A 72,089-nucleotide genomic window follows, 5' to 3' on the forward strand; every position below is an offset into this window, starting at 1 on the left:
GTAAGAATATCAGTTAGGATACTAATTTATTTTTATAGGTTTGAGGTGTAGAATATCTAGAATATCCTACAAGTAACAGGAGCAGAAAGAAAAGAAGTAAGTGCTACTTAGGGACAGGTGAATTCAAATGACTGGTTTTATAGAGGAACATTTTCCTCTATATAAAGAAAGAGTTTAAAAAGAGTCAAGATGGGAGCATCAGGAAAAAGATTAAATCACTCCTGTTATTTTGAGATCTTGCCTTCTCTAGAGATATATTTGAACTTTTTAACCTTTTAAGTCATAAGTTATAAAGATAGCATGTTAATGCCTGATGCCATATCAAAGACATCTTTTCAGGCATATCCAGAGTACATTTTCATAAAACATCAATTTAGGTTCTGTCAGTTACAACTGCTCCTGAGAGATTTCATCAGTCACATTGTGTTAAATCACATGACTGTACATGAAATGATTGATAGCATACAGATAGAACATATCCAAATATGTAAGTTTCATTAGGAAATTTTAAAATGACCCATGAGCATTTCACACAGGCCTCAAATACCAAGTATTTTAGCATGACTTTATTCTACGTATAGGTTTTAACTCAGAGAGTTAAATAAAAAAAATGTAGCACATTAAAGGTCAAATTTAAAAAGGTGATTTTTTTTCTCTCAAAAAAACGCAAGGCCTTATGGAATTTTCTTAGAACAAAAGCACCAAAGTAAAGAATATTCAACCTTTTAAATTATTTTAAAATAACATTTCATTTCAAATGATTATACATGTATCATCAAGTACAGAGTGTTCAGTTACCAAAATCTATTCAGAGGAGCCAAATTCAATGGCAGTGAAGGAGAAGTCATATTGAATGGTGCTTTGGTGAGAATATTCTTATGAAACTAATTCCTTTACATAAAATCCATGAAGACTGCATCTCTAATTCCTTAACTATCTTCTCAATCTCCTGTTTTAATTATCTTTTGAGATGTCACAGGATATATTACCTGCAATAAACATACTCAAACTTACTTAAGAAAAGAGAGACTTAGTTTAAGAGTATCAAACCTGTTAAAATCACATTTAGATTTGGCAGGAATTAGAAATCCGTACAATAAGTCTCTCAGTCTCCTCTTTTCTGAGGCTGTTCCATCCTCTTTTCTGCAGACCACCCACCTTCTTCTACAAGGTACAAATCTTTGGTTTTCAATAAGTTTCTCTTATGCATTGTTTGGGATTGTCATGAGGTAGACTTTTATCTCAGAACTATATGATTTTATGAACCCAGTGCTCATCAGAGTTTGACAGCTTCAAGTTTTATCCTTAAATTCCATTTCCTAGGGAAAACAAAGATCTAATTTACGTAACTTTGTTCAAAGGTATATAGAGCTCCAAAACAAAATTTCTAAGAAATAGTTAAGGTTGTACAAAATGATGGTCATTTTTAACACCCAGTACCCACATATGTCTGATCTTGTCAGAGCTGTGGAAAGTGTAATTTTGGCCTAATTTTTCTGCACCCATAATTTGTATCCACTTTATATATACATCAGCTTAATTTATTATAAACTTTTTTTGTAACTCTTCTCTTGAGTATTTGTTAGAATAGAATTGATTTTTAATTTGATGAGTTTTAATTTCTATCAACAAGTGTTGAGTGTTCTTTTAATTAGCAAATTAATTACACACTGGACTTGTAACTATGGTTTACTATTTCCACAGAGTTATACTTTGTCTAATAGCACCTCTCAAACATTCCTATGCACCTCTCAAACATTTATGCAAACATTAAACCATTCCTATGGTTTAATGGGTTATCTTACTACAATACAGATTTCAAACGAATTTGTGTCTAAGATTTTCAGCCACTAATGTCGACAAAATCAGCTAGATAAAAAATAAACCAGAAATAAAATGTCATATGCTATATAAAATGTGAGTGGCCTATCAGTTGTCAGGTATTTGTAGTATTTGTGTTTTAAAATCTATCAATTAACCTTCCATTTATACTTAATTTCATCATTCATTTGACAATTAATTGCACACTAATATATGACCCTGCAATACTATTGGTTGATTCTTCAGAAGTTTTATTCTTGTCTGGGACGATATAATGAGTTGTGAATGATCCTACTAAAAGAGATTATGGAAATATTATAATAAGATATCAGGCCCTGATGAGGAGTTATAAATAGCCAAACAGAGCAAATGGGAGATTTTATGATGGAAACCTCATTATTCAAATACCTACAAAAGAATCAATATCTGGATGTGTGATACACAGAAAGCACTGATGAGAGAGCTAATAGCACTTTCCATGTATGTTGAGCCCTTTTCCTTTAATTTTCCCTCTTCCCTTAGCCTAACAATATAAGGAACAGAAACAGCAGCTTTTGAGTGAGGAAAGGAAGAAATGAGAGGAAACCCTCTACACTCCCCCCTTCCTCAGTGACTAACAACATTGTCAAGTCAATTGGTCAAAGGAGAGACACATGGACGTGAATTATTTTAATTTAAATAATTATAGATTAAAATGCCTGCCTTTGATTCACCTCCTCTCTCTGCTCCATTTTTAATTTTTATTTTTGATTAATACAGTAATATCTCAGATGATGTTTGAATGTGTTATAACTCCATGGAGAGTTTTACTTCTCTATGACCTACTTCCTTCAAGTAGCCCCTTGTACACTCTGATCATTTTTCAAAATTCTGATATAGGAACTTTGGGCCCCTGAGTAAGAAAGAACCTTGACCTTAAGGAGACCAGTTCTGATGACCTTGATCATAAACACAAGATGAGGATGGTCATTCCCAGAGTATAAAAAGAGGTCCCCGGTAGATTGGAAACACTCTTCAGGATTTCATACTGGGCTGTACTTGATTCCTCAGATGTGATAAACTATGACCAATTACTGACACTTCATCTCTTTGCCCCTCTGTCACATCAGACCTTGGTATGTTGCCAGAGCAGCCAGTAATCACATCAGACCTTTTCTTTCAAGCTCTCCTTGACATTTATGATAATCAATAAGGGAAATCTTCCAGAAGGCATGCATACTTCATGAATCATGGGGAAGAATCTGAATATAAAAATTAGGCTTTAGCTTGAAACAAATAATTACAGAGATCATAAGCCTATGATCGACATGCCATATCTAAGTTTGGCACACATTTTTTCAAAAATTTGGTAAACATTTTAAAACAGAAAATTTTGTATAAAAAATCAGATTTGAAGACTATCATGAAACTGTCCTCTTAACAGGCCTACACTCCTACTTGTCAAGAATCAAAAGGGTTTAAATGTGCCTGTACTTTGTACAACAGAGCATTTGCTCTCTTGTTTGTCAGAGCCCCTACACTGACATTATAGTTTTTTTTTAATAAAGTGATATACATAAGTATTAGTCAGGGTTCTCCAGAGAAATGGGGCCAATTTATATGTGAAGGAATTTATTATTAAAAATTGGTTCATTTGATTATGAAAGCTGAGAAATCCCCAAATCTGAAGTGGGCAAGCGAGAGACCCAGGACAGCCAGTCTGAAAGCTGGCAGGCTCACAACTCATGAAGAGCCAACCTCAGCTTGAGTTCAAAGGCAGGAAAAGACCAATGTCCCACCTAAAGCAGTCAGGCAGGAAAAGTTCCCTCTTACTCGGCCTTTTTGTTCTATTCAAGTTTTCAACTGACTGGATGAGAGCCACTCATAATAGGGAGGGCAATCTGCCTTAGTCTATTGATTCAAAAGTTAATCTCATCAAGAGATACCCTCAACAGACACACCCAGAATAATGTTTGACCAAGTATCTGGGTACCGTAAAATTAACCATCATAATAGGCCTAATCCAGAGGTGACAATTTCATAAGCCTTCAGAGATATGGCTGGTAATAAACTCATTCAAGTGTACGACAGTGACTCAGGCTAAGTCGCAATTCTTGAGGTGCTTACGCTCAACTAGGGAAGGAAGCAGTAAATAGTAAGTATAACTAATGGGTAAGTAATAAACGTTCTAAATCTATTTGGTTTTATTGTAGCCTTACATGCCACATGAAAAGTGTGGCAAGCCAGCCTCACAGCTGCTGTAGTGTTAGTCATCATGCTGCGGCCCGGGGACTGCCAGATTGAGGGACAGCCAGTCTTTGGCAACTCTGATGGGAATCTTGTAAATGTCACACTTGAGGGTTTCCGGACATAAAATGGTCATATCTGAGTCAGTACCTACCACTTATGGTCCCTTCCAGAACTTATGTCTGAGAGGATTTCCAAATCCTCCAATTAGAATATGGGCAGCAAGGACTCTGGTCAAAACTCAACCATCCACAAATAGCAACAACACTCTTTCTGCTGAGATCCTCCAGGGAAAATGGGGAAAGAAAAGTAGACACAGATCATTTTGTACCAAAAATATCACATCAGAATAAAGAATTTATATATCCAAATAAATGCATTCATCTAAGAAAATCCCTTAACAATGAGGAGACTTTATGACAATATGAACTGTTACCTTGAACATAAGACTAGATGAAGCAAATTAAAATAATTTTCCTATAAACTTATTCAAACCTAAAATTTTAATATGAAAATATGTTTCACAGAAACATTAGTTTTTTTTTTTATTTTCAGAGTTTTCTGCAGTATATGTATGAAATGTAACAGAGTAGAAAACTTTTAGTTTTAAGTATTTTATCGTCAAAATTATGTTTATGAATTGGAAATAAATGAAAGAATAGAAATATATTAAATTATTTTAACTATTAAATTTGTTTTTGCCTATGAAAGGTTAAGGAAATATTCGGTTTATTGCTGTCATTAGTATAACACTGAAGCATATGCCTAACATCAGATTATATGGAATTATATTGAGAGATAATGGTATCAAAACCTGATATATTTTTAAACTATGTTTAGTTTTTAACATTTGTCTTGGTTGTTCTGAATCAGTTTTTTGAAGATCTGAGAGCCACTGCCCAAAGTGCTTGGTTTAATTAAAATCTACTTTGTTTTTTATTGCAGTTGTTTCTAATAAATTATATCTAACTTAAATACTCACCATAAGAAGATTTTATTTTGTTTGAGCCAAGCATCATAAATCATTTCTAACCAAAATGGCATTAGAAAAAATGATTAAAACAAGAAAGACAGTAATTTTACATAAGTATAAAGCATCAGCCATATGTAGAAACACTTACATTGTAATGTTACAACTTGAATAAGACCTGAGATTCAGTGTTCCTCAAATTAATGAGTTTCATAGTAAGATGAAACTTCTGCATGTTTAAAGAATGATGTGTTCCAAATGTTTCTTATTGCACTTAAGTGGCTGTGTTGAAAACCATGACTGGAAACAAATCAGATTCCTAGCTTCCTGATTTATCAGCCCAGGAGCACAGCTGTTGGCACTGGATATTCTTTTACCCCTCTGTTAACTAATGTCAGTCTGAGCATCATGGTAGAGACCTTAATATATACCTATATCCATTATTCTCTCCCGAGCACATGAGAAGATTATACTTGCTTCTTTTCATTTATATAGGATCAAATAACTAGTTCTGGCCAATGAACTGTGTGTAAAAATAGTGTGTCCTTTGGTCAAAGTGTTTTATAGCTCAAACAAGAGTCTCCAGCAGCCACAGAGGGCACATATCTCAGATGTTACAGTTTTAAGATACAAAGCTTTCCTATCCTCTACACTGTGCAGTTATCTAGTCTATACTAATACAAGTGTGTTTGCATAAATTAGCACCATTAGCAGGAACAGAAATAACACCTCTCCAATTGATTATTAAAGATGATTTGATTCTATCTACTTTTTCCATGAAAATCCAAATATTCTATGTGGATATATATTTATCTTTTATTCTCTATTTTCCATTTTATAAAACTAGATCCATAAAAATTACTGAGACAGGTGTCTTTATTCAATGTCATCATGAATTTATTTGTTGGTTTATTTGGAGTCTTCTGGGTTCGTTTGTTTTGTTTTGTGTTTGTTTATATAGCATATGGGGAAGAAGGGTTCGTTGCTAATTTTTGTTTAAAGAATTTTAGCTATCTGTTAGGTTGCAAATATACATTGTGTGCCAGAGCTATATCTTGTAAAATATTTTTTCAACGTTTAGCATTTTCAAAAAAGTCCCTGTGCCATACTGTGTTGTACGGAAAGCTTCACCATGAACAGTATGACTATCTAGCACATCTCAATTCTGAATCCCATCTCTTTACAATATTAGCTACTGTTTGTTGAAAGTTTTCCTTTTTTTAGGGTTTTATTTCTTCCTGGACACGTACTTACAGATTCCTATCTTGTTCCCTTTCTCTACATGCAACTGACTCTCCAAACTTAGCCACCTGTTTATTTTTATTTTATTTTTTTAACATCTTTATTGGAGTATAATTGCTTTACAATGGTCTGTTAGTTTCTGCTGTATAACAAAGTGAATCAGCTATACATATACATATGTTCCCATATCTCTCCCCTCTTGCGTCTCCCTCCCACCCTCCCTATCCCACCCCTCTAGGTGGTCACAAAGCACCGAGCTGATCTCCCTGTGCTATGCGGCTGCTTCCCACTAGCTATCTATTTTACATTTGGTAGTATATATAAGTCCATGCCACTCTCTCACTTTGTCCCAGCTTCCCCTTCCCCCTCCCCATGTCTTCAAATCCATTCCCTATATCTGTGTCTTTATTCCTGTGCTGCCCCTAGGTTCTTCAGAACCTTTTTTTTTTTTTTTTAGATTCCATATATATGTGTTAGCATACGGTATTTATTTTGCTCTTTCTGACTTACTTCACTCTGTATGACAGTCTCTAGGTCCATCACCTCACTACAAATAACTCAATTTCGTTTCCTTTTATGGCTGAGTAATATTCCATACATACCCTGAGAAAACCATAATTCAAAAAGAGTCATGTACCACAATGTTCATTGCAGCTCTATTTACAATAGCCAGGACATGGAAGCAACGTAAGTGTCTATCGACAGATGAATGGATAAAGAAGATGTGGCACATATATAGCCACCTGTTTCTGCATCTATTTTTTTTTTGTTTTCTTCTAGAGCTTTAGGCTATTATCTAATGGTAATATATTTTTTAAGATAAATAATTACTGATATTATTAAAACAATGTTTCTTATTAGAGAATAAATTTTGCCATATTATAATTTTTATAAGGAATTGTAGAAAAACCAAAAGAGCAGAAAATCTACTTGTTAATCAATAAAGCAAAGCAAATTATCTGTTTTTGTGATCCATGTGTATTTTCAATAGCTGTTTCAGCTACATAAGAAAAAGTTTCCATTCCTTGTCTTCCAGGACTGTATGCTTACTCAAGTCAAAAGTGACAACTGGGCTTCCCTGATGGCCCAGTGGTCGAGAGTCCGCCTGCTGATGTGGGGGACATGGGTTCGTGTCCCGGTCCAGGAAGATCCCACATGCCGTGGTGTGGCTGGGCCCGTGAGCCATGGCCGCTGAGCCTGCACGTCCGGAGCCTGTGCTCCGCAACGGGAGAGGCCACAACAGTGAGAGGCCCGCGAACCGCAAAAAAAAAAAAAAAAAAGTGACAATTGCTTGAAATATTTCTGATATCTAAGTAAACATAAAAGGAAGGACATTATGCATTCATAATGATTAAGTAATACTTCCCTGATAACATTTATTTATATTTCTCCAGGGAGTCCTTAAATTTAATACTTCATCGTAAAACAAAGCAGTATATGTGTGAAGCAAGTTTTGTGTTTGAACCAAACAATATATTTTGAAAGCTGTGTTAAAGTTGTCTATAAAGCGATGTAGTTATACGGCATAGTTTCTCTCCTGAGAAAATGAACCAAAGTAGCAATAGAAGAGGGTAAGAGAGTAGATGGTAGTTAAGGAGTTCTTGCTGGAAACAGAGAAATATAAGTTAAACTGAGTATCATATATCAAATTAAATTATTTCATTCCTCTCTCATATTTTACTTAAGGGAAGTACTTTAACTCAGAATAAGAGCGTCAGTTAAGACAACTCATGAAAAATTGTCAAAATTTTATTAAGTAAAAATGAAGTTGTAGCTAAAATCATGCCTTGATCTGAATTTATTTTCTAGCTGAAAATGATCTAGTCATGCAGTGTCAAAGCACTGTAGTGCTTTAGGAGAAAACTAAGACATTATCCAGATAAACCCTGCGCTGAAGCACTGAGGATACTGAGGTTCAGAAAAGTAAAGTGAGCTACCCATGCCACACAACTAATGACTGACTTTCAGCCTTTTAAAAGTTTACTACTGCTTTTGTTGTTTCTTTCTTTTTTTTTTTTTTTCTGTTATGTATTAGTCATCCTCAGACGTTTTTTTCTCTTTGTGCTATTATACTGTTGAGAAAATTGGTGTTTTAGTTCTAAGACAATACATAACATTAGTGCATGCAATTCCAATGCAATTTTAAATACTATTATCTTTACAACTAGGAAAAGACCTAATAGTTTTTTGGGATTTGTTTGCTTGCTTCCTACTAAGCACAGAAAATTTTTGACTCCTAGAAAATTGGTGCCTGGCCTCTGCAGACAAAGAGCCTACTTATAGCTTTCAGGAAAGCCTCTCTGCCCCAATATTGCTTTTGCACTGCCCTTCTTGAAAACATACTCTGGAGGGAGTTGGGCAATGGAGTACATGGACAGCTAGCCTTTCCTCTACATATTCAGGAAATGATTTTCCTAAAGCTTCCTCGATAGCCTACTTTACAGTGAAACTTGGATAGTCTGCATGAGCTGGGCAATAATGAAGAGCATTGTTTTCAATACTATTCCAAGTATTGTTCTGTATTTACCTATTTCATGTTTTTTTCACTTTGGGCTTTCCTATTTTACTCAAAATAGTTTGATAATCACTAACTTCAGGTGCTTGTTTGGTCTTTACATTATATGCAAGGTTTATGGAAAAACTGGTCACTTGACCAAAATCTTTGTGGTAACTAGAAATACAGTCAGCCCTCCATCTCTGTAGGTTTTACATTTGCAAATTCAACCAAATTTTGATCTGGGTTGGTTGAATCTGGGATGTGAAACCCAGGGACAGGGAAGGCTCACTGTATTCAGTATACTGGGCCATTATAAATAAAATTCATGCAAAAGACTATACCTGGGAACATCTTGCAACATGTCATATTTTTCAAAAGATTTATCATTATCTGAACTACATTTTACCTTATTTTAAATTGCTAACCTCAAAACAATATTAACTGCGACTTCCTCTTTGATGTGACTATCACCTATCACCTGACTAGTTTTCTCTGTGTAAACAACTATAAAAGTGGGTCAGTTTTAAGTTATGAAATACTTGTTTTCAGATTTGGAACAAGAAGCAGCACAGAATGGTGATCCCTAATAAGAGGGAAACAAGTGAGGCAAGTACTGGGAGTCCATCCTTCATGAGTGTATTTCTCCACATATTGTCAACATAAGATATTGACCTCTTTTGTCCTAATCCTTCTTTTCAAGTACATTTTACAACAAATAGCCTTGGAACAGTAAGACAGTATCTCCTTTCTGGGCAAAGATCAGGCAGGTGTTCTTACAAACCTCATATAAAAGTTTGGGCTTTATTAGGTGCTCAAGATTCTTCAGCTGTAACACAAACTCACACCACATGTAACATTCACCTCCACCTACCTCTGCATCACAATGATAAAACTTGGGGGATAAGAGGAACTCACATGAACATAAAGTTCATTATACCTGCTCATACCATGAGTAATAATGTATTTGTCTCTGACCTAGGAATCTAGTATCTTCCACTGGCAACCATGAAACTATGGCAGGTTAACTGATTAGCTTGCATGTAGGGAGAATCCCAGACTCATCAAAGTTTTTGACAGTATGTCAGACCATTGCTCCGGCTCTCTGTCAAAGTCCTGTCCAGATTGTGGTAGAAGGAAGGCAAGTCCAGAGCATGATGGTTTTATCATGAGAGAAATATATTAGAGTTTGAGGCTACTGAATCAGCTGGGATTCATGGAATAGAGTGCTAGTAAGAGAGAGAAGATTCTTAAAAAAGAATTCTAGAAATTCACAAATATTAACCGTAAAAATAAGCCAAGTCCATGTTCAGCTCCCAAAATTTATCCTTAACCTGCTGTCAATTTCCCTTCTATGGGCACAAAATTTATACTGCTTACATTTCCTAGGACATGCACTTACAACTTTGTCCTCTTAAAGCTAATTAGATATTTCATTCATCTGTGGGGCTTTGTTCTAATATTAAAGTTTTGGTTATAGATATTAAGTATGATTGCATAATTTTATACTTTAGTCGTTAGAATAGAGGGTATCTAAGGAACACTGGGATGTTTCTTGTATCCCTGAATTCATTCTACATAGAAAATTACTCAACTCATTCATCAAAGTAAACAAAGAAATGCACAACCTGCCAAGACTGAACCAGGAGAAATAGAAAATATGAACAGACCAATCACAAGCACTGAAATTGAGACTGTGATTAAAAATCTTCCAACAAACAAAAGCCCAGGACCAGATGGCTTCACAGGAAAATTCTATCAAACATTTAGAGATGAGCTAACACCTATCCGTCTCAAACTCTTCCAAAATATAGCAGAGGGAGGAACACTCCCAAACTCATACTATGAGGCCACCATCACCCTGATACCAAAACCAGACAAAGATGTCACAAAGAAAGAACTCTACAGGCCAATATCACTGATGAATATAGATGCAAAAATCCTCAACAAAATACTAGCAAACAGAATCCAACAGCACATTAAAAGGATCATACACCATGATCAAGTGGGTTTTGTCCCAGGAATACAAGGATTCTTCAATATACGCAAATCAATCAATGTGATACACCACTTTAACAAATTAAGGAATAAAAACTATATGATCACCTCAATAGATGCAGAAAAAGCTTTTGACAAAATTCAACACCCATTTATGATAAAAACTATCCAGAAAATGGGCACAGAGGGAAGCTACCTCAACATTATAAAGGCCATAAATGACAAACCCAGAGCAAATATCATTCTCAATGGTGAAAAACCAAAAGCATTACCACTAAGATCAGGAATAAGACAAGGATGTCCACTCTCACCACTATTATTCAACATAGTTTTGGAAGTCCTAGCCACAGCAATCAGAAAAGAAAAAGAAATAAAAGGAATAAAAATTGGAAAAGAAGAGGTAAAACTGTCACTGTTCGCAGATGACATACTATACATAGAAAATCCTAAAGATGCCACCAGAAAAGTACTATAGCTAATCAATGAATTTGGTAAAGTAGCAGGATACAAAATTAATGCACAGAAACCTCTTTCATTCCTATAAACTAACAACGAAAGATCGGAAAGAGAAATTAAGGAAACAATCCCATTTACCACCACAATAAAAAGAATAAAATAACTAGGAATAAACCTACCTAAGGAGGCGAAAGACCTGTACTCAGAAAACTATAAAACACTGATGAAAGAAATCAAAGATGACATAAAAAGATGGAGAAATATACCATGTTCTTAGATTAGAAGAATCAACATTGTGAAAATGACTATACTACCCAAAGCAATCTACAGATTTCATGCAACCCCTGTCAAATTACCAATGGCATTCTTCACAGAATTAGAACAAAAAATTTTACAATTTATATGGAAACACAAAAGACCCCAAATAGCCAAAGCAATCTTGAGAAAGAAAAGCGGAGCTGGAGGAATCAGGATCCGCAACTTCAAACCATACTACAAAGCTACAGTAATCAAGACAGTATTGTACTGGCACAAAAACAGAAATATAGATCAATGGTACAGGATAGAAAGCCCAGAGATAAACCCATGTACATACAGTCAACTAATTTATGACAAAGGAGGCAAGAACATACAATGGAGAAAAGACAGTGTCTTCAATAAATGGTGCTGGGAAAACTGGAAAGCTACATGTAAAAGAATGAAATCAGAACACTCCCTAACACCATACATAAAAATAAACTCTAAATGGATTAAAGGCCTAAATGTAAGACAGGACACTATAAAACTCTTAGAGGAAAACATAGGAAAAACACTCTTTGACATAAACCACAGCAAGATCTTTTTTGACTCATCTCCTAGAGTAATGAAAATAAAAACAAAAATAAACAAATGGGATTTAATTAAACTTAAAAGCTTTTGCACAGCAAAGGAAACCATAAACAAGACAGAAAGACAGCCCTCAGAATGGGAGAAAATATTTGCAAAGGAAGCAACAGACAAAGGATTAATCTCCAAAATATACAAACAGCTCATGGAGCTCAATATCAAAAAAAAAAACAACCCAATCCAAAAATGGGCAGAAGACCTAAATAGACATCTCTCCAAGGAGGACATACAGATATCCAAGGGTCACATGAAAGGATGCTCAAACAATTAATTATTAGAGAAATGCAAATCAAAAGTACAATGAGGTATCACCTCACACCAGTCAGAATGGCCATCATCAAAAAATCTACAAACAATAAATGCTGGAGAGGGTGTGGAGAAAAGGGAACCCTCTTTCACTGTTGGTGGGAATGCAAATTGATACGACCAGTGTGGAGAACAGTATGGAAGTTCCTTAAAAAACTAAAAATAGAACTATCATATGACACAGCAATCCCACTACTGGGAATACACCCTGTGAAAACCATAATTCAAAAGGACACATGTACCCCGATGACATTGCAGCACTATTTACCATAGCCAGGACATGGAAATAACCTAAATGTCCAACAATAGATGAATGGATAAAGAGGATGTGGGGGCTTCCCTGGTGGCGCAGTGGTTGAGAGTCCACCTGCCTATGCAGGGGACACAGGTTCGTGCCCCGGTCTGGGAAGATCCCACATGCTGCGGAGCGGCTGGGCCCGTGAGCCATGGCCACTGAGCCTGTGCATCCGGAGCCTGTGCTCTGCAATGGGAGAGGCCACAACAGTGAGGGGCCCGCGTACCGCAGAAAAAAAAAAAAAGATGTGGTACATATATACAATGGAATATTACTCAGCCATAAAAAGGAATGAAACTGGGTCATTTGTAGAGATGTGGATGGACGTAGAGTCTGTCATACAGAGTGAAGTAAGCCGGAAAGAGAAAAACAAATATTGTTTATTAATGCATATATTTTGAATCTAGAAAAATGGTACAGATGAACCTATTTGCAGGGCAGGAATAGAGACACAGATGTAGAGAATGTACATGTGGACACAGTGGGGGATGGAGATGGTGGGACGAATTGAGAGATTAGGATTGACATATATACACTACTATGCATAAAACAGATAGCTAGTGGGAACATGCTATAAAGCACAGGAAGCTCAGCTCAGTGCTCTGTGATGACCTAGATGGGTGGGATGGAGGGTGGGGTGGGAGGGAGGTCCAAGACAGAGGCGATGTGTGTGTGTGTGTGTGTGTGTGTGTGTGTGTGTGTATCTCTGACTCACTTCATTCTACAGCAGAAACTAACACATTGTAAAGCAATTATACTCCAATAACAAAAGTAAAACATAATAAATTATAACTCAAGTTTATTTAAAAAGTTTAAAAGAAATTCAACTCCCCTAGAAATTTTCAATTGCTTAACTTTTTAAACCATAATTTTATTCTCATGGAGTATACATTAAAACTGGAATGGGATAATGGTTTTCATCACAAACACTTATTACTGGAGTTTAGCATAAATGGTAGAAATGATATATAAGAAATCATAAACTTTACACACTTGCCAAAAGCAGCTTATATTGAATTTGGTTACATAAGCTTTATTCATGATTTTGCCTCCTGTTTGTTTATAAGCTGTAGTTTTTTGTTTTTTGTTTTTTTTTAAAAGAATAAAAAGCCACAGGAAAATATTGGGTACTATAAATGTAAAGGAAAAAAAAAGTTTACCTAGTGGTATAAGCATTAGTTTCCAGAAGAGTCACTGAGCACCGAGGTGGACAAAAAGAGGGTGACAGACTTGATCTAGTCTAGTCTCTACAAGGATTGTTTCATCTTAGCAAATTATACAATAAGCCTGCTTATGTGAATGGGGGAAATGATATTGCAAAAAATAAACATAAACAACAAGCACTGGGGATAAAGATGTGAAATGAATTTTGTTTCCATTTAGTATAAATTATTATACAAAAATTAAATTATTAGCTATTTATGTGGATATATGTTTTAAATATAAAATATTTTTATAAAGGAATCAAATGGCTGTTTCCAAGCCTCATTAACTAAATGAATTTATTTTAATCTTTATCTGAAAACCAAAATTACATTTCAAAATTTAAGTCTGACTTGATGAAACTGTGGATTTGCATATACTTTGTTATTTAATGCCTCTTTTAGTTCATTATTGCATTTAAATTATGAGTGATGACATGGGCAACAAATAAAATTATAAAGAATCAGACCAAAATAATTATGAATAATGAATTGATATAGAATCCAAATAAATGTAGGTATTTTTTAACCTTCAGTTTATTTTCCTTTTGTTTTTCACTAAACGTGAGATAGCCAGTTTTCTATGATATTCTGAAACCAGCTTGCAGAGCAAATAGAGCACTGCAAAATGTGAAAACAGACATACACATTAGAATGGTAATTACAAGCTTGTTAAAACACAGTGCAATAAGGTTCCAATTTGGTCTACAACTTTTGCTCTATAAAATGGCACTTAAATCATCTTAGAAGCATTGATTTACGTGCTACTGTATTTAACATTATACCAATGAATTTTGAGAACAATAATATTTGAGTTAACCAAGCAAACTGCTCTGCCACAAAGTCCCCTAGGACTTTTCTTAAAATACAAAAGCATAATATCTATTGATCTATTTATCTATCCATGCTTTCTTTTGTTATTTATATTTGGGAAGTACTATACAGTGGAACTGCCAGTGAACATTTTCTAAAAAATTTATATTAAGAAGCAACATGAAACTAACAGTACCATCTTACTTTTGAAAGTCAAAATATTAGGTATTAATATGAAATACTTAAATAATAAAACAATTCAACCATAGGTTAACACTGAAAGGACTATAATCATAAACACTAGCTTTTTCGTTCTTCTATTGACTTGCTATATACCATATTTTAATCATATTATCCTGGAATCTATCATACTCTAGTTTGTAGAAAGAGTCATATTATAAAACTTAAAACATTAAACTATTTTATGGAAATCTATGTATTAAATAATTAGTTAAAATTAACATGTATATTAATAAAATATTTAATAAAATATATAAATGTTGGATGTTTTTCTCAATGTGGAATTGATATGGTGATGTGGAGAAATAAAAGAATACGTGCATTTTAAACATTACAAAGAATATTCTAATGGAATAAGACCAACCAATTTGAAAAGTTCCTAAAGTGTATATATTCATATTATAATTTAAAATTTTCTAAGGCTATCGTAATGATCATCCTGGACAAAGTGTAGGTTTTACCAATAGAAACACACTAATAACAGTAAAAACACTGAGATTTTTTTTTCCCCGTTGTATCTAATTCAATCCATTATTTGCAAAGCAGCTTAACATTATTAGCTTTAGTTCCCAGGGAATACTAATTTTTGTCTTCCCTTGTTACATAGGCTTCTTTTTGTATGGAATAATGTGAGGCTATAGGGTATTTTTAGGACCCAAGAGAACAACTATGTTGTTTTTTCAGAATTTTATGAGTATTTACAAATATTATGCATTGTAGAGATCACATATTAATGCACAATTTGGTCTTTGCTACCCATGCACCTAAATTCTTATGTGATGTAAATGCACTGATAGTGCCATTTTCAAAATTATTTCTACATCTCAGGGTCAACTGTTATTAGTCTACTAGAAGACTTCTAGTTTCTGGGAAGAAATTCGCAGCTGGAAAAAAATACGATGAAGAAATGAATCAAACACAGTCTAGTGTGATACAATTAAATTCTTTAGCACTTACATTTAACTGGACATATTACTTTGGCACCATGTAGGAAGGGAGCAACAGTTTATCTCTCAGATTTAAACCCACTACCCATATTATCCCATTTTCTTTCATTTTTCTAACTCATAAGCTATGGTCTGAATGTTTGTGTCCCTCCAAAATTCATATGTTGAAATCCTAACCCCCAAAGGTGATGGTATTAGTAGGTGGGTCCTTTGGGATGTGTGTAAATCATGAGGATGGAACCCTCATGAATGGGATTAGTGTCTATAAAAGAGCCTCCAGAGAGATCCTCTAGTCCCTCCCCTCTGTGAGGAACAGTGAGAAGATGCTGGTTATGAACCAGGAAGAGGGTCTTCACTAGAATGCAACCATGCTGGGTCAATGACTGGATTTCCCAGCGTCCCCAACTGTAAGAAAAAAATTTCTGTTGCTTATAAGTTACCCATATAAGTCTGTGGTATTTGTTGTAGGAACACAGACTGAGACATCATATTAAATGCTAAACAGGTTTATGTTCTAGTTTCGACATTTAAAACATTGAATTGACTATATCTATCCCATTTGTACATTATATTTCACGTTAAGTTCTGAAAATTATTTGAAATCAGCAAAATAACAAAGAAAATAAAAAATATTAGAAAATATATTTTGCTGAGGAATTGAATTTTGAGTTTTAGTGATTATTAATAGATCCTTGAATTGACCACTCAGAAACAAAGTTAGATTGATTTTTAGGCTTCCTTTCATTACCTCAATGTAGTTGTATACTTTGGGCATATTAATAGTGAAAATAGTTGTCATTGCTCAAAATTTACTCAAAATCCTCTATAGAAGAAACAAAAAATCTTTACTGCTGGTGATTCTTAATTTGAAATGTGTGAATTTAGGAGGACTAATACATTTGTAAAATACAATGTCCTGATACAAGTGTTGTCTAAGGAATGGGTTATATATATATATTTAACAGCCTTATTGAGGTATAATTGATATACAAAAATCTACACATAATTAATTATACAATTTAATGAGTTTGGACCCATGCATACACCTGTAAAACCAACACTACAATCAAGGTAATAAACATATCTGTCACCACCAAAATGTTTTGTTGATGTTATTTCTGTTTTTGTAGAACAGCATTTAACATGAGACCTACCTTGTTAAAAATTTTAAGTGCACCACAGCATTATTAATTATAGGCACTATACTGTAAGATCTCTAGAACTTATTCATGTTGTATAACTAAAATTTTATAACCGTTGAACAATGACTCCACACTTCCCCCTTTCCTCAGCCTCTGGAAACCACCATTCTGCTCTCTGCTTATATGAGATTGACTATTTTAGATTTCACATATAAATGAGATTGGAGAATATGTATTATTAAAGAATGAACCATATACCATAAGAATATTTCTCTCTAGAGTTAATCCAAAATAATAAGAAATGCACAATAAACCTACTGTTTGCATCATGAACAATTTCTATGAATTTTAATATAAGTATTGAATGATAAAAGATTATATATGCTCACTATCTATGAAGTAGTCTCTCCAGGATAAAAGTATATGATGAATGAGATTGACATTGTTCTCAGGTCATGAATTATTTGTTTAATGGCATTAGACATATGTAGTTAAATATCTAAATCCATGTGTGGCACATAGTTGAGACTTCATTTATTGAATGTTTTAATGTGTCATTGCCAGAGTACATGATAGTATTGTGAGTTTTAAAACACTGACAAAAGCTAACAATATAGGAACGGTAAATACCATTATCTGGAATAACAGCAGTTCAGCAATAAGCAACACAAACAGTTCAAGACAACAGACATTTAGGGTCTTGGGTAGTCAGTTCATGTGTTTGAAGGAAAGTATAGCGAGAAGGGACATTTACCAATATGAGATTCCTTAGGCACAGTTGTCAGAACATTGAGGCATTTGATGTGGATGATGTTCGTAAGTAAGATAGAATCTGTGTATCAAGAAGAATTATAAAGCTTTACATGCATAATACTATTCAATCTCATCAGCCTCTGAAGTGGGCACTTTTATTTCCCCTATTGTACAGATTAGGCAATTAGGCTTGGATACATTCAGCAACTTTTTCCAGTCATACAGCTAGAGGTGCACCTAGAATTTAAAAGCAGGCGATTTTAATCTAGAAATTAAAATCTTGACCATTTTGTAACTACCTCCTCATAAACGCAGGATTTGGGCATGCCAACTTTGGGAAACAATTTAGCCAGAAGAATCGGTCGAGACAAGGATGATGGGAGTTTTAGCCATAAGTTTTTAAAGCTGTCAAATGGCACTCAAATAGGAGCACAGACAGATAGGAACAGTACAGTGATGGAGAATCTAGATACATTATCAGATAAGGAGTCTATTAGTTAAATAATACATCTTTCGGGAAATTTATTCATAGGCAAAATAACCCAAATATTGAGATAGTTAGGTTCTTCAAATAAAAGCATTATTTGAAAACACCTGGATAAGATGAAAAATGCAGGGGCAGAAAATAAAAAGCAATTCCTGCAATGTGATGATTTTTAAAATTTCTTTTATCACTTGGCAGTATTAAGCATTATGAGAAATTCTGAGAGCACTAAAACAATCTCTTTCTATAAGTAACCCATAAGCTAGCCTGGAAAAGACATGTATTAATCGTTTAAAAAATTATATATTGGACAGAATTTATTTTAAGGTCAAGAACATGGTTCACCAAGCCTTTGAGAAGGTAAGATGTCAGCAAAACTTCTCTGATAGCACCAGCTCATTTTCAGAACTTCCCCAATATTGCTCCTGTTCCCAGATGTCTATTTATTTTTTGCTTCCTGTGATCAGATCTATACCACAATGTGTTCTGGAGTACAGAAATGCTTGTATGTGTTTTAGTATTTCAAATTATAAGAACAGTAACTCTCATGTGATGTTGACACTAAACATTAAGTTATTGTTTAAATATCAATTGCCGAAGACATGACGGTCATGATGACAATGGGAAAAAAGTAACAAAACAATAACTATTTCATTATTCAGAATGACTGCAAGACATATGCCTACCTATAAAAGATAACGACACTTCTTTTTTTGAGGAAAAAAAATGTTAAGTTTCTACTTTATCTATTCCTTCATTCAAAAAAATACTATTGGGCATGTACTAAAGTGCAAGTAATTTGCTCAGGCTAAGGATAAAATTTTAAAAACTCATTCCCTACCTCCAACTTTGAAGAACTCAAATCTTAAAAAGCGACAGGCATTTTAAAAAGCTAATAAAAGCAACATGATTTAAAAAAGTAAATCATTTATTTACTGTAGAACATAGAAGAAAAATTATTTAAGAGTACTAGAGAATTCAGAGATGACTTAGCAGAAAAGGCAGCTACTGAGTTTCTTGATGAATTAATCAAAATTTTGCCACATGGTCAAGGATAGGATAATATTACAAGATATAAGATTTGTTAAGAACAAATGAGAAATCCTAGCATAATTATGAACTATAAGTTGTGTAGGACTCGAACTGTAAAATGTAAGAAGGGGAGTTATAGAAAGTGAATCAGACATGTAAACAGGGGCCAAGTGATACAAGGGTTTCTAAATAGCATGCTTGAGGAAATTCAACAGGAGGGGAAATTACCACTTCCCCTCCAGCCATCCCCCCATCGGGTTTTAGGCTGACTCCAGAATAAAAGCCTGTTTCATCACAGAACGGCCACCAAACAGAGGCAGCCCTGTGTTGATGGCACCCGACAACAGAGCTTGTATTGTGAGAAGGCATGCTTCTAAACAGTAAGATGTATGAATACCAGAGTGTAGTTATTAAGCCCAACAGCCTACAACCTCAATGAGGTTTCTGAGAAGTTGAACCACGAAGTAAAAAAGTAAAGTATTCATACTAAATGACATGATCTCTAGGATCTCTTGCAGGAGACTGTTTGAAAAAGAAGACTGATTGAATTAATTTACTTCACCAAAAACGCTATAAAATCCTATTTTACATTATAAAAAAAAGGCAGTATTTTTAAGTAAATTAATTTTTGTAATTATCTGAATACATTTTTTAAGAAAACTACCAGCAAACTTTTACAACTAATCCTTTTCAATGAAACTTTTCCCATATCTATAATTTAATCCAATGAACAAAAATATTCCTATTTTCATGTTTAATTATTCATGCATATGAATACGGAAAATACATTTTGATATTTTAATAATAAAATCAAATGTATGCCGTGTGCAAAGCAGATTGGGTTGAACCCTTTTATTACATCCAAATGTTTTGTTACCAACTTGGGGGTATTCCTTTTTGAAGTACAGAGTGATAAAATTTTATAGTTAATTGTTGAACATTCCATTAAATCATAAAATAATAACTCAAGTCATCAAAGAATATATTGTGATAATCTAAATTATGTTTTAACAGTCTCATTAATATAGTCTTAGATAACAAACATGATTGGGCCCTAGTAAGATATGAGATTTAATTGGCTCATTTCCATAATTGGAGTTATCCTATTTAACTTTTCTCTTTTAAAAACATAATTGTTTCATTTTCACAGAATAAGTCTTTTGAATTAGATATGAGAAATAGAATTATGGTGAAACTTAAGCATTGGTCTCCATTTATTCCTGAGATTAAACCCAGTGGATCTCCTCCTTAATTTTAATTACAGATCCAAGCATGTAACACACAATTTGCCTGCGGCATTCCTAGACCATCAACTCCGTCTACCTTTGGGAGTTTAGTATTTAAGGGGAAAAAAAAAAAAAGGATTTCTCCTCACATGTCTCACGTTATATTAAATTAATAAAATCAGGTTATAACTTTCTAAAAATGTGATATTTTGAATTTAATTTCTAAAATGCAATATTGGTTCTGCTAGCTCTGGTAATTTAAGGATTTATTAGTGTGCCTTTCTGATTGCTGGAGTTGAGACAAAAATGCTTGGCCAGATGCAACGTCACTGGATATTTTAGTGATGCTCTCTGAAATGAAATGTTGTGTAAATTCACCAAGAAGAGTAGTAAAGGATCCAGGAAATGGCTTACAGAGAGTGCTTCATCTATAAACATTCAAAGAGACCTGTAGGAGGTGACTAAAGATGTATGAGAAATCAAGTTAAAAAGTGTAACTCAGGAACCCCAGCAACAGATTTTGGCTAAGGAGTATGTGATGTACTATATACCAAAGTGGTAAGCTTGGGATCAAAAATCTTATGTGCCCTTCTTACTTTCTAAGTGAAGATATCACATGTTTTCTTAAATACTACCTTTGGGAGCCAAGTGAAAATATTAGCTTTCCCCTTCTTAACACTATTCTAATATGGCTCACCATTTGAAGCAATAAATGTTACAAAGCTTGACAAATAGTAATACTAATACAAGTAAATATTGAGCTCTTACTATGTTCCAGAAACAGCTTTATTCACTTTACTTATCAAGTTTAATCTTAAAAATATAAGCCTAAGTGATGGTTAATGACTCAGTTATGGAGACCTAATCTTGACGAGGCTAGGTCCTCCTAGTTAGTTTTCTCACTCCCTCTATGTCATTATATTCACAACACTTTGTTTTTATCACTGGTTTTATTTTCTTTACCCCTATAAATTTAAGTATAGTGTGGGTAGGTGCAGTGTCTGTTCCAGTCATTATGTATTCCCAGCTCATAACACATTGCTATACTCACAACAGATATTTGAAAGTATTTATTGGGTTATGTAATAAAGGATAGTTTGAGTTAGCAGTCAGAAAATTAGTACACTCTTCTTCGAGAACTCCAAGTTACAGAAAATAGATGGCATAAATGAATCCTGTGGTGACTTTAAAATGTGTGCAATATGGATAATTTTAAAGAATGAACACAGGAAATTATTGTAAAATGCCTCAATTTCAGTAAAATATCTGAACAATAAATATTCAGTGACTTTCTAATTCCCTTCTTTGGCCAGATGTTTGAAAAGAAATACATGGGTATATCCAAATGAATTGACACCCTGAACATTTTCTCCAGTAGACTTCCACAGCGATTATTTCTGCCCGCAAGTGAAACAAGTATGTCTTAAAAACCTAAAGCTAAAATGTGCTCTGATCCTGTCTCCAGTGGTGGCTTAGATCCCTGAAGTCTGTTATGCCAATCAACCTGTATGAACATGGGTTTCAGCTCTGGAGTGTGCCATATTGAATACTGTATCAGCTGACTGGGCTTTGTGTAAACCTTTATTATCTCTACCTTGTCCTGCTTCTCTTTCTGCTCTTCATCCTTGATCGGTTACATTCCCTGCAGCGGCAGGGGAACAAAGCACTTGCTTTAATGGTTCTTTTCCATCTCTGGTTTCTGTTTTCTGCTTTCATTATTTCCAGCTGTTTCCTAATATTTTTCCTGTGTGTATGAAGAGACCAAACCCTGAGAGGTATACGAAATAATTCAAGGGATATTCCTCTGAATTTAAAAAGCCAGATGTTCAAGAAAATCCTTCTACAGGGAACTACGTTAAATAGTCTTTCATGTGTATAGGTTTATATTTATAGCCTTAAATAACAGTAAATGTAACTTGGTCCACTGCTCAACGAAGTAATTCTTCCACTATTATAGGAATGTGCAAATTATAACTTCAACTTTATTATTATATAATTGTCATTATACACTGTATCATATATAATTTTTATAATATATTGTAATCAATTTATTTCAGTTGTTTGAAGAGATACTATATACCTATTAATGGTGATCTGAAGAAATTAGCTCATGGGTAAGACCTATTGAGGGTAAAACAAAGTGAAATCAAAATTTTAAATTCCCCACATTTAACTGGGATATACTAACAAATTACATTTTATTAAAAACAAATGATTTAATTTAAAGCTATGTTAACTTGTAGGCAATAAGCTAACAACCCATTTCATGATTAAAACTCTACTTCTGAATAATTAAAAGGGATATTGTTTTTTTATAATTACAGTTAATCAGATTATTTGCATTTCAAAAATGGTATGAAATTAATATCATTGTTTATGAGGTCCTGAGTTAATTTTTCTTTGTTTTTAAGACGGTTTTCTCTCCCAATTTCTTAATGGACTGATGGATTTCTAAATGAGTCAGTCTCAGCACTTTATCTTTAGTAGTCCTACAATCATCAAAATGTTTGCACATATCAATACAATTTTGAAATATGTGTAATATTAATATGTGTAATATATCATGCATTTTATGTACTCACTACTGTAAGCAGTTCCCTCATGTTAACTTTTTTTGACTTCATAATAACCCTACAGAGTATGCACAACCCTTATTACCATTTTACAGATGAGAAAAATGAGATACAGAGAGGTTACATAATTTGAGGTCACTCAACTAGTAAGAACACAGCAAAGATTCAAATCAAGGATTGCAGTTCACAGCAAAGTGCACTTAATCAGTATTCTACAATACAGCTCTACATAAGTGACATGAATCAGACACATGAGAGTTTCTAAAGTGTATTTTGGTTGTCTCAAAATAGATTAAGCCTCAAGGGAGTCTTCTTTTTTAAATGTTTGCATTTTTTCACAAGCTAAACACTAATCCATAACAAATGTTTCTTTCAACTGAAAAACACTCATTTGTACACCTTTAAATAAAATTATTTCTAAACCTGTAGGAAATTGTGCAATACTTGTTTTTAGAGTCAATACATTGTTGCTTGTAGGAAATTGTTCAATTCTTGCCCTTAGAGTCAATATTTTTTCCTAAATATAAACTAAAATGGAGTAAATATTAAAAATATTCTTCACAGTCTTAGGTAAAATCATTTCTTAATATTTGCCACACTGTACACTATCTGAATGATGACAGGTATATCAATAATAGGAGTAAGGATAAAAATAATTCTCAAATAGGGATATATCATTTCTGTTTTATACTGCTGAATAACATATCAAAAACTAGTGGCATTAAATGACAGAAATTCTTTATTTCCCAGGTGTTGGTGTGTTGACCAGGTTCATTTGTTGACTAATGGGGTGTCAGGATGGCCAAAAAGTTAAACTTGGCTTTACTCATAAGGTTGGCAGTTGGGAGATCAGCTAGGATCATTCATCAGCGGCCTTAGTACTCCTGCACAAGTGCCTCTCCACATGACTTCTTGGACTTCCTCACATCATAATGGTTTAGTTCCAAGAAGGAGTATTCCAAATATACAAACACCAACATGTGAGCTTTTATCCAGCCTTCACATTCATCAAGCTTGCCCATGTTTCTTGGCCAACACTGGTTACATGGTCAAACCCAGAGCAATGTGGCTGAAGACTACAAATGGACATAAATATAGGGGGTATGGTTCACTGAGTGCCATCAAAGTAACAACTATCATTCAATAAAAAAATGTAATATAAGCCCCATCTAATCTGCCACCCCTGCTTTAACCAATGACAAGTTCAACTGAAAACCTAGCCCCTACCATCTTTGTAGACTTAGAGCTAGCATTATACAGACAGTCTCAGCATGAGAATCCTGTGGGGTATTATTTTTCTCATTGAATCCCCTGTACACTGTATTTTAGGGGTGAATATGGACTGTCCTAATTTCCCCTGGAATCTAACTAAATCTCCCATCCTTTGTTTGAAGTGACTAGGATTTTGCCATTACTCTTTCTTCTGACATTTTATTGGATTATTTTAAAACGTATTTCCTCTCTTGGATTCAAGCCTCATCCTAAAAACTAAGTCTACTTACCTAGCTGCTGACCTCTGAAGAAAAATATCACAATAAAGGATATCTCTTTAAGTAGAAAGCTAGCAAAAATTCATAAGTTATATCATAAGTTTATGTGCTTACCCAACTCTGGAGGATCTCATTGTCTAATAAGGGACCTGACGAGTCACCATAATTTTTTTAAACACATACTAATATTTATGTGTTTCCTAGATGCTATGCCTTGCCAAACCGGCTGCACTTTCAGTGTTCATCTAAGCACAATCTTAGTAAGTCTCCAGAAACCTACATTTCTCTGGTTATTTATTTTATTGCTGTACCACATCTCTTACTTATACCCCCTCCTTGCTTTGATCGGTTTTGACAAATTTATGTGTTCATTTAAATACATTCCAAACAAGATTGAGGACATTCCCATAAACCAAAATTTCTTATATCCCTTACCAGTTAATCTTCACCTATCACTTTCCCAAACAACTATCTAACTGATTTCTATCACTACAAACTAGATTCAGGGGTGTGCTGGTTTAAAACTGTCTCAAAAAACAAAACAAAAGACAAAACCGAAAAGTAAAAAACCAAAAAACAAACAAACAAAAAAACCCCCTATTTTCTAATGTTTGTCAACTTTGATAGTGTAAATACTCCTACTATGGCAGCATGGCTGATTTTAAACTATCAAGGTGACATCACTGAATGTAGATTTGGGAAGAAACATGAATTAGCACACTATTATGCACTACTGTAGTATGTCCATCTTTCAAATTCAATGTAAATGAGTAAGCTCAACATAGATAAGAACTGATGAATTTTAAGTGTTCATTATATATTACTTAATTGTAAATTTATATAATTTAATTTTTAATATTTGCTTTCAACTGGCTCCTGAAATCCTGAAAATTTTACAGCAGGTTACTGTGAGCTGATATGAGCCAGCTCTACACAACATTAACCAGATTTGCCTGTTCTGTGAAACAAATGCCATATAAATGGAACTCTTTTGTACGTCCTCTTTTGTATCGGATTTCTTTTGCATAAATAATGTGTTTGAGATCATGCATGTTATTGCATGCATCAGTAGCTTACTGTCTTTTATTGCTGAATGATATTCCATCATATGAATAGAAAACAGTTTGTTTAACCATTTACCTCTTAAAGGACATTTGTATTGTTTCCAGGCTTGGCTCTTATTAATAAAGCTATGAACATTTGCAAAGACTTTTGTGTAAATTTATACTTTTATTTTTCTTGAGTAAATCCTAGCCATGGAATTGTTGGGTCACTGGATGTTGAACTTTATGAGACACTGCCAAAATATCTTCCAAGTAGTTCTACCATTTTACCTTCCCACCAGCAATGTATGAGTTTTTAAGTCAAATCATATTCTTGCCAACACTTGGTGTTGCCAACCTTTGTATTCTATCCATTTTAGTGGGTAAGAAGTGGTATTTCATTGTGGTATTAATTGGATTTTGCTAATAAATAATTTCTTTGAATATCTTTCCATGTAGTCATTAGTCATTTTTATATTTTCTATAACAAAGTGACTTTTCAATATCTTTTCCCCATTACATTTCTTTTGTCAGGTTTATGTGCTGTGTTTTCCCCATTTCGCCAGCCAGTAATTGGTCAGTAATTCTATGGGACAAAGGAATGTCATGCGGCTGCTAGGACAGATAGAGAACAAATTAGACTCACTGCCCTCTGGAGGTTCTTTCAAAAACAAGATCTACACTCAATTATTTGAACTGAATTGGGAACCCAAAGGCTTACTAGCCAGACGGGAGCACACTTTAAAGATACTGTAGACCTGTCACCCTCTCTGATGTGGGGCCTGCTTGGAAGACCCTTTCAACTGTAAATAACATTTTCTTTCCATTGGCATCACCTGCGCTCTGGGACTGTACTTCTTGTGGGGAAGTCAGATCTTAACTTGCCTCCATCCAGAAAACACAATGACTTTCTTTCTTAGAGGTAGTCATAAAAGTTCTTCAACTGTTTAGGAAGACAATACCAGTAGATCACGTAGCCCTCAAACTACAGAAATCTCACCAAAATGAGGCTACACTTGGTTAATGAAGGGACCTTTCCAAAGGGAAAACTAAGATAACTAACTCGTTTATAACCACTCTGCAGGCAATTGTCCATACTCCAATTAGAAAAGTCTCCAATTAGGAAAAGTGGTACAAAATTTGTTCCTAAAGTGATCACATTGGACCTGAAAAGATTCAACTCACTGTCCAGTGTTGTTATAGATGATAGAATTGGCCTAGATTGCCTCCTTGCAGGCCAAGGCAGAGTTTTTGCAATCACTAATGTATCCTGTTGTATCTTGGGCTTTAACGCATGGGCCAGTGAAAAAGGTAATATAGAAAATTAAGGAGAACACCACTTGGAATTCTAAGGTAGACACTGATGACTTATGGAAATTGCTCTGCTGGTTGTGTCCTAGACTCTGTGTGTCCAGGTTGAAGTCAATACTGCATATTAGTCTCATCCTGCTGCTCTTAATCACCAGGAAATTCACCAGAAGCCAAGGCTATAGAAACAAGGGTGGATAAAGTTGAGGAAAACAATTCTCCAAGGGTCTCTTGCACTTCTATATGTCTTGCGAGTAGAGGCATTGTCCCTTGTCCTAGGCTATCTTTACAGGGTTATCTGTATTGCAAACAGCCTTGGAAGATAGAGATAATATCTACTTATGAAGCAAAGATATGTATTTTTCCTATTCAGTATAATAAAAAAAAAAATTCCGTCTGAACCAAAGTACCCAACTTAATGCCCTGAGTGCCCTAAACTTAGGGATCCTCTCCTACAATGCACTGCATGTACAGTTGTCAACTGGCTCTCTTCATGTTGCTCTATAGGAATTGGGGCTCAGGGAACCAATGCAAAAATGCTAATATTCTGGCTACTGTTCTTGTTGTGAGTAATAAACTGTCCTTCATCTCTAACCCATGAAACTGTGGCTGGTTAACTTGTGAGCTTGTAAGAACTGTAAAGTCTCAGACCTTTACAGTAGCTGACAGTGTCTATGTCCAGTAAAATCCAGGTAAGAGAATGGTCATAGCTGTATTGGTGAAGACCAAATTCTGGAAACAAAATAACTATTAAAAGGAGAATAGATTAAAAAAATTGTTGTAGTATTAATATATCTATACAATGTATACTATAGAGCTATAACCACAGGGCTAAAAAAATTAAAGAACCGATAAACCCAATAACATGGATGAATCCCAAATACAGTACGTTGTGTGACAGAAGTCAGACACAAAAGAGCACATACAATGTGATTCCATTTATGTAGCATACAAGCATCTATCAATATCAATATCAAAACTGTGAAGGTCATCAGAAACAAGGAAAATCTGAGAAAATATCACAGCCAAAAGAGCCTAAGGAAACATGACAACTAAATGTAATATGACATACTAGATGAGATTCTGGAACAGATAAAGGGCATTAGGTAAAAACTAAGGACATCTCAATAAACTATGGACTTTAGTTAATAATAATGTATGAATATTGAATCAATTGTGACAAATATACCACACTAAGTAATTACTGGGGAAACTGTGTATGGAAACTCTGTACTATCCTCACAACTTTTCTGCAAATATAAAGCTATTCTAAATAAAAGATTTATTTAGATTAAAAAACGGCTAAGCATCCTCAGAGAAAGGGAGGGAGAGAGAGAGACAGTGTGACAGCATGAGCTGACTTCTGAGGCACATGACTACGATCAGTTTTAAATTTTTTTTTCAATTTTCCATACTTATTGCAATTAGATTGTTTTATCTCTCATATTTTCTATTAGTCATTAATCAGATTTTCAAGGCCCCTTAGGAACACAATCAGTCTCTAACTAATTTGTATGTAGTGATAAGTCATCCATGGGTCATTTTCCCTCAGCAACTCTTCATTACTGGTGTTTAGACACTATTTCATACTGGGTTTATAGACAATGTTTACTATAAAAAAAAGAAACCAACTGGCTTCATTATAGACACCAGGATTGTGTTGTATCAAGTACCAGAGTTCTCCATACATTTTATAGAATTATCGTTTTAAGTGATTCATACCTCTTCCTAAGAATTCAAATAAAAATTACTTGATATTAATGTCTCATAGTCAAAATATTATTTCAGCAAACAGGAAAATTAGGTCATGGCCATAATACCTTATAAATTAGGAACATTTTTTATAAATCTTTCAAATTATTGTTGCTTATTTTGAAAACAAACTCTCACATAAGTCTGGCTCCAAATTATCAAATTTGCAGAATGGGAGATATCAGCCAGTTGTCATTTAATTAACAATTTTGTCAAATATGGACATTACTAAAGAGTTTATTATCTATTCCACTGGCTTATAAGAAATGGATATTTCAATTAATTAAATGGAGAAGTGGAGAAACAACAGTGACCTTGATAGGACATAATGCCAAGTCTAACACAATTTGAGATCACAGGCAAAATGGGACGACTCATTCTATACTGCCAAAATGTTAACAGTTAATTCTTTAAGTAAAATATTTATAGAAATATCATAGACAAGAAACCTATGTGTCAAATTTGATTATAAGTTCAAGTAACATCATGATCATTCCATGTCTCTATTTGTTTAAAATTAAAATGTGAAGATTCAGTATTAATACAAACATTGCTGAGAATTTTTAATAATCTAAAAATAAATTTAGTATTAGCAATTCTGATTGGTTCATTAGTTATTCAATTTTCTATCACTACCTATGTCAAATGAAAATCAGGACATAAATGGATTAAAATGTTAATAACTTTTTAAGATGCATTTTTAACCCAATGTCTCATTAATCCTTTTGGTAATTTTGTAAGTCAGGAATGAAAGTATATACCCTAATATATCTTTTCTTTAGAAGAACTCACCAGAACAGAGCTAAATTATCTTCTTTATTTAATAAAAACATGTATAAACATTCTTAAATGTCTAAAAAGGTATGAATACATAACTGGAAATAAAGTTTTAATCTGATTTCCACTGAAGGAAAGATACAGCTGCATTTGGCCTGCCTAGTCTTACGCAAGTTAATCATTTAATAAAAAACATAATCATATCAAAAATTTTTGTTTTTATATTTCCAAACAAATATTTGTAATATATTTTGCTGAAAAGAGATCACTAAATCAATATGTAGCTTGTATGTCCTTTCTGAATATTAGATGTTGCAACAGAATTTTCTAAAGGAAGACTATGAAAAGAGAAAGAGATATTTGATTGCTATGAGTTTTCCAGATTACTAGGAATTAAATTTTTTCTTTATCTGTTATTGTATATCATTTTACCTTAAATTTCATTATAGGAATAAAAGTAGGTATCCAACAAAATATAATGAAGTCTGTAGGTAGAAATTACACTGCAGTAATCATTCCAGAAATGCTAGTAGACACACCACTGAAATTTTTTATTAATCTTATGAGACCCATAAAGGGCAGCCTTTGTTTAATAGGAACTTTTGATATTTATTACCTTGCTTCTAAAAGTTTTTTCCTTCTTCAACTTATGAGGTCATAAGTGCATCATTTTTCTTGAGTATTGTGTTATCACTGATATTCTAACTTGTTCTTATTTTCTCTGCTCTGAATGCACAGGGTTCTAATACAACGTCCTTGAATAATGAACAGAATGTTTGTGTCTATATAGCTAGTGTTTCTAATAATGGCAGAAACACTTCTGTTCAATGGGAAATAAGCTATAGTTTTAAAGTTTAAAATGAAAAACTGAAGTATATGTATGTATGACCCCTCAGTACTTATGTGTTCTTGTATGTGAGAGCAAATTCATGTATATAATTGTGTGGTGGGGAAACACGTAAATATATCATCTACACTACACTCTACTGGCTACTGAAATAATCTGATTTTTTTTCTGGTTACAGGATACCAGTTTGTTTTACTTTCCGAGAATATTTCTCCTTTTGGAAGAAAAGAGGCCTTTCAAATAGTTATTGCATAAACTATATATATTATATTTCTTAAACATGACTTTATGGCTTTATTACCTTAAATTTTTTTTAAAAGTTGAAAGTTAGAACTGGATGACTTGGCCTTTTCTCTTGTCTCATTCCAGTTAAAAACTTACATATCTATTAATGGCCAGTAAACCTCTGAACAATCCCTTTTGAAGTTTGACCTTCTTCTAGAAAATCTGCTTAGCCTGACAACCATAGCTGTTCTTTCTGTCATAATGCTGCTTTTTTAGGGCACAGTGGAAATCACTTCACTTCTGGTCTCATGTCATGTTATGAGACTGGTGCTTGCCACATGTGAACTGAATGTTTGGTGTGTTTTAGGAACATTCACCATGTTTCCAAGAGAAATACTGGCATGAAAAGCTATTTACTACTTTGATGAAAGTGGGTTGAAGGAGTAGGGACTGAAACCAAGTACCCTAAAACCAAGTTCCTCTGATGAGTTTATGATTAACCTCTCTCCCCCAAACATTATTCCTTTTCTTGTCCAATACCTGGTTCTCCTCAAGATTGAGGAATGTCAAAGCAAAGGGGGTATTGAAACTGGGTATGACCCTGTGGGGCCCTTGTGGGTACAAGTCCTTCCTGTGTCCCCCATTTGCTTGTAGGAAATGGGTTCATTCAGCCTCCCTGACCTTCCCTGAGTTCCAAAGGGCAGATTCAAACAATTGCTAAACAGGGAAGGGAGGGAATTTAGAAACAAGGAAGGAACAGTGGAGAAACAATAGTGCAGCCTTGGGGCAGGATCCTGGCTCCTCTTCAAGGGATATACATAACAATATCTTTCAGTTCTTCTGCAGCAACTAAGGCCCGCCCCCACCTAAGTGGAGGATGGTAACTTCAGGCTACACACAAGATTCCTGGATTTCTGCCCTGTTACCTCAGCACCAACCAATCAGAAGAAAGCCAAGTACCCTGCAGCCCTCACTCCAAATTTTACCTATAAAAAATTTCTCCCTGAAAACCCTTGGGAGTTTGGGGTTTTTTTGAACACAAGCCACCCATTCTCCTTGCTTGGCCCTGCAATAAACCTTTTTCTGCTCCAAACTCTGACTTTACAGTTTGTTTGGCCTCATTGTACATCAGGCATACAAACTTACCTTCAGTAACAGTAAGAGCTTGGGAAGGAAACCAAAGCCAAAATAGTATAGACTAAATAAAGTTCATTTTTCTGCACATCCAAAGAAAAAAAGATAATATGTTGAGGTCTCCTGACACAGATTTGCATTCCAGCAGATTGCTTCAATTTGAAATTAATTTAGATCAATTTATTTGGCAGAGTGTGACATGTGACACTGTAAGATTTCATTTATAAGAGCTGAGATTCAAATATTGCTTTTATTTTAAGCAACCAAAAATGTTTTATAATCTCTGAGATTTTCAGTATTATTTGATATTTTCAAATATTGTTATGTAGAAGAAAGAAATGTAGGTAGAGATAAGTCAATTGATTGCTCGAATCATTTAAAAATCCAGTTACTAATTCACCAAAATTTTACTGAGCAGCTGAATGTGCTAGGCAATTTTCTAAGTGTGGGACTAGAATTGTGAATTAACTTGTCAAAAATCCTGACCTTAAATGGATTTTAGATTCTAAACAAAACAAAATAAATAAATGAACAAAATAATTACTGTAATTTCATTATTCCCAGAGTTCTCTGTTTGTTGACTTTCCTCTGCAAAATTTAATTATACTTTTAAGGTTTCAAAATAATTAACCAACATACTCAAGTAAATAAGTTCCACAGCAAAGTTTAATGGTGAAAAGCAAGGAAGGCACAGTAGAATTAATGAAATCATAGAGATCCAGACATTTAATCCAGTGCCATCAAATAATATTCTTGCATTTAGACAGTTTATAGATTTATTTCAATAAGGGTTTTATTCAATCTATAGAAATACCTCTGATAAAAAATGTGTAGACTTCTCCGTTAACTCCAGTAATATGATTTTTGCTTCACCTATAAAATTTTATGTCATGAGCATTTCGTATCTTTGCTTATATATTTCAATTACTGATTTCAAAATCAATATTTTAAGGTGTCATAAAGACAAGTATTCTATGAGAGCCAAGTTGCCTTTAAATTGGACAAATTTAGTATAGCTTCAGAATGTTTCTTTAATACATGGCTTGTAGAAGCTTCCTTGGTGATTCAAATGAGAACTCTTCCAATTTGGCTCAGTTTAGTGGCTATTAGACTGAAATTGAGGAAACCTGATGTAAGATAAGACTTGAGGTAAGACATTTACATTATCCTGGCCATGGCTTTTCCTCTGTTAATAAGGCCAGTGATATATAAAGTCCTTTCCCAAATCAAATTCCTCAAACTACTCTGTAAAACAACTATAAATGTGCTCATTCTGTATTGGAGCATCTTGAAATCCCTAAAATGAACAACCTCAGGCTAAATTTTAAAAGTGGCTTTCTTTAAAAGACGTATACAAGCAGAAATTGAGAAGTCTGTAAGGAAGATTTGCTTGAGTATAGTGATTACAAAAGAAACTAAAAAGAGCAGATAGCAGAAATATCAATGAATTATTCTTCAACTGTGGGATTAATGAACACTATCCATAATGCTGAAATCTCATAAAGAGGTCATCACATTTTGCAGATGTATTTACCAATAAAAGTCTTACCTTAACTCTGAGCTAAATCTGTGATTCCTACTTTGAATCTTATAAGAATACTTTCAAACATCCACCTTCTTACACTCACTGGAAAGCAAGCCTGGTTATTGCAGTAGCATTTGTAACTAAGATGTATTCAAGAAAGGTGTTTTTGTGTTTATAATTTAAGGTAACTATTATAAAGTTGTCTTCTTCAGTATTTTATTTGTTGACAAGATCTGGTAATGATGCAGAATTCGAACCAGATCTATGAGGAATAGATGAAAACCCTGAATTACTAAGTCCCGTGATAAAAAGATTTGGAGAACAAGATGGTGTTTAGTACAAGATAATTCTATAAAAGCATGGTATTTTTAATGAAATAATATTATTTGTTTATTGTCAGAAAAAAATGTGAAATTTTTTGCATTCAGCCCTGAAATGCCATTAGTTGGTCTATGCCTCATTGTGAACCCAATATTTCCATAGAAATCAGTGAACTCATTTATAGCATATCTCACCATCATCCCTGGCCTATGAATATCAGCCCCTGCTTTTTAAAGATGTAGTTTCTTCCTTTACCAATACATTTCTCATTGTTTAGCTGAAGCATATGACTGTGGACCCTCTTATAACAAAGTTTGAAAGTGTGTACACAGACTACATTTAACAATTCCACTAAAACAGTCTTATCTAAGTCTCTAAATTCCATCCTGTACATTTGCCAAAGTATTCTGGCTGCTTGACTTAATTTTACTACTATAGATCCAGATTTCTATCCATCAACCAAATGAAACAAGTGCAAATTCTTCCAGCTACTCCTGCTGGCACACTGAATCCAGTGTATTTCATAGACATACCATGCTGATAAACTCACTTTTCTTTTAAAACTGTACATTTCCATATTTGGTTAAACATCCCCAGCATTTATATCCCAATGTATTCTCATGATTTTAATTTCTATATACTTTATGAAAATACATTTTGTATTTTCAAGTGTATACTATTTGTTAAAGGTTTAACATTGTTATTATTCCTCCCACTTCTCCTAGGTAGCACAATTACAACTTTCCTTTAATTAGATGGAGATAAAGGATGGCTAGTTTTAGGTATAAAGAGAACTGTCCTTTTCTTTGAAAGTATCAGCCTCTTCAAACTTTGAAGGGAAAGTCATATCAAATAAAGAAAGAAAGGCGGCCCAGCTGCCAAGTAAGATTCAGTAAAGTTTGAGGGCTCAGACTTAAATTATCAAAATATTTCCATTCTATTTTTTGCTCTTTTTTGCCAATTGATGTGATCATATCAGTGACCTGAAGAGCATGGATTTAAGTGTCTTTGAAAGTCAACAATGCACAAGATTGAAACATGAGTTTGATTTTAGTTTGCCAAAGAACTGTGACTTCCAGGAAAAAAAGTATAGCATAGTAATATAAAGTGTCCGATTGTCAGTATACGACTTGAAACAAGACTCTGGAAATTTGGACTTGTATTTCCACTTGTTTAAGCTCTCTACAGTTTTAGAAGAGGGAAAAAACAAAGGCCTCTACGTTTAATGCAATTTATCTTAACCATCATTTACTCTATAGCAACAGTTCCTGCCTGCCCCCAAAGCTTTGCATTCAGGGGGTGTTTCCTTCCAAATGATGATATATGAAAATAAGATTTGTTTTATACTATTCATGACAGTCTCTCCAAAATTTTAACACTTAATAGTACCTGTATTTTCACTGCCCTCAGTCCTAAAATTTCCAGAAAATCAATCATAGAATCCCTCTTGTTGCTGTCTGCAAATAATCTAGGTGACATTTTCTGTATCAATATGGGTTTACCAGTTCAAACAATAGAAAGCAATTACAAAAGAAAGAAGTTCTTTAGAAGATTTTGGGAAAGTCTCAGAATTGTTTCAAGAGAAACTGGCTTGGAATGTACTCTGTGAATAACAGGATCCAAAATCAGAATGCGAAGTTGGTCTAGTGGTTGACACTTTCATTGGGTATAGACATTACATAGTCACACCACCAACAAAATCACTGGGTGCTGGAAGCTGCCACAATCAACGATACCACTGTAAACCTGATAGACCAATTTTGCAATACTACTCAAATTATTTTCAGATTCAATGCAATCCCTACCAAGAGCTCAGTGACTTTTTTTGCAAAAATAGAAAAAAAGTTCTAAAATTCATGTGGATTCTCCACAGACCCCAGATATCCGAAACAATCTTGGAAAAGAACAAAACTGGAAGATTCACAGTTTGTGACTTCAAACACTACAAAGATACAGTAATCAAAACAGTTAGGTACTGGCATAAATACAGACATATAGACCAATGGAATACAATAGATATATCAGAAATAATCCCTTGTATACATGGTTGAAGTATTTTGTTTGTTTGTTTTTTCTTTTTTTTTTTTTGCGGTACGCGGGCCTCGCACTGCTGTGGCCCCTCCCGTCGTGGAGCACAGGCTCCGGATGCGCAGGCTCAGTGGCCATGGCTCACGGGCCTAGACGCCCCACAGCATATGGGATCCTCCCGGACCAGGGCACGATCCCGTGTCCCCTGCATCGGCAGGCGGACTCCCAACCACTGTGCCACCAGGGAAGCCTTGTTGAAGTATTTTTTATAAGGATACCAAAACCATTCAATGGGGGAAAGGACAGTCTTTTAAACAAATGATGCTGGAAAAACTGTCTATCCACATGCAAAAGAATGAATTTGGACCCTTAACTAATTCCATTATAAAAATTAACTCAAAATGGATGAAACACTTTAATGTAAGACTAAAACAATAAAAAAAACCTAGGAAAAACATAGAACAAACGCAGTGACAATGGATTTCGCAATGATTACTTGGATAGGATATCAAAGACACAGGCAACAAAAGAAAATACAGACAAACTGGACTTCATGAAAAATTTTCAAATTTAGTACATCAAAAGACACTATATTGCAAATTATATGTTTGGTAAGGGATTAATATCCAGAGTATATAGATAACTCCTAAAACTCAATAACAACAACAAAGAAAACTGCATTGAAAAATGGACAATGGACTTGAGCTGACATTTCTTCATATAAGATATATGAATGGTCAACAAGCATATGAAAAGATGTTCAACATTACTAACCATTAGGGAAATGTAAATCAAAACTACAGTGAGATACCACCTCAACCCTTTAGGATGGCTGCTATCAAAAAGGAATGTGTATTCTGCTGCTTTCAGATGAAATGCTCTACATATATCAATTAAGTCCATATGATCCAGCAGTTCCACTCCTGGGTATATATCCAAAAAACCCCCCCAAAAAACCAAAAAACACTAATTCAAAAAATATATGAACCCCAATGTTCATAGCAGCATTATTTGTAATTGCCAAGATATGGAAGTGTCCATCAACAGATAAATGGATAAAGAAGATATGGTGTATATATACAACGGAATACTACTCAGCCATAAAAAAAGATGAAATTCTGCCATTTGCAGCAACATGGATGGACTTGAAGGGCATTATGATAAGTGAAATAAGTCAGAGAAAGACCAATACTGTATGATATCACTTATATGTGGAATCTAAAAAAATACAACAAACTAGTGAATATAAAAAAAAAGAAGCAGACTCACAGATAATAGAGAATAAACTAGTGGTTACCACTGGGAAGGGGGAGGGGCATCATAGATGTGGGGGAGTGAGAGGTACAAATTACTGGGCATAAAACAGGCTCAAGGATGTACTGTACAACATGGGGGATAGAGTCAATATTTTGTAATAATTGTAAGTGGAAAGTAATCTTTAAAAATTGTATTAAAAAACTGAAAACTAAGAGAGGAAATAAAATAGAATCATATAATATATTTAAAACCAGAGAAAGGGAAGATAACAAACAAAAGCAAAAAATACAAACCAGTTACAAACAACATGGTAGATATTAATCTAAACACATCAATAATCACTTTAAAGGTGAACGGTTTAAATACACCAATTAAAATACAGAGATTATCAGAGTGAATTTGGAAAAAAAAAAAAAAAAGACCCAACTCTACTGTCTATAAGAAATCCACTTTAAATATTAAAATAATCCAGATAGATTAAAAGTAAAGGGATGGATAAAGACATACCATGCTAATACTAATGTTGCTGGGTTAGCTACATTACTTTCAGATAAAGCCAAGTTCAGAATATGAAAGAGTATCAGGGGAAAAGACAGACATTAAATAATAATAAAATAGTAAGAATTCTCCAGGACGGCATAATCTTAAATGTGTGTGCACATAACAAAAGAAAGTAAAACCGTATGAGGCAAAAACTAACAGAACAGCAAGGAGAAATATTCACTATTATAGCTGGACAGACTTCAGCACTCCTCTCTCTGTAATTTATAGGGTTAAGCAGTCAGAAAATCAGTAAGGATATTGTTGACTTGAATAGCACCATCAATTAGCTTGATCTAATTGACATTTATAGGATGCTTCATCCAAACCACCAGGATACATATTTTTCTGAAGTACAGATGGAACAGTCACTAAGATAAACCACTTTCTGGGTCACAAAACAAACTCTAATTCAAAAGAAAATAAATCACACAAAGTATGTTTTCAGATCACAGTGGAATTAAACTAAAAATCAATAATATGCTATCTAGATAATTCTTAGTTATTTGGAAATTAAATAACACAACTGTAAATATCATGTAGATGAAAGCAGAAGTCTCAAGAATTTTAGAAATAGTTTGAATTAAATAAAAATGAAGATACTAGTTATTAATATTTTTTGGATGCAGTGAAAGCAGTGTCCAGAGGGAACTTTATAGCATTAAATGCATATATTAGAAAAGAAGAAAGATCTATAATCAATAACTTAAATTTCTACCTTAAAGAAGAGCAATTTAAGGCTAAAGTAATCAAAGAAAAGATAAAATAAAAATCAAAGCAGAAAGCAAAGAAAATGAAAACAGGATAGGGAAATTCCATAAAACTAAGAGGCAGTTCTTTGAAAAGCAATCAATACAACTGCTACACATTTAAGGCTGAGTAAGAAAAAAAGTAAGGAGATACAAATTACTAGTATCAGAAATGAAAGAAGGACAGTCATTATTGATTTCACGGACATTAAATGACTGTAAAAAGAATATTATGAACACCTCTATTCCCACAAATTTGTTAATTTAGATGAAATAGACCAATTCCTTTAAAGATACTGACTACCAAAACTCACACAAGGAGAAATCGACAATCTTAATAAGCCTGTATCTATTAAAAATTCAATCAATAATAAATAATCTTTTAATAAAGAAAGCACCAGGCCTGGAAGAGTTCACTGGTGAATTCTACAAAATATTTAAGGAAGAAATCATATCAATTCTCTACAATTTCTTCCAGAAAATAGAAGTAGAGGGAACACTTTCTAACTCATTTTATACAGGAAAAAATGGAGGCTGCCAGGGCCAGGCGAGGGTTGAATGGGTCAAGCGCAGAATTTTTTTAGGCTAGTGAAACTATTCTCTGTGACACCTGTTGACCTAAAACAAACAGACTGCCAGATATTTCTCCAGCAAAGATGGATTTTTTTCAGGATTAGCAGAGAATTGCAATCTGCAACAATGGAAAGTTCAGTTCCTCACATGGCAAGGGAAGGAGAACGCTTTTATAAAGGAAGGAAAAGAAAGTTGGGAGAGCTGCAGTAAACAAAGTGTCCATGCCTTTTCATTGGCTGCATCCTTACCAAGACCAGGAGTCTTTCTTCTTCCATTTGGGTTCTGCTATCGTTGCAGGGCAAGACAGCTTCTCCTTCTGGTCTCCCTACTCTATTTAACTGAGGTTTCTGTTTCCTAATTATTTACACACTAATGGTGGTTACATGACATGCCGCTACTTAGTTAAAATCCACAGAACTTTACAGCACAAAGAGTGACCCTTACTGTATGCAAATATTTAAAAAATCATTTAGGCAGTAAAAGGATGCCAGTATGATATGCAGAAAGTGACAAAACAATCTATTACACAAATGTATATAACAACTTCACTGAAAAACGTGGGGTAAAAGATGTTAACCTAAGTAGCTTTTGAATTGAGTGGAGTCTGTAAGACTAAAGACAAAAGAAACCACACATAATCACTGTACTCTAGATGGTAAATTTCTTTCCATGGCAGCATGGGTTAACAATTCTGGCATCTGTATACTTGTAAATTGGAATTGAACAAAATGGAGGATGTTTGAAACAAGGTTTCTCACTATTGGAGCATGGATTTGCATACAAGGAAGGGAAGGAGGCTATAATGATGCATATGGCAATGGATTAAAGTTAAAGACATCATTATGAACTCATATTTAGCTTAACAGAGATACAGATTGTTACATATAGACATATATATGCACACACACACACACACACACACACACACACACACACATACACCTGCAGGTTTAGTATGCACATGTTTCCTTGTTCTGTCAGCTGAGAGATCCTGGATCTTCTCTGCAAATACCATTCCAATAAAAGAAATCAGGGCACCTTTAGTCACTGATTTTAGCCCCGGGTAGGAAATATACAAGATGAGCCTGGATCACATTTAGTGCCAGAAAACAAAGAAATACTAAAAGAAAAATCAAGACAAAACCAAAAAGCATAATGATAGGTGTATGTCAAAGGGACATAGGAGCCAACGGAAAGACCTCCCAATGGTCAAAGTGGGAACAATCTGAGTGAAAACATAAACAATATTGATTAAAACCCAAAGAACAAAATACATTTTCTTGAGGTCATGCAGATAGAAATGAATGATTGAATAAACAGATGAGTGTGGGAAAATAGATAAATCTCTCATGAAAAAAATATTCAAATAAATTATGTAGGTACTGGGCCCTCAGTGAGGTGGGACATAGCCCACCCTTCCTCATTAAGTTCAGGCTTCCTTCCATAGTGACTTCCTTCCAAAAACTATACCTTGACTATAAAGAAACCTAACAAGTATCACCTAAAGAAACCAAGTAAGGTGATCAAGTTTCACATCAATAGGGATAAGTCATGTTGATAGTATATTCCCTTGTTATGTGATGAAAATGGCATTTTGCCTCTGTGGTCTTCCTTCCAGAAACCCAGAACTCTAGTCACACCATGATAAAAATATTAGACAAATCCTAATATAGAGGGTATTCTACAAAATACCTGACCAGCATTCCTCAAAACTGTTAACGTCATTGAAAACAAGGAAAATCTGAGAAACTGTCACAGTCAAGAGGAGCCCAAGGATACATGATGTCTACATGTAACGTGGAAATCTGGATGGGATCCCGGAACAGAAAAAAAAGATAGTAGGTACAAACTAAGGAAATCTGAATAAAATATGGCATCCATTTTGTCTTAATCTTGAATTCCAGTGATTCCTGTAAATTATTCCAGTGAATTTTGAGTCCAGTTTAATAACCTATTAGACAAAGAAACTTTGTTCCCCAAGAGTAAGACAGAAAAGTCTGGAATTTATTAATACGGTCACAAAAGGAAACTCAACTCACATTTACAGATTTTAAAGTATCCAAAATGTTGTCAAAAACCTAAAAATATTTGTGGGGTCCTCGGAACAGCTTAATTGCTACTTAATGCTACAGGGAAAGTTTAAAAGTCACTTTTATTCTCTCTCAGATTATTGTATATGCTATCCTGCTGATCGAAACTGTTGACAATGACAATGCCATGTGTCAAGTATCATAAAATGAACATAACAAATAATAAATCATCCATAGCAAGTCAGGAAACAGGCTCCACTGTGGAGGATATTTATTTTTTTAATGTCTCAGGGTCACCTGGTAGGTATAAAGATGTCTTTAAATGCCTTCCTTGGACATACAAAAGTACACTGTGGTGATACAGTGATGATCTGATGGATGAAACTGAGCTGACTAAACCTTATCTCAATACATCCATTCTTTTCTGGATGAAATGGATTTACTAGTCCACAGAATTTCATCCATGAGAAACTTTCTACTACTGGCCTGAAGGATGGGGAACAGATAACTTCAGTACATCACACTTTTTTTGATTATTGAATATTCATAAATAAGCTTTTTAGAGGAAATAAAATCAGAAAAGATTTTTTTTAAGTATGGAAACATAGATTTTGTCCACTTATATTCTTGTATATACTTGCATTCATCTATACTTTAACCATTTCAATAATTCAATAATTATATATTGTTTATTACAATAATTCAGGAAAACATCAATTTACACTGTACAAGTGATACACCGTATCATCCTGTCCCTGATTTATTCTTTATGCTCTTTAAGTCAATTTCTCAATAAGGAAAAGTGCCATCATGCAGCAAAACTAACATAGACAAAACTTTATACAAATTAGGATGTCCAACTCTAGTCTCTGCTTCTGTGAGCCAGGTCTAGAAGGGTGAATCAAGGGCTAATGTGGGGGATTATAGTACAGGCTCTAGGATCAGACTCTGCTTAATTTGAGTTCTTGCTCCACCACTTGCCAGACTGCTGATTTAGGGCAAAATATGCTTCAGTCTTCTCATCTATAAAATGGGGGGAAAATAGCAGCAACTATCATGCGGCTCATACCCAGCCAATAAACGAGTATATTCTCACCAGTCATTTACAGCTACTGTCCGTTCTGAGTGGGCTGTATGTACCTCAATTCTGATGCACTAATCTGATGCCATATCCATTGTAAATATTTTGAGAGTCACTTATGTCTACATCATAGAATGTTTGTGGTTACTAAATGAGTTAATTACATGAAAGAACTGATTCAGTGTCTGACAATGAGTTTTCAAAAAATATATAATGTTCTACTATAAATCTCAAGAAATTGAGGTTCTGTTGGGTATTAACTTGGAGGAAAGACTCCTTGGCTCCTATGCCATCAAGGTGCTTAAGCCAAAATATTTTGGGCACCACATTTTGAATAGAATGCACTTGAGAGATGTCTTTGGCTTAAAGAACTGATAGTAATCATTAAGGGGTCCAGAGGAAAGGAAAGCAAAAAATCTGCTTAGAGCTATTCTATTATGTGTAGCTATTGGGGGCGGGGGGAGAGAGAAACAGAAAGAGAGAGGGAAAGGGAGAGAGGGAGACTAAAGAATTTTGTTGTCTATGGAGAATTACTAAAGCAAGAAAAGATAAAAGTACTCAGCTTGAACACCCTGAAGGTGGCAGCTAAATGTATTTAGCTAAGGGTTTCTCCATTGTTGAATATCTCCATAACCTCAGTGGTAAGAAAATAGGTGTAAATGAGCTTCAACTATATGTAGGGAGATCTTAACTTCTGATAATTCAATACATTTAAGCTTATTCACTATGATTTATCAGAGAAGGAATGTTAATTTATAATATATTAGGAAGAATTCCTTTTAAAAATTGCATTTTTATATGGCACTTATAGATCTAGGCCTTAATTACCTGAACATGTCAAAAAACCTAACTTCCGGGCTTCCCTGGTGGCGCAGTGGCTGAGAGTCCGCCTACCGATGCAGGGGACACGGGTTCGTGCCCCTGTCCGGGAGGATCCCACGTGCCGTGGAGCGGCTGGGCCCATGAGCCGTGGCCGCTGGGCCTGCGTGTCCGGAGCTTGTGCTCCGCGACGGGAGAGGCCACAGCAGTGAGAGGTCCACGTACCGCAAAAAAAAAACCAACCTAACTTACTGACATTTTTTTCCTACAAATGGGGCATCACTATAATAAGTTATCTCAATTCTGGTGCATTTTCTTTAAAAAGTTTGTACTGGTTTTCCAATTCCTAAATGAACCAATAGAGCATATCACATTGAAAAACATGGACTATCACAGAACACTAGATAAATGGCATGTTTTATTCTATGGTTATAGTCTACTAAAAGTAAGTGAGAGATATTATCAATGTTTTGGTTACTAAGAATGTCATGACAACCTTAGCTCTGAGTTCCCTCATGTTGGGTTAAGTTATGTCCTGAGGGGTTCAGCTCTCCCAAACTTCACCAAATAATCGCATTCTCTTTCCTTAGAGAGCAAAGATTAACCATTCAGAAACTTAATGAGCTAGAAAAACAAATACTGGTAGAAGAAAGGTACCTGAGCACTTTAAATAAAATAAATTAGTTTCCATTTGAAAAGTAAATTAGTTGATTTACAAATCTTCTCTATCTGTACTTCTCTGTGTTTTTAACATCTTCATCAAAATTTCTGTCCCTTCAAAGGTAAAGTCCACTAATGAAAACTTTTTCTTTTTTACTTTTGTTCATCTTCTATTTTAGAACATATATTCCCACCACAAATATTTTTATATTTTACAATTCTTTTCTCTAAGTTGCCTTTCTAGATATTTACTGATGATTTTCCAACTGAAATACTGCAAAAAAGTCCTGAAAATTCAGAGAGAAAAATAAGAATAAAAATCAAAGATAAAGGAGGATATATTTAATAATCCATTAGAAAATATTTTTAGTTTTGATATATTTTGAACTGTGGCTACTATGCTTATTAATATGACTTAAAAATATTTTAATATTCAAATATTTTCAAATATACTATATTATTTTATTATCATGGAATTTTATTTAGAAATATATTTAATAACATGAACAATGTAAGAAAGCTCAATAATGTTATTCTAATTTACAAAGAGGCCTATTAGACTTGAGCTAAAATCTGTATACCCTTTCTTTAAACAATGCCTGAAATAGTGAACATTTTACCTGTAAATATGTGAACAGTAATATGAATTACTGTACAGTAAGAAGTTTATGGAGGTATGTTAAACACAACCTATGCACATACATAAATATTAAATTCTTATTTATTTCAAAACATGCTTTCCTTTACCTAAAACTTGCTCCATTATACCACCATGCCTAAATAGTTCCTATATTTTTCTTTTCTTTTTTTTTTTTTTTTGCAGTTCACCGGCCTCTCACTGTTGTGGCCTCTCCCATTGCAGAGCACAGGCTCCGGACGCGCAGGCTCAGCGGCCACGGCTCACAGGCCTAGCCGCTCCGCGGCATGTGGGATCTTCCCAGACCGGGGCAGGAACCTGTGTCCCCTGCATCAGCACGCGGACTCTCAACCACTGCGCCACCAGGGAAGCCCCCTATATTTCTTTTTGATTACACCTTAAATATGACTTCTCCGAAAGCTTTCTCTGACTGCTTAAATCTGACGTATCAATTCATGAATTGTGTTCCCATAATGCTTTAACCAACCCTATCATTGATGTAGTATCATATAAGTTATATCCTTTAGCACACAGTGACACTGAATTTTCTAGTCAGTATATGGATTTAATGTATCAACTAGAAAATTCTTAACTTGCCTTGAACTTGGAGATCTCTATTTACCTTTAAATGTTGAGGGAATTGTAGGCCTTAATTTGAGAAAAATAATTCAGCTAGACAATGCTAGCCTTATACGTCACATTAAAGGGCCTGGATTTTAATTTGTAGAGTTTGTGGAACAATTTAAAAGAATTTAAGCAAGAATGAGACATAATCTTTTTCATATGGAGAGCCTTCTCTGATGGTGCAATTGAAAACAGGACTTTTTCCCCTTCCCTGTTTGCCCATTTCTGTTCCCTTCTAACCTTAAAAGAACCTAATTATAGGAATAAGATCACTAAGCAATTGAAACTAACTCCTGACTTATGCTCTCCTGAATGTACACCATATCTTGTCTAACCTGTTGATTCTATTCCTAGATAAAGAGTGAAGAATTAAACAGTTAAATAAAAGACTAGCTCTCTACCCCGCAAAGCCCCCTTAGCAATCATTCAGGCAGACCATGCAAAGCAAGATAACATCTGAAGAGAGAGTCTGCCAGTCTGCATGCAATGGAGCATGATGCAGAACCCAACCTCCTGCCTCCATGGTTCACTAAGATTCTCCCCCACACCCCATTTTTCCCTTTAAAAACTGTCATGGCTGAGCAGAATCTTCCGAGTTGGTCTCTGGACACAAGGCCACCATCTACCCAGACTGCCAGCTTGTCTGACTAAAGCACCTTTCCTTTCTACTGACACATGCCTCTTGAACTATTGGCTTATGAGCAGCGAGCAGCTGAACCTGGGTTCGTTAACATGATGGAATAGATTTGGGGTTGGGAGGTAAGATGACAACACCAGAAGCATGGTGACCAACACATGAGAAATTATAAATCCCTAAATAACATGATTGAAATAGGGACTAAAGAAAAATAACAGAACAAATATATACCAGAGATGAAAATGTTAGGTAACTGATAATTAACCACATGTGAAAAGTAAGAGATAAAAGAAAGAGTCAAGACTGACAAATTCTTCAATCATACTGACAAAATGAAGAATCCTCACACACTGTTGATTGTTGTTGTTTCCTGTGTGAGTGTGTGACTGTGTGGCAGTGAGTGATATTTAAAGAGTAGAGAGAAGATTTTTCCACCTTTTTTATAGTACATATTATGTAAGGAAATATAAGTTTTTTCCCCCAGATTTCTTTATACTTCTTTTTTTAAAATTTTTCTATTTTATTTAAATTGTAATATTTGTCTTAAAAACATTGAAGTTGGAGACATAAGTTTGTCGATTAAAGAGGAAATTAGAGAACACATATCATGAGAGGCTGTTGAATTTTTTAAAAAAATCATTATCATCATTTTGAATTCTTAAACTGACTTCTATTAAAAAATATTAACAGCTGTTACCTAGATATATCCTTTATCTCTATAAATAAATTGCCCATTACTTATAAATAAAATGAAATAAAAATTAATTATAAGCATTAAATATTAATTTCCTTAAGAAATGGGTATTCTATTTATTTTAAATAAGAAGTAACTTGAAAAATAGCAGTATTTGAGAAATAAAACCTGAAATAACAAAATAAAAATTGTCTTAATAAATTAGTTTGCCATCTCTCATTTTTATCTAAATATTTCCTCTTTTGTGTCAAATTTCAAATGTCTTTAAAAGGAAAATAAAAATGAATTTTGATATTTAATGATTCTTTAGAACAGAAAATCCTCCCCAAGATTGCTCAGTGCAACCAGTCATCAAGTCAAGACATGCTGGCTGATAAGCAGGACAGAAGAGGCAGCAGTCACTGTGACAGTTATAACTACATTTCTGGTCACAAGTCCACAAAATTTGTATGAAATCAAGTAGCAATAACTATCACGAGTGAATATTATTACGTGAAAATCCTAGTGAAAGGTGAAATGGTTATAGTTCCATAGCAAGATCATCCCCACGTCAGTGATATTCAGAATGCCACTCCCAAGTCACTTCTTCAGATAGAGTTTTCCTGAAAACACTATCTAAAGAGTCCCACACCTGCCCCACATCCAGGGCTTTCTCATTAAGCTCCTTATTTCTTCTTGGTGTTCCTTACTTCAGAAACAAAAGGTTTAATGTGTGTATCTTCCCATTGAGAAGGGCCCCATAGATGCAGGAATGCTCCATGACTTAAAATCTCCCAAGAGAAACATGCCAAGACACATATTAATCAAACTATCAAAAATAAATGTACAAAGAAAAAATATTAAAAGCAGCAGGGGAAAAACAACAACTAACATACAAGGGAATCCTCATAATGTTAACAGCTTATCTTTCAACAGAAAATCTGCAAGCCAGAAGGGAGTTGCAGGACATATTTAAAGTGATAAAAGGGAAAAACCTACAAACAAAGTGACTCTACCAAGCAAGGATCTCATTCAGATTCACCAGAGAAATTAAAACCTTTACAGACAAGCCAAAGCTAAGAGATTTCAGCACCACCAAACCAGCTTTACAACAATTGCTAAAGGAACTTCTCTAGGTAGGAAACACAAGAGAAGGAAAAGACCTACAATAACAAACCCCCCCAAATTAAGAAAATGGTAATAGGAACATATATATCGATAATTACCTTAAATGTAAATGGATTAAATGCTCCAACCAAAAGACACAGACTGGCTGAATGGATACAAAAACAAGACCCATATATATGCTGTCTACAAGAGACCCACTTCAGACCTAGGGACACATACAGACTGAAAGTGAGGGGATGGAAAAAGATATTCCATGCAAATGAAAATCAGAAGAAAGCTGGAGTAGCAATACTCATATGAGACAAAACAGACTTTAAAACAAAGACTATTAAAGGAGACAAAGAAGGACACTACATAATGATCAAGGAATCAATCCAAGAAGAAGATATAAGAATTGCAAGTATTTATGCACCCAACATAGGAGCACCACAATACATAAGGCAAATGCTAACAGCCATAAAAGGGGAAATCGACAGGAACACAATAATAGTAGGAGACTTTAACACACCACTTTCACCAATGGACAGATCATCCAAAATTAAAATAAATAAGGAAACACAAGAATTAAATGATACATTAAACAAGAAGGACTTAATTGATATTTATAGGGCATTCCACCTAAAAACAACAGAATACATTTTCTTCTCAAGTGTTCATGGAACATTCTGCAGGACAGATCATATCTTGGGTCACAAATTAAGCTTGGTAAATTTAAGAAAATTGAAATTGTATCAAGTATCTTTTCCGCCCACAATGCTATGAGACTAGATATCAATTACAGGAAAAAATATGTAAAAAATGCAAACACATGGAGGCTAAACAATACACTGCTTAATAACCAAGAGATCACTGAAGAAATCAAAGAGGAAATCAGAAAATACCTAGAAAAAAATGACAATGAAAACACAACGACCCAAAACCTATGGGTTGCACCAAAAGCAGTTTGAAGAGGGAAATTTAAAGCATTACAATCCTACCTCAAGAAACAAGAAACATCTCAAATAAACAACCTAACCTTACACCTAAACCAATTAGAGAAAGAAGAACAAAAAAACCTCAAAGTTACCACAGGAAAAGAAATCATAGAGATCAGATCAGAAATAAATGAAAAAGAAATGAAGGAAACAATAGCAAAGATCAATAAAACTAAAAGCTGATTCTCTGAGAAGATAAACAAAATTGATAAACCATTAGCCAGACTCATCAAGAAAAAAGGGAGAAGACTCAAACCAATAGAATTAGAAATGAAAAAGAAGTATAACAACTGTCACTGTAGAAATACAAAGGATCATGAGCGATTACTACAAGCAACTATATGCCAATAAAATGGACAACCTGGAAGAAATGGACAAATTCCTAGAATAGCACAAACTTCTGAGACTGAACCAGGAAGAAATAGAAAATATAAACAGACCAATCACAGGGACTGAAATTGAGACAGTGGTTAAAAATCTTCCAACAAACAAAAGCCCAGGGCCAGATGGTTTACAGAAGAATTCTATCAAACATTTAGAGAAGAGCTAACACCTATCTTTCTCAAACTCTTCCAAAATACAGCAGAGGGAGGAACACTCCCAAACTCATTCTATGAGGTCACCATCACGCTGATACCAAAACCAGACAAAGATGTCACAAAGAAAGAAAACTACAGGCCAATATCACTGATGAACATAGAGGCAAAAATCCTCAACAAAATACTAGCAAACAGAATCCAACAACACAGTAAAAGGATCATACAACATGATCAAGTGGGGTTTATCCCAGGAATGCAAGGATTCTTCAATATACACAAATCAATCAATGTGATACACCACAGTAACAAATTAAGGAATAAAAACCAAATGACCATCTCAACAGATGCAGAAAAACCTTTTGACAAAATTCAACACTGCTTTATGATAAAAACCCTCCAGAAAGTAAGCATAGAGGGAACTTACCTCACCATAATAAAGGCCATATATGACAACCATATATGACAACCCCACAGCCAGCATCATTCTCAATGGTGAAAAACTGAAACCATTTCCACTAAAATCAGGAACAAGAAATTGTCACCACTATTATTCAACATAGTTTTGGAAGTTTTAGCCACAGCAATCAGAGAAGAAAAAGAAATAAAAGGAATCCAAATCCGAAAGGAAGAAGTAAAGCTGTCATTGTTTGCAGATGACATGATACTATACATAGAGAATCCTAAAGACTCTACCAGAAAATTACTAGAGCTCAGCAATGAATTTGGTAAAGTAGCAGGATACAAAATTAATGCACAGAAATCTCTGGCATTCCTATACACTAAGGATGAAAAATCTGAAAGAGAAATTAAGGAAACACTCCCATTTACCACTGCAACAAAAAGAATAAAATACCTAGGAATAGATCTACTTAAGGAGACAAAAGACCTGTAGGCAGAAAACTCTAAGACACTGATGATAGAAATTAAAGACGATACAAACAGATGGAGAGATATACCATGTTCTTCGATTGGAAGAACCAAAATTGTGAATATGACTATACTACTCAAAGCAGTCTACAGATTCAATGCAATCCCTATCAAACTACCAATGGCATTTTCCACATAACTAGAACAGAAAATCGCACAATTTGTATGGAAACACAAAAGACCCAGAACAGCCAAAGCAATCTTGAGAAAGAAAAATGGAGCTGGAGGAATCAAGCTCCCTGACTTCAGACTACACTACAAAGTTACTGTAATGAAGACAGTATGGTATTGGCACAAAAACAGAAATATAGATCAATGGAACAGGATACAAAGCTCAGAGATAAACCCACACACATATGGTCTCCTTATTTTTGATAAAGGAGGCAAGAATATACAATGGAGAAAAGACAGTATCTTCAATAAGTGGTGCTGGGAAAACTGGACAGCTACACGTAAAAGAATGAAATTAGAACACTCCCTAGTACCATACACAAAAATAAACTCAAAATGGATTAAAGACCTAAATGTAAGGTCAGACACTATAAAACTCTTAGAGGAAAGCATAGGCAGAACACTCTATGACATAAATCACAGCAAGATCCATTTTGATCCACCTCCTAGAGAAATGGAAATAAAAACAAAAATAAAGAAATAGGACCTAATGAAACTTAAAAGCTTTTGCACAGCAAAGGAAACCATAAACAAGATGAAAAGACAACCCTCAGAATGGGAGAAAATATTTGAAAATGAAGCAACTGACAAAGGATTAATCTCCAAAATATGCAAGCATCTCATGCAGCTCAATATCAAACAACCCAACCCCAAAATGGGCAGAAGACCTATATAGACATTTCTCCAAAGAAGATATACAGATTGCCAATGAACACATGAAAGGATGCTCAACATCACTAATCATTAGAGAAATGCAAATCAAAACTACAATGAGATATCATCTCACACCAGTCAGAATGGCCATCATCAAAAAATCTAGAAACAATAAATGCTGGAGAGGGTGTGGAGAAAAGGGAATCCTCTTACACTGTTGGTGGGAATGTAAATTGATACAGCCACTGTGGAGAACAGTATGGAGGTTCCTTAAAAAGCTACAAATAGAACTACCATATGACCCAGCAATCCCACTACTGGGCATATACCCTGAGAAAACCAAAATTCAAAAAGAGTCATGTACCAAAATGTTCATTGCAGCTCTATTTACAATAGCCCAGAGATGGAAACAACCTAAGTGTCCATCATCAGATGAATGGATAAAGAAGATGTGGCACATATATACAATGGAATATTACTCAGCCATACAAAGAGACGAAATTGAGTTATTTGTAATGAGGTGGATAGACCTAGAGTCCGTCATACAGAGTGAAGTAAGTCAGAAAGAGACAAATACCGTATGCTAACACATATACATGGAATTTAAGGAAAATAAAAATGTCATGAAAAACCTAGGAGTGAAACAGGAATAAAGACACAGACTTACTAGAGAATGGACTTGAGGCTATGGGGAGGGGGAAGGGTAAACGGTGACAAAGCGATAAAGAGGCATGGACATATATACACTACCAAACATAAGGTAGATAGCTAGTGGGAAGCAGCCGCATAGCACAGGGAGATCAGCTCGGTGCTTTGTGACCGCCTGGAGGGGTGGGATAGGGAGGGTGGGAGGGAGGGAGACGCAAGCGGGAAGAGATACGGGAACATATGTATATATATAACTGATTCATTTTGTTGTGAAGCTGAAACTAACATACCATTGTAAAGCAATTATACTCCAATAAAGATGTTAAAAAAAATAAAAAATAAAATAAAAAATAAAAATAATACTAAAAAAAAAAAATCTACAAACAATAAATGCTGGAGAGGGTGTGGAGAAAAGGGAACCCTCTTGCACTGTTGGTGGGAATGTAAACTGATACAGCCACTATGGAGAACAGTATGGAGGTTCCTTAAAAAACTACAAATAGAACTGCTATATGACCCAGCAATCCCACTACTGGGCACGTACCCTGAGAAAACCAGAATTCAAAAAGCATCATGTACCACAATGTTCACTGAAGCTCTATTTACAATAGCCAGGACATGGAAGCAACCTAAGTGTCTACCATGAAATGAATGGGTAAAGAAGATGTGGCACATATATACAATGGAATATTATTTGGCCATAAGAAGACACGAATTTGAGTTTTTTGTAGTGATGTGAATGGACCTAGAGACTGTCATAAAGAGTGAAGTAAGTCAGTAAGAGAAAAACAAATACCATATGCTAACACATATATATGGAATTTTTTTAAAAAAAAGTGGTTATGAAGAACCTAGGGGCAGGACAGGAATAAAGATGCAGACGTTGAGAATGGACTTGAGGACAATGGGAGGGGGAAGGGTAAGCTGTGACGAAGTGGGAGAGTGGCATGTACTTATATATACTACCAAATGTAAAATAGCTAGTGGGAAGCAGCCACATAGCACAGGGAGATCAGCTCGGTGCTTTGTGACCACCTAGCGGGGTGGGATTGGGAGAGTGTGAGGGAGTCACAAGAGGATGGAGATATGGGGATATATGTATATGTATAGCTGATTCAATTTGTTATACAGCAGAAACTTACAGACCATTGTAAAGCAATTATACTCCAATAAAGATGTTAAAAAATAAAATAAACTAATATATAAGATTTGTTATTATAGAATATCACTAAATAATATTATAGGTATTCATTCTTAGATTGCATGTATCAGGGCTAACTGATATCGATGTCATTTTTGGCCTTACAATTACACACTGTATGTTACAAATGTCAGCCCCTTAGCCAAACTATGCTCAAGGGTAATTTTTAAAATAGTTGATCTTTTCTTTGCCTCTTGTTCTTTGGCTGTCCACCAGCTTTCAACCCAACCTGTCAATTTTCCTTACTCCTTCACTTTAAAACCTACATCAGCTTCTGGTACCAAATACTATAAAATGGTTCTTTAAAATTGAGTTAGTACATTATGTTTGTTACATATCTATTTTTGGTCCAAGGTGTAAAACCACATAAAATGCCAAGAAGTGAGTTATGCTATGTTGTTCTTTCCTAGAAAGGTCACTGGGACTTTTAATAGACTATCTGTGTAAATGTGTTAACGACAAACACAGTTAAAAGGCACTTCAAAGGATATTAGGATTAGTCTATCCCTACCTGGCAATGTATGTGCCATTATAATTTCCTTGCTGTGTATGTATTTGTATACAAGAATATGCCAGATAGGATACCATGATCATTATAAGTATGTGAATATTATACTCTTTTTCTATTACACAGAGAAAAGGACTCCTACTTACATTTAAAGTATTTAGAGAGTAAAAAAATCAAATACTATGAAGATAACTTATTTTTTCTGATAAGAAAAATCAGATGTTTTGTTTCCAAATATGTATTAATGCCCCTTTAGTTGTTTTCTATGCTAAAATTTATATTCAAATAAAAAATCACAATATTTACTTTTTTATATGCAAGTTGCAGTAAAGGATTATGTAAATAGCAAAATAATCCTCATTTAATTTCCACTTCAATCATTTTCTACAAAAATGTGAATGAAACTTGAGTATTTGTTTTTGTTCAAGAGCCTTATTATCAGTAGAATAGGGGACTTATTTTCTTCAGCATTATTCATTTAATTTCCTTTCTTTGTTGTGCTTAATTTTGATGTTACCTGTGTGTATTTACTAAAGTGGATGAGTTGGACTTCCCTGGTGGCACAGTCGTTAAGAATCCACCTGCCATTGCTGGGGACACAGGTTCGAGCCCTGGTCAGGGCAGGGAAGATCCCACATGCTGTGGAACAACTAAGCCAGTGTGCCACAACTACTGAGGCTGCACTCTAAACCCACCAGCCAAGTACTGAGCCCACGTGCCACAACTGCTGAAGCCCGCGCGCCTAGAGCCTGTGCTCCGCAACAAGAAAAGCCACCACAATGAGAAGCCCACCCACCTCAACAAAGAGTAGCCCCCGCTTGCAACAACTAGAGAAAGCCCATGTGCAGCAACAAAGACCCAATGCAGCCAAAAATAAATAAATTAAAAACAAAAAGATGGATGAGTTGCCATAAATTTTTGATTTGTGAAATGATTAACAATCCCTTCTTCTTGCACTTTTTAAAACTCAGTTTTGAAGTAATTTCAGATTTTCAGATATTACAAAATTAATACAAGTGATTATCTTATACCTCATGTATTACTGGGTGCTTTCCATTTGTCCATTTGTTTCTCTGTCCCCAGTTCTTGGGGATTCAGCAAATGTTTCAAGATTAAGATTCCTAGATTAATCACAGGATAAAAAAACAAAGGCAGGATGCCCAGTTACAGTTAAATTCCAGATAAATAATGAGTAAATATTTAGTACAAGTGTGTCCCATTCAATATTTCACATACATTAGAAAAGTATTCACTGTTTATCTAAACTTCAAATTTAACCGAGTGCCCTGTATTTTTCCTGGTAGCCCTAACTGAGATAGGTATCAGTCAAGTGATTTAGGCCCCTTGAGTTTTCAACGTACCACTCCAGTCTTGTATGACAACAAAAACTTGGCTGGTTTTTCTGTCCCTTTCAGTGGCCCTGGGTCAGGCTTAGAGTCAGACTTTCCCATAACCAGAACAGGCAACCAGAATATGCATAGTGCTTCCAAAGGCTGCTGAGGAACATCAGCTCATCTCTGAAAGTCTACCACCTCTATGGAGTTTTATTCCTCTGAGTCCTCATTATTTCTTCAGCAATATGTTGCCTTTAAATATATGATTTATATAATCATTATAGATTTTCCTATTTGTTCTCAATGGAATGGCTGAGCTACTGCAATCTACTCTGTATTGCTTAGCATCCAAAATGGTTTTATATGAATTTATATTTTATTACCTTTTAGTTTAAAACGTATTCTTAACCTTATTATAATTTCTTTTCTGACCCACAAATTACTTAAAGTGTAATTTTACAATGTTTGACACACAGCTTTTCTAAAATTCTTTTTATGTCACTGGTTTATGACAATTCTATTTTGGTCAGAGGACGTGCTCTATATAATTCAAATACTTGAAATCACTGTAGATTTTCTTTATGACTCATTATCTGGTCCAGTTTTGTAAATGTTCTATGCTTGAAATGCATATAACTTGTGCATTATTTTATTATATATGCCAATTCAGTCAAATATGTTAATTATAGGTTCAAATATTCCATATCAATACTGATTTTTTAGCCACTAGTTCAGTAAACAAAATAAACCATATTTTTAGTTCAAACTTGTTGTTTCTTAATATTTTAGATGTTTCTCTAATACTGCTGGATTGTTTCAGCCAGGCTGACAATCTTTGTCTTTTAAATGGAGTGTTACATTGTTCAATATATATTTACTCATTGATATAACTGGAGATAACACCAGTGTATTATTTGGTGCCTGCCATTGCTCTCTACTTTTTTTTTTTTCTTCACTCATTTTTTTGCTTTATTTTGTATTTTCTAAATCATTATATACAATTTCTTCAATTCATTTGGGAAAGAAAAACTATATTTCTTTTAAAAGTTCCTCTATGTATTTAAACATGAATATATAACTCATCAAAATTTGAGATAATTAGCATCTTCATTCTCCCTGTGAATAATAACAAGATGTTAAAACAGTCCATTTATTCCATTTCACTTTGTGCTGTTATTTTACTTTTTAATTTTCACTTTTTAAATCTCACTGCATAAGTTTGCTTGGGGTCCCATAACAAAATACCACAGAGCGGGTGGTTTAAACAACAGAAATTTATTTTCTCACAATTCTGGAAGCTAGATGTTTAAGATCAAGGTGTTTTCAGGTTTGTTTTTTCTGAGGCTCCTTTCTTTGGCTTGCTGATGGCTACCTCTTGCTGTGTCCTTACAAGTTCATCCCTCTGATGGTATTGTCTGTGTCCTAATCTCCTCTTCTTTTATAAGAACAGTAGTCATATTTAATTAGGACCCACCCTAATAAGCTCATTTTAACTAAATTACCTCTTTAAAGGCCTTATTGCTAAACAGAGTCACATTCTGAGATTACATGGGCTGGGATTTCAACATATAAATTTGAAGAGAACACAATTCAGCCCAAAATATCCAGTAAATATTGTTATTGTTGTTGTTTTATTCAAGCAAACTGGTTAATTTTATTTAGATGTACCTATTTATCACTTTCTTGCTCATTATTTCTTTTTGCATTTTAGGCCTCTACTATGGAATTACTTTATCTTCTTCTTCAATTACATAGTTGTAATTGTCCTTGGCAAGTATTTACAATACTTGTGGCAAAGTCTCTTGGTTTTGGTCTGAAAATGAATGCGTGTATTATTTTCCTGGAGCACATTAAATACACCATGTCACATATTTTGGCTTCCATTGTTTCTGATGAAGAGTGAGTTTTTATGTGGACAATCATTGAAAGTAGTATCTCCTTTTTTTATGACTGATTTTAAGACCACTGTTTTGTTTCACGTTTCATGGCTTCACCATGATGTATGTATGTATAGGTTTCCCTTTTATTTATCCTGTTGGCATTTTTCAGTATTATTATTTTTTTTCTGCAGAATCTAGGTGGGTATAATGTAACTGATGTGTGATAGCAAGTATGGTAAAATGTTAAAGGTAGAGTCTATGTGTATGTTGCAAAATTCTTTCAATTTTTCCATTTATTTGACATTTTTATAATAAAATGTTGGAAAATTAATTATTCTCTATACACCAGCACAAAATACAAAAAAATAAAGTGTATAATAAGTCTCCAGAACTTCAAATATTTAAAGTAGTATACTAAAACACCAAATATTTAGGAATACATCTAAAAATGATGCACAAGTCTTAATAGTAAACTACACACAATATAAACACTAAAATAGATCCAAGTAAGTAGTGGTATACTCCATCTTTACGAACTGGAAGACAATACTGCAAAAATGTCGATTTATCTCAAATTGAACTATAGAATCAACACACTCCCAACAAAAGTCTTTTCAGATTTTGTGATGTATGGAAATTGGCAAATAATTTGAATATTTATATAACACAGGACAAAAATAGACAAGTTAGTCTTAGAGAAGTATAACAAACTCAGAAGACTTACACTACAAAGCTACAGTAACAATGACAACATAGTATTGGTCAAGAATAAACAAATGGGCATATGAACAAATAGAGAATATAGAAACCAATCTGCACATATATGGTCACTTGATTCATGACTAGAGGACATAGCTGTGCAGTGGGAAAAGTATAATCTTTAAGTAAGTATTGTTGAATCAACTAGATATCCACAGAGGGGGAGAAAATCTTGATCCCTTACCTACATTAAAGAATATCAATCCAGGGGCTTCCCTGGTGGCACAGTGGTTGAGAGTCCGCCTGCCGATGCAGGGGACACGGGTTTGTGCCCTGGTCTAGGAGGATCCCACATGCCGCGGAGCGGCTGGGCACGTGGGCCATGGCCACTGAGCCTGCACATCCGGAGCCTATGCTCTGGAACGGGAGAGGCCACAACAGTGAGAGGCCTGCATACCGCAAAAACAAAACGAAACAAAACAAAAAATACTTACAGTTAGTGCCTTGTCATGATTCAAAGACAGTGAATGGAATGTGGATGCTAATAAAAGCAACACATTTCAGGCTGAAAATTAAAAAAAACAAAACAAAACAAAAACCAGCTGTTTAAATGAAAGTCTTTTCCATCTCTATTTTCTAAGATTTATTTCCCTTACTGCAGAGGGTTCATTAAGAGGAAAGTCGAATTATTTTCATCATTAAACATAAGCTGGATGTATGTGATTTCACACCTTTGCAGTAACAGTTGAGATTCAAGTAGAAAACATATATATACAAGATTAAGACAGGAATACATAACGTTAGCATGCATTTTTTTCTCCCATAAAGAATATGCTGAAATTCCTATATTTTTACAACAGACTAATCACAGAGTTAGAGCATTTAAAATGGATATACCATTAGAAAGTGTTACATGTTCTTCTTTCATGAAAAGATTAGTAGTGAGGAAAATCTCAGAAAATGGACTTAAAGTGTCTCTTTGTCCTTTTTACAGTTTTCAACTATCCATGTTTCTGAATGTCACGTACAATTTTAAAAAGTGGAAGAAAATAATCAGAAAAAAAAGTATCCATATTTTTTCTTGTAACAAGTATTTTCAATTTTAAAGAATCTCAAGTTATTAAAATAACAAGTCTTAAAATTCTTAAAGTAATAGCAATATAACAATAAATATCAAACAACTTGATGATATACAGAAAAATACTCATCTGTCAATGAGTAAGAACAATTAAAGAAAATACAAATAGTCTGAAAATTCCTTTAGTTATCTTCAGTACATGTTACTAAAACTGGTTGAATTTTAAAAGAATATCTAACAGATATAAGTCTGTTGCATACCACTGGGTAATTATGTTTGTGGAATATGGCTTGTGCCTTCTAAAAGTAAATACTCAATCCATTTATCTCTAGAGGTTTTCATGGCATTGCAATTAAATGACATTAAGAAAATTATATTTGTGCTCAATTCTGAGATACAAAAAAGTATTTTCATTTACATTCCACAAAATAGAACCCTTTGTGGGCAATGCAGGACTAGTATACTGCATTGCAAATAGGCAAATCTGAACAAAAAGAGTAGTCATTAAAGAAGTACTTCTTTATGGGTTATTTGTTTAGTATCAATGACACAATCAGTATCGTAAATTTGAATATATTGATTTTGGTACTTTGTTTTTAATTCATAAATATGTTTTGATTTTATAGCTGCATGTAGGAGTTCTAAATATGGAAGGTTTATGTCTTGCTTTATATTTTTATATATTAATGTGACATTGGGATAAACATTATTATGTCAACACTGAGGGTCCACAACAATGACTTTATTTTGTTTTCTTTTAAAATCTGTATGTTACTTAAATTTTTTATTAATATCAAAGATCTCTAATTTTACGTATAAAGAGCTAGCATTGTTTCTTTAGTCAGGAAGATGTCTTGGATAATTCATTCAAGAAAGATCCCTTAGTCCAACTTGATGAAGTCTATGTCCTTCACATGCTTACATTAGCAGCACATACTGAGGCAGTATTGGTAGATCTGATCCTACAGGTTTCAGCAGATGCAACAGAGAGAGAATCACAGTCAAATTTTAGTATGTAGCTGCGGTGCAGATGCTGGTGATCCATCTTGCTCTCGGAGGTCACAACATGCCAAAAGGCTACTTCAAGTTTTAAATTAACTTGACAACATTTTTTTACATCCTTGGAAGGTGAAGCTTTTCTTCATTCATTTGTAACACAAAACTCAGAACAGTATCTGTCACACAGTGCTAGTTTAGAAAAGCTTATGGAATTGAACTTTGTCTGTACACAACTAGGTACAAGGTGTAGAAGTTAAAGGGAAGCAGATACAAGACTTTATGAAAAAGAATTTTATAAATGTAGCCTACATGTCCTGTCACCTGGTGTTGCTGTCTCCTTTGATAGTCAAATGAAAGCATCTTAAAATGCTATCCCAAACTTTGGGAGAATCAGCATCACTTCCAGCCTCTACAATGAATGATTTTCAGGGTGAATTTGTGATTCTTTAACTCTACATACCAGTTTCTGCTGAATTAGTTCAATATCTTGTCCATGTGCCATTACAGATCGTCTGCTACTAGCCAATATCCCAATATCTACATTTCCCAAAATATAATACCTGTGCTGAAGGTTCATGAAAATAGAAGGCATTTACCATGGTGGCACAAAGAGTATTGCCTTTCTGGAACAATTTTTGTCTATTCTGCCCTGGAAATTTGTCAGGTAGCATTTTATATAGGCTACAGTCCAGAATGTTAGATTCTTTTTTCTTTCTCTCTCTTGTTCTCATTCTTCTCTGACTTTCTCCTTTTTCCTCATTTTGCTGTTCATTTTGTTGTTCTCTTAAACGCCAGTGCTTCAGTTGGCCTTATGGGTTGTTCAGAGGAATCTGATATCTGTTTCTTTGCTTCCTTTAAGTCCATGTCCTCAGTGGGAGTGAGAATATCTTGCTTTCTACACCCATTCTAAATGTAGCCTTAATTCACTAAGAAATATCTTTTTTATATTAATAGACTTTATTTTCCAAAACAGTTATTTACAGAAAAATTAGGCAGATAGTACAAAGAGTCTGAATATAACTCCATCATCCTGCACACAGTTTTCCCTATCAGTAATATATTACATTGACAGGGCATATTTGTTATAATTAATGAACAAATATTGATTTTTTTATTAATTAAAGTTCATAGTTTATTCAAGTTTCCTTTTTTTCCTGTTGCAGGCTCCCATCCAGGCTATGATATATTTAGTTGTTATATCTCCTTAGGCTCCCTTTGGCTGTGATAATTTCTCAGACTTTCACTGTTGACCTTGACAGTTTTGAGGAATACTAGATCAAGCATATTGCATACGACGCTCTGTGCAAATAATATTGTCCTACATCACCTCTAAGCTTCAGAATTTGTTGGAATTTGTCTGCTATTTGTCTCATGATTAGACTGGTTATAGGTTTCATGGTGGAGTATTACAGAGGTAAAGTGTCATTTTCATCATATCATGTCAAGGATACACAGTATCAATACAATTTATGACTGCTCATGTTGGCCTTGATAATCTGGCTGAAGCTGTGCTTGTCTGTTTTCTCTACTATAGAGTTACTCTTGTCCCTCCTTTCTATCCTGTACTCTTTGGAAGAAAGTCACTATGTGAGGCCCACACTTAAAGAATGGGGAGTTATATTCCTTCTAAATTAGGATGGAGTACCTACATAATTTATTTGGAATCCTTTTGCACTAGATATCTGCCTCTTCTCCCTCACTTAATTTATTCAATAATTTATTTATATCAGAATGGATTTGTGGCATTTATTTTATACTATGCATTGTAAACTATCACAACTGTATTTTTTTGCTCAAATTATTCCAGCTTTGGCCATTGGGAGGTCTTTCAGGTGGTTCCTGTGTCTCTTTGACATAGGTCCATCAATAGAGGTGAGTTTTTAAGTCATTTCTTCACTTTCAAGAAACAATTTTTATGACTATATAATATGGGTTTTGTTCTTGTTTAAACACACACACACACAGAAAGAGAGGTAAACACAAGGAGATATTTTCATTATAACAGAGTTAATTTAACCAGGATTTGGAAAGGAGGATTATCAGTTATGAGATACTTAACAATTCCCAACTAATGGATGTAAAATCAACTCAAATTCCATTACTACGATACATGAGATAATTTTTGAATGAATATAACTTTTATATGCCCATGTATAAATGAGTACTCAAAGAGACAGAAAGAAAAGAGTGATTACTGATTTCAAGATTGCAGATAATTTTGTCCTCCATCACCTCTAACCTTCAGAGTCCAAGAATACAGAATCATTGATTCTGTACTTATGGGTTTTGGTTCTACACTTATGGGTTTTGGTTCATTTTAAAAGTTTGACATAAGAGAGTGAAGTATAATACAAAAGCTATGTTCTACTTGTGCACAGTTCATATCATCATTGACTCATGTAGAGTAGTTACTAATTATACTCAATGATTAATTTTATTTCTTATAACAAGATATAAAAAGTAATAACAGGGTAAGCATTATTACTTTCTCTCATTTCTACTTCTCAGTCATTCCTATGAGATGATTATTTAATCTGGTGGTTTTAATAAAAGACTTAAAACTCAGTCTTCCAAATAATTAAGAACACCAGTTACTTCATCAGTTACTGTTGGCAGCAGATATTTAATAATACCCACATATGGATATAAGATATTCTCATATTCTTCTGAATTATAAATCTGGTATCAGTCATTATCACTCAAATATTTGCACAGTATGGCTGAATACTCAACAAGTGGTAGAAACAATGCCCATTGTTTCAAAGAAGCAGGGCACATGACTACTTTCCTGACAGGAACACACATTTTTGGTTGTATATATTTTGTCAGCTGTATCTATGTCAGAACAACGCAGCCTCATTCAAAAAAAAGATGATAAGCTAAACCATTAGGTTAGTTTTCCATCATTCTATTATATTCCCCCCTCAAACCCATGATTATTTCCTAATTTGAATATTTAGTCACATATTCAGATAATGTTTGCTATTCAGATAATGTTAGCAAGTGCTCAGAATTTCCAGTGGAGATAAATTCCAAGAGTTTTTCTCTACCCTCTCATCATGTTCAGAGAAGTTCAATATCTTGGCTTTCTAGTGTACCGTTTAGGAGCTTACGGTTTGCAGTCAGTTAAACCTGGTTCAATCACTTACTTTGTGATCTTTTCCAAGTTATTTAACCTTTTAGTACTCCAGTTTCTTTGCCTGTTAAATGGCCTCATTAGGAGTTTTATAAGGATTAAATGTTGTAATCTGTGCAAAGCACATAGTACAATGCCAGAAACCTTCATTGTAAAACTCTCCATGGGAGGTCAGCAATGTAGGGAAAGTGTGTGACAAACGGTAGTTATTTTTCTTATCATCAGGATCATTATTATTCAAAACACTCTGCTCAGCTGCTCACAGCCAGACATAATGTACAATTCTTCAAGAAGAATATTGCTCAAGGTTTGCTTGAGACTACACGATCACCTTATACTGCAGAGAAAATGAAAGGGCTTTTATTTAATTTCTAGGCTGCTTTGGAAACCTAAAATCAGAGGCAGGGGTGAGGGAGTGATGGGATGCCAAGTAAGACCATCAAATTTGTAGAAGACTTAAAATATCTAACCTGATCCATGGAAGTTTTAACGGATTTGAGTTCGACCCAGTACATAGAAGTAGGAACACAAAACTAGGCCAGGGAAACTGCGTAATTTTTACATGTTCTATTCCTGAAAAATATTAGACAGATGAGTATTCTTGAAAGAAGCTGTTTCACATGCTAATATCTAAAATATGAGATTTATGTCTGAAGCTTAATATTCAAACCAAAGTGCTCAACAGATGCCATCTCAGTCAAAATACATTAGTACTTGCTAGGTAATATATTAGGGTTAAAGCCCTAAAATTAAAGAACAGTGTCACAAACAAAGGCTAGAAGGACAAAACTTAGATTAAGTACTCAAACATTATTAGATACAGACTCAATTTAGAGGTGGATGGGATCTTACAAATCATTTTGTGGAGCAATATGGGTAGACTCTTAGCATCTTGAAAATCTGGCTAGATCTCCCATGCTGGACCCAGTCCCATTTATTGATATTTTTTTCATATATATAAAAGGAATTTAATAATCAGCTGTTTAGAGACACATATGATAAAAACCAGAAAAACTAGTAAGTTATTAAACTACACAAACCTTTTGGAGGAAAGCAACATGAAGAAACTGACCCTGGGATAGAACTTTGAAAGAGGAAAAAAGAAGACAGTGTAATAGTCAGGAGCTAATTCCAAAGAAGGAGGACTACCCAAATACCTGACTAAGTAGGGTAGGTGCCTAGAGGCTGGTACAGAGTCTGTCCTGAAAGATCTGACCATATGAGCAAGAGTGAAGTAGAAAAGGTAATAGTGAACCAAAAGGTCAAGCACCTTGAAGCAAGGATCAAAAGATTAGACTTGAGGAGAAACACTATTGGCAGCTACTTCAGGATAATGAGAAGGAAGGTCATGTTGTTTTGAGGGAAATAATTCCAGTTGCTGAGGGTTGAATAAATTGGATAGAAGAGAGGTTGAAGACAGGTCTCTACCTTGAAGGCTGTTTCAGCAGCCCTGGCACAAGGTAAATGAACTCTAGATAAAGACTGTGGCAGTGTGAATCATGAGTGGGTCTCAGCGATGTCCCAAAGGGCAAAGTGACAAGCTAGTGATGGACTGAATGACAAAGTCAAAGGAGAGGGTGAGAAATCAAACATGATTTTATTCCTACGGCTCTCAAAACTGCTAAGATACTGGTGTAAGAAAGTTTCTTAGAAAAGTATACTGAACTAAAAGTTCTGTTCTCGTCAAGAGGCATATCTAATAGACTCTGATAAATATAAGTGCTAGGATATGGGAGTTAAAGAAGCTTTACATATAGATGAGCTCCTGGAAAATGAGGATAAATTACCTGGAGAATAAAAACATGTAAGAAAATGACTATTCTGCAGATTTTAATATACTAGGGAACACTGGACACACGAGCCCAACTTCACTTATGATAATTAAACTCACTTCTAGATGGATTTTCCTTTTTTAAACCTTTTTATGAACAGTTCAGTGCTTAGTATATGAAAGTAGCTCAAAAATATTAGTTAATTAAAACCAATATAATCCTTGCTCATTTCTATTTCCATGTGAAATACTGGACAAATCACCAAGTAATTAGATTGAATAGGATGTGTGAATTAAAGTGAGTGTGTGTGCACGTGCACACATGTTATAAAAAGACTAAAGGAAAGGTCGAGTCAGGAAGTTAACTTTTCAGATTGGGTAAAATTCTCTCTGCTAATTATCAGCTAGCAGGTTTTTCTCTGTTAAACAAGTTTCCCTACTGACTAAATTATTTGTGTTTTTCCTTTTCATTCTTAAGTGAGTTAACTAAGTTGAACTAAAACTCAACTTAGACTTTCCAGGATGAATACTATTTTTCTAGAACATTTTGCACATAGTTCAGAAAGAAAAGCTCTTCTTTATTTAATGGAAAAATGTTTATAGGAACTCACATTTTTAATAAAGCATTGTGAGATAAATTAATATAAAAAAGATTATTGAGACATTCGGATTTTGAGAGTCAAGGCAATTTATATTTTGTACTTTGCCTTCTCTAAGTATTTCTTATTTCTCTTTCAGTGTACCTACTATGTTCCAAAAGAGAAAAGAAGAGATAGGGACTGTTATTTTGATTTTCATTTTTAAAGGCCTCTGTGTAAGGGAATTAAAAGAGGAGTCCTTGGGAGACAATGTGCATTTATTCCATTCTAACACAATGATTTTGGCAATCAATACAGGGTCATCCTGGAAATTCTACTCCCTTTGATATGCTAATTAAAATATTATACTGTCCTCATATTTTGATAAAATTATAACACAATCCTACTTCACAAAAATGTGCATATCTTTGAAATTTTTATCAATATTTTCCAGGAAAGGAAAAAGAATCTCCTGAGGTGCTAATTTTGTTATAGGTCTCTTTATGAACTACATGAAATAATAATTAGTTATATCAAAAATCTATATCTTTCAGTGTATAACTAAATCTCTATCTCATCTAGTTATGTCATCTACCGTAACAAATGAAATATTTCAAATACAGTTTTTCAGAGTAAAACCACCTGAAACTTATAAATCAATATAAGGGGGATGAAAAGGGGGAAAAGAAATCAAATATCTCAATATACCTGTTTCAGTGCCTTTTTTAAAGCAGTAGCTGTATTCCCTAAGAGCTACAACTGCCACCAGGCAGCCCCCATTTTCCCTGCTACAGCTTTCAGTGGATATTTTTTAAAATTTATTTTATTTACTTTTTTATCTTTTTAAATTTTGGCTGCGTTGGGTCTTTGTTGCTGCGTGCGGGCTTTCTCTACTTGCGGTGAGCTGGGGCTACTCTTCGTGGCAGTGCCTGGGCTTCTCAACGCGGTGGCTTCTCTTGTTGCGGAGCACGGACTCTAGGCGTGTGGGCTTCAGTAGTTGTGGCACACGGGCTTAGTTGCTCTACGGCATGTGGGACCTTCCCAGACCAGGGCTCGAACCTGTGTTCCCTGCATTGGCAGGCAGATTCTTAACCCCGGCACCACCAGGGAAGCCCTGAGTGGACTTTTGTATACAATTTTCTGCCCTTGTTTCTTTGATCCTAGACATGGTGATTTTTGCTGTTCTCTTCGCCTTGCCTACACCTCTGTCAAGTGTTCTGTCTCTTTCATCATTGAAACTGCCAGAATCCTGACTGAAACAGTGGTTGGTACCAGAAGTAGCCTCAGGAAACAGACCCTCCAGATAGTTTACTGGTACAGGATTTTACATATATTTAAAATATACATGGATAACCTACTTGCCTGAAGATACCCAGAACTAGTAATACATGATATTGTAGTATCATTTTGCATTACAAAATTATTATTTTCGAACATAAATACCATAAATATTTTTGTGTAGACTTTATTTTTTTGAGAAATTCTCAACAGAGCCCCTTTTCCTCAAAGCATAAATCTTTATCTATCCATCATCAAGTAGGCTAATGAGCAGCTATGTTGGAAACACTGTTTCCAGTTTGGGTGAAAAAGCATAATAACCATCTAACTAAACAGATATTCAAGTTTTATACTGGAGAAAGTTAAATCCAGAAGATAAAAAACAGTTATATGAAACTAGCAATATACAGAAATTGTGTGTGTTTCTCTTCATGATCCTTATGGCTTGAGCTACCTTTGTCAGGTGGCATGTGTATGTGATTGATTTATTCTTAAAAAAAATTGGTTTAAATCTATGCCCTTCCTGGTGATTAGACATGTAGCTAAATGGTAAGAGAAAAAACAGCCCAAAGGCAGGTTTGTAGGTGAGATAAGGAGGGTTAAATTAAGGTGCTTTGGGAGATAAGCTGGCAGCAGATGCATGTGTGTTACAAGAAGGATGGATCATGACAGCTCAACAGGGAAACGAGGTTTTAATCAATGGAAAACTGGGAGGAGTCTATTTCCCTTTGCTCAAAAACCATGATTAGCTTCGTGTGTTTATGATAAAAAAGAAAAGGTAGGTCAAAAATAAAGTAGGCCAAAGTAAAGTAAAAATGATGTTAAAAATTTAGAAGACAAATGATCAAGCTACAGACAAATTTCAAAACATAAAGGCTTTTTTCAAACACTATTTTGGAATTGACATTGTTTAAAGTCATAACTCCAATCTCAGTAGGAACATAAGTAGAGAAAGGGGAAATTTTTAAAGAAAAAGCAACTAAAATGTGTATATATGTAATGTACACATATAAATGTATATGCACATAATAAATATATATGAATATATTTTATATTTCCATATACGTATGGCTGTAAGCTAAGAATTGTTCACAAATCAGTTAAATGTAAATAACAATTGTTATAAGCGGCTTATAAGTTATAAGTTCTAGCATCAGTTTAAAATTCTATGTTCCATGAGAGTGTTGAGTTTCTGATTATTCACGAACCTGGTTCATGATTTTAAGTGTAACCCAGATAAAGCTGTCTCCTTCTTGTATTAAATCTTGTTTCAGCATAGAAAAATAAATGCTGTCTTCCAAAAGCATTGAAAAGCTATGGAAATCTTTGTTGAAGCTTTTGTCAGAACATCAGGGAGGAGATGACATAGCACATAACATTGCATAATTTCCTTAAAAATATCACTAAACATTTATTCTTCTTACTAAAATTGCACTCATCATGGCAGTCTCTTAAATTTCTCTTCCCTGTCTGCCCCACTCACTCAAACTTACTGTCTTGCACTTTATTTCAGATCTCCTTGCTCCTTCCATGCCTTTGCCTCTATTTCTCAATAATTTTTTCCTCATATACAAAGCATAATCTCTCACAGTTACTCCAATTTCATTTATCTACCCATTATGCTGCTCAGTGAAAAAAAAAAATTTGGTAGCTTAGCAGAACAAATGGTATCCTCCTTGGAAAATAAAGTTTTGTTACTATTACTGTGTAATTAACTCTCCCAAAATTTAGTGAATTACAATTTCTGGCAGAGTTTGGCTGGGTGATACTTGGGTTTCATGCTGTGTCAACTGGAGGTCAATCAGTGGTATTCAGCCAGTGGCTGGTCTAGTCTGAAAGGTCCAGGAAGTCTTTGCTTACTCCATGACTCTTCAGCGGTGATGGCTAGAAAGCTACACTTTGCTGGATCTACCTCTCCATGTGGTCACAGGGCTTCTCCATACAGTCTGTCCAGGTGGAGAGTCAACTCCTCACATGGCAACTCAACTAAGTGTTTCTAGGGTGTCAAGAGGAAGCTGCAAGACCTTTTATGACCTAGTATATAAATGAACATTATTTTCTCCCATTCCCTCATTCCATTGTACCTATATTTCCTACATATTTCCTGGATTGTAAAATAACACCATATATTCACTTAGTGGCCATGTCAAAAGTCTAGGGATCATTTTTTATTCTGATTCCTTTACCTTCCAAATCTCATCAGTAAGATTCAATAGATTACAATTTCTAAAGTAGACCAGTCCCAGTTGGCATAGTGCTGCTTAACTTGTCTTATTTTCCCTCTGGTCCCCTTCAGTCTACCCTAGATAAAATACTCAGAGACCAGAATGACTGAAAAGAGCATGATATCCTGCTCAATATGTAACCTGTAGATTGATCGATACCTATCTCTCTATCCTGTAGGCAGAATTCTAAGATGGCACCCAAGATTTCCACACCCTGCTATATATGTCTTGTATAAGTTCCTCCCCCTGAGTGTGAGTGATACTTATAACTTTCCCTTGAATATGGTAAAAATAACGGGATATCACTCCATGATTATGTTACATTATATGACAAAGATGAGAAGATTTTGCAGGTGTAATTAATATCTTTAATCAGTTTACTATAGATTAATAAGAGATATTATCCTGAATAGACATGACCTAATCAGATGCCCTTGAAAAGAAATACGCTCTCTTGCTGGCCAAGAAGAAGCAAACAGCTGTTGTGTGAACTCTAATGGGGAGGGGCAGCCTCTAAGAATTGGTGACCTCGGTCCTACAACTATAAGAAAATCAATTCTGCCAACAACCTGAATGAACTTAGACGACCCCTCGCTCCAGAAAGGATCACAGCCTGGCCAACATCCTGATTTCAGTCTTGTAAGACTCTGATCCGAAGAACTAGTTAAGCTGTGCCTGGACTTCTGACAGGTGGAAGCTGTGAAATAATGAAGGCATGCTGTCTTAAGAGGTTATTTAATGCTTTTAAAATGTCTCAATGGCTTCCCAGGGACCTCGGGATAAAGTCTTCAGCATGGCTTACAGGACATTGCCTGCGGCTCTGCCACTCTCCCCAGCCTTCCAGCCTTCTCTCTTACCACCTTCTCTCTTGCTGCACAGGAGCCAGTCATTTAAGGCTTCCTTCAGATTTTCAGACTCTCTCTTGCCTTCACGGTTTTACACTCATCTGGTCAACTCCACCATCTCACTGCTACCACTCTGATAAAACCCACAGTCAACATTTTCCTGAATTGCTCTAATCATTCCCAACTGATCTCCCTGCCCTTGCCCCTTTCCCTCCCACCATAGCCTCTGCCTGACAGAGCTGTTAGACTAAAAATGTTAAAATACAAGTCAGATAAAAATTCTCCTCTGCTCAGAACTTCATAAAGTCTCTTGGTTCTCTTTGGTGTTTTACTCTGGTAAAAACCAAAGTCTTCAAAATGGCTTCAAAGACGGTACACAGTCTGACCCCCCTATTACCTCTCTAATCTATTTCCTTCTGCTTTCTCCCTAAGCTCTCTTCACTCCAGCCTGACTCCTTTTTTTTTTTTTTTCCTTTTCTTTAAACTCCAGCTTCTTCTACCTCAGGGCACTGCTGTACCTTCTACCTAAAATGCTCTTCCCACAGGTAGACACATAGATTATACTCTCACTTCTTTCTGGTCACTCAAACGGCAACTTACCACTGTGTCCTTCCTTGACCATGTTTTTTAGAATAACCACACCTCTCCCAGCACTTCTTAAATCTTTCCCCTGATTTTTTTTTCTCTATAACATTTAGCATGGTCTCTCATTCCATACGTACATAGGTGTTTCTTGTGTGTCTGCCCACTAGAGTATAAACTCCCATGAGGACATGCATTCTGGTCCCCATCACTGCTGGATCCCCAGGACCTAGAACAGTGACTAGTACATAGTAGAAAGTGAATACATACTTGTAAAAAACTGGTTATAAAAAATGCTGGTTTCTTTTCTCTAACACACTACTCTCTGCCCTCTCCCTGTTTTAGTTTTCCTAATTAGCTCTTATTAATCCCCCTCACTCTTAGAATAGACTGTGTCTCTGAAAAACATTTTTACATAACCCTGTATGTAGCCCAGTTAGAGTAATAATTATGTTAATTACTACTGCTGCTAACTTACTGTTAGTTTCAATTGCCAAATGTGCATTCCAAAATATAGGGAAGTTCTAGTATCCATTACTTGATCCCTTGTAACTAATACAGTACCTGAGACACATTACGTGCTGTATAGGTATTTGTTGTAAGCAGTAAAGCATGTAGCATACAGAATACATAAGCAAATCAAATGAATCTCTTTTCTTCAATTCTCACCTTCACTCTGTTTTACCTAGCAGGATGCCAAGCAGATAATTAGTACTAGATGCATCTTTGTTGACTGATTCGTTTGTTGACTGGGAGATCTTTCAAGTATACTTATCTACATAAAGGTAAGGAGTTTGAGGTATCATCCTGCTTTGTAAAACTAAATGCTTTAACATGTTCATCCCTGGAAAATAATAAGTGACTGAATGCCTCAAGTGCAACAATAACACTTAAGAGTCAGGAACTGAGCGTTAGAGGAAAATGATCAAACTAATCATGTGATGAGACGGAGCCACAGATACCAACCATGTGTGGAGATGAGCAGATGCCTCCACGATCAAAAGACTACATAAAAATTAAAAGTTAATGAATGAACTATACCTTTGGAAGTATATTTGTATGAAATGAATGCTTCCAAGGTATCAATCATAGGTTACTTTGACATTTAAAGAATACACACACACACACACCCCTTAGGACAATGTAGTTTTCGTTTAAAATGATTTTTAAATAGCACTTTTCCTTTAGAGTTTTTAAATATATAAATAATGGACTGTGTTTTTCATCAAAAGGTTACAGTAACAATCTTCACTACATTTGAAACAAACATGTTGTCTCTACTTTAAACACTTTATCTTACATGCTGCTCTTATTTACAAAGCAATGAGGCATAGGATTCCTGGCCAAAGCTCAATTCCTCCACTACTGACCTCTGTCATAAATTTTTGCTTTAAGATCTAACTTACAACAGGAGAGATTTTTTTTCATGCTGTTTAAATTCCTTACAATGCCTCTATTCAAACCCCCTCAAACTTCATAATTATTTAAATAAATCACTTAACCAATATTAAATAAATCACTTAACCAATATTAACCAATAAACCATTTAAATAATTGAATCTTTCCATTTCTACTGCTCTTCCTGCTATTTTTATTCAAATGTTTAACATATCCAATTTAGAAGCTCAAAACAACTGACTTATTAATAGAAATATGAAGACAAGGAATATATTGCTTAAAAAGCGTACTTTTAATATTTCAGTTTTTGGAACTGAAGAAATTCACACACACTTATGCTTAGTATACACACTGCAGTTTTATAAACTCGCATATAATATATTATGCGCTCATATTTAGCGGAATGCTATTTTCCAGCATCCTTTAATAACTTCATTTTGTGGAAGAGGATTGATTTATTCCAATGCTGTCAGTTTTACAATAGTTCTTGTGTGTCATTTAGAGGCATCCATCCCACATAATAAATTATGAAGAAAGAGGACATGAGAACAAATGGCCATAGTAAGAGAAGGTAGACATGGCAAATGCCACTTCTTGATTCTCTTAATCATAGTTAAAGCTTCATTTTCTATGTAAAAATTTTTCTATCTGTCATTAGGCTCTACAAATTAAAGAATCATAAGTGAAACTGTAAGTATAAAAACTGTAAGTATTTATTTTCCACCTTAATGTCAGACATTTGAGGAGGAGAGAAAAGGACGGATGTGGTTTGGGGTAATAAAGCAGTCTGGCTTAGAATGGGAAAATGTGCGATTTAGTTGCATTTTTATTTTTCCTCATACCTATCCAATTACACAATCCCTCCTCCTACACTTAATGAGTGCCTGAGTTTTCCCACCTAATCAGTAATTTAGTTATTGTTTAACAGACAATGCACCACAAACTTGAACCCTGTCAACCTAATTGAGATGGGAAAATAATCAGCGTGAGGACACTGAAAGCAAAACTTACCAAAGGCTGCAGAGATGACAGATCAAGGCTAAGTGGTATATGTCTGTCAACCTGCACAACTGTGTTGTTCTTTTGAGGATTGTTATTTGGGGGCAAAATAGGGCCTCATTAGGGAGTTAAGTAAAGGAAACATCTCCACCTTTCTACCTTCTTATAATAAAATATTTTTATTCATACAATTCAAGAAAAAACTGATTAGCATTTTGACTTTGGAATGGCTTGAGGCCCTAGGTCAAAAGCACAGTCTCCATTAATGTTAGCTACTTTATAGATCTCATTACTAATCTTTAATCCTTGCTTAAAATTATGATATGCCTTATTACATGAAATTGTGATTTATAAATGACAGCAGTGTAAAAGTGTCACTAATTCATAATTTTAGAGAGTACAGCTCATCAAAATTTTCTCCGATATGTTTTATGAAAGGGGAAAACTCAAGTCCTTTAATTAATAACCTGCCCTGGAAAACCATCTTTCTATAAGAGTACTGAAAAGACTTAAGGATAGCCAATAATAGCCCGACATCCTCTTTTATTTCAAAACGAATCATTTGCTATTAATAATGGTAAGCAGGGTTTCAGGACATTTTATGGGAGCATCATTCCTTTAACTTGTCAGTTGGTTTTATGTTATAAAGAGGAGGGTGATGAGGTGAACCAAGCTTGTAGGCATATAGAACATTATGGAAGG

Source organism: Grampus griseus (assembly GCF_964374135.1).
Source record: "Grampus griseus genome assembly, chromosome: 11".
Taxonomy (NCBI): Eukaryota; Metazoa; Chordata; class Mammalia; order Artiodactyla; family Delphinidae; genus Grampus; species Grampus griseus.